A 72,089-nucleotide genomic window follows, 5' to 3' on the forward strand; every position below is an offset into this window, starting at 1 on the left:
ACATTTTATCCCCAATTTATCTCCAGTTTATCTCCATTATCTGTCTACTTTATTTTCATCATATCTCCATCCCATCGCAACCCATCTCTACATCCCATCTCCATCTCCTCATCCCATCTCCAACTCGCCTTCTCCATCTCCCCATCTCATCTCCATCTCCCCATCTCCATTCCATCCCATCTCCATCCCATCTCTATCTCCCCATCTCCATCTCTCCTTCCCCAGCCCATCTCCATCTCCCGCTCTCCACATCTCAATCCCATTTCCAACTCCCCATCTCAATCTCCCCCATCTCCACCCTCTCCCCATCGGTCTCTCCCTCATCTCCCTCTCCCTCATCATCTCTCCCTCATCAGTCTCTCCCTCTCCCTCATCCCCCATCTCCAACACCACATGTCCCTCCTCATCTGTCTCCACCATCCCCACCCTGTCCCCATCTCTCTCTACCCTCTCTCCATCTGTCTCTCCCTCATCTGCCTCTCCCTCATCTCATGTCCTCCCATCTGTCTCCCCAATCTGTCCATCGGTCTCCCCATCTGTCTTCCCCATCTCCCCATGTAATCTCCCCTTGTAATCTCCCCATGTAATCTCCATTATACCCTCATTATATCTCTGTTTTATCCCACTTGTATCTCCTTTTAATCTCCACTTTATCCCTGTTTTATCTCCATTGTACCTCCAGTTTATCTCCATTATCTCTCTACTTTATTTCCATTATATCTCCATCCCATCCCATCCCATCTCCATCTCTGCATCCCATCTCCATCTCCCCATCCCATCTCCATCTCCATCCCATCTCCATCTCCCCATCTAATCTCCATCTCCCCATCTCCATCACCATCCCATCTGCATCCCATCTGCCCATCTCCATCTCTTCATCCATCTCCATCTCTCCATCCCATCTCCATCTCTCCATCCATCCAATCTCCATCTCCCCCTCTCCACATCTCAATCCCATTTCCAACTCCCCATCGCCCCATGTCCATCTCCCCATCTGTCTCCCCAAGCTCCAACCTCTCCCTATCAGTCTCTCCCTCATCTGCCTCTCCCTCATCTCCCTCATCCCATGTCCTTCTCTGATCTGTCTCCCCAATCTGTCCATATCTCCCCATAATATATCCATTATATCTCCATTATACCTCCATTATATCTCTATTTTATCCCCATTTTATCCCTGCTTAATCTCCATGTTATCCCTGTATTATCCCCAATGTATCTACACATTAGCTCCATTTTATCCCCATTTTATCCCCACTTTAGCTCCATTTGATGCAGGTTTTATCCCCATTTTATCTCCACTTCATCCACACTTTATATCCACTTTACCCCCATTTTATCTCCACTTTATCCCCATTTTATCCCCACTTGATCTCCAATTTACCCCCGTTTTATCTACACTTTAGCTCCATTTTATTCTCATTTTATCTCCACTTTATCCCCATTTTGTTTCCACTTTACCCAATTTAATTTCCACTGTAGCTCCATTTTATCCCCATTTTATCTCCACTTTATCCCCACTTTAGCTCCATTTTATCCCAGTTTTATCCCCATTTTATCTCCACTTTATCCCCATTTTTACTCCACTTTATCTCAACTTTATTCCCATTTTTTCTCCACTTTATCCTCATTTTTATTGACATTTTATCCCCAATTTATCTCCAGTTTATCTCCAGTTTATCACCATTATCTGTCTACTTTATTTTCATTATATCTCCATCCCATTGCCATTCCATCTCTACATCCCATCTCCATCTTCCATCCAATCTCCAACTTCCCTTCTCCATCTCTCCATCTCATCTCCATCTCCCCATCTCCATCTCCATCCCATCTCCATCCCATCTCTGTCTCCCCATCTCCATCTCTCCATCCCCAGCCCATCTCCATCTTCCCCTCTCCACATCTCAATCCCATTTCCAACTCCCCATCTCCATCTCCCCCATCTCCACCCTCTCCCCATCGGTCTCTCCCTCATCTCCCTCTCCCTCATCATCCCTCCCCATCAGTATCTCCCTCATCTCCCTCTCCCTCATCCCCCATCTCCAACATCCCATGTCCCTCCTCATCTGTCTCCACCATCTCCACCCTGTCCCCATCTCCCTCTCTACCCTCTCTCCATCGTCTCTCCCTCATCTGACTCTCCATCATCTCCCTCATCTCATGTCCTTCTCCCATCTGTCTTCCCAATGTGTCCATCGGTCTCCCCATCTGTCTCCCTATCTGTCTCCCCCATCTCCCCATCTTATCTCCCCATAATATCTCCATTATACCTCCATTATATCTCAGTTTCATCCCCATTTTTTCTCTGCTTAATCTCCATTGTATCCCTCTATTATCCCCCTTTTATCTCCATTTTATCCCCCATTTTATCTCCACTTTAGCTCCATGTTATCTCCATTTTATCTCCACTTTATCCCCACTTTAGCTCCATTTTATCCTGGTTTTATCCCCATTTTATCTCCACTGAATCCCCATTTTTTCTCCACTTTACCCCATTTAATCTCCACTTTATCTCCACGTTTTCCCCACTTTAGCTCCATTTTATCGTGGTTTTATCCCCACTTTTATCTCCACTTTACCCTCATTTTATCTCCACTTTCGCTCTATTTTATCCCCATTTTAGCTCCACTTTTTCCCCACTTCAGCTCCATTTTATCCCGGTTTTAGCCCTATTTTATCTCCACTTTATCCCCATTTTATCTCTACTTTACCCCTTTTAATATCCACTTTAGCTCCATTTTATCCCCATTTTATCTCCACTTTATCCCCACTTTAGCTCCATTTTATCCCGGTTTTATTCCCATTTTATCTCCACTTTATCCCCATTTTTATTCTACTTTATCTCCACTTCATCCCCATTTTTGCTCCACTTTATCCTCATTTTTATCGATATTTTATCCCCAATTTATCTCCAGTTTATCTGCATTATCTGTCTACTTTATTTTTATTATATCTCCATCCCATCGCCATCCCATCTCGACATCCCATCTCCATCTTCCATCCCATCTTCAACTCCCCTTATCCATCTCCCCATCTCATCTCCATCTCCCCTTCTCCATCTCCATCCCATCTCCATCCAATCTCTATATCCCCATCTCCATCTCTCATCCCCAGCCCATCTCCATCTCCCCCTCTCCCCATCTCAATCCCATTTCCAACTTCACATCTCCATCTCCCCCATCTACGACCTCTCCATATCAGTCTCTCCCTCATCTCCCTCTCCCTCATCATCTCTCCCCATCAGTCTCTCCCTCATCTCCCTCTCCCTCATCCCCCATCTCCAACATCCCATGTCCCTCCTCATCTGTCTCCACCATCTCCACCCTGTCCCCATCTCCCTCTCTACCCTCTCTCTATCTGTCTCTCCCTCATCTGCCTCTCCCTCATCTCCCTCATCCCATGTCCTTCTCCAATCTGTCTTCCCAATCTGTCCATCGGTCTCCCCCATCTGTCTCCCAATCTGTGTCCCCATCTGTTTCCCCCATCTCCCCATAATATCTCCCTTATATCTCCATTATACCTCCATTATATCTCTGTTTTATCCCCATTTTATCTCTGCTTAATCTCCATTTTATCCCTGTATTTTCCCCATTGTATCTCCACTTTAGCTCCATTTTATCCCCACTTTATCTCCATTTTATCCCAGTTTGATCCCCATTTTACCTCCACTTCATCCCCATTTTATATCCACTTTAGCTCCATTTTTATCCCCATTTTATCTCCACTTTATCCCCACTTTAGCTCTATTTTATCCCGGTTTTATCCCCATTTTATCTCCACTACCCCATTTGATCTCCACTTTTGCTCCATTTTATCCCCATTTTATATCCACTTTATACCCATTTTTACTCCACTTCATCCCCCCTTTATCCCCATTTTTTCCCCACTTTATCCTCATTTTTTATCGACATGTTATCCCTAATTTATCTCCAGTTTATCTCCATTATCTGTCTACTTTATTTTCATTATATCTCCATCCCATCGCCATCCCATCTCTACATCCCATCTCCATCTTCCATCCCATCTCCAACTCCCCTTCTCCATCTCCCCATCTCATCTCCATCTCCCCATCTCCATCTCCATCCCATCTCTATCTCCCCATCTCCATCTCTCCATCCCCAGGCCATCTCCATCTCCCCCTCTCCACATCTCAATCCCATTTCCAACTCCCCATCTCCATTTCCCCCATCTCCAACCTCTCCCTATCGGTCTCTCCCTCATCACCCTCTTCCTAATCATCTCTCCCCATCAGTCTCTCCCTCATCTCCCTCTCCCTCATCCCCCATCTCCAACATCCGATGTCCCTCCTCATCTGTCTCCACCATTTCCACCCTGTCCCCATCTCCCTCTCTATCCTCTCTCTATCTGTCTCTCCCTCATCTGCCTCTCCCTCATCTCCCTCATCCCATGTCCTTCTCCAATCTGTCTTCCCAATCTGTCCATCGGTCTCCCCCATCTGTCTCCCAATCTGTGTCCCCATCTGTCCCCCCATCTCCCCATAATATCTCCCCATAATATCTCCCTTATATCTCCATTATACCTCCATCATATCTCTGTTTTATCCCCATTTTATCTCTGCTTAATCTCCATTTTATCCCTGTATTATCCCCATTGTATCTCCACTTTAGCTCTATTTTATCCCCACTTTAGCTCCATTTTATCCAAGTTTGATCCCCATTGTATCTCCTCTTCATCCCCATTTTATATCCACTTTATCCCCATTTTATCTCCACTATCTCCCCATGTTATCCCCACTTTATCCCCACTTCACCCCCCTTTAATCTCCATTTAGCTCCATTTTCATCCCCATTTTATCTCCACTTTACCGCATTTAATATCCACTTTAGCTCCATGTTATCCCCATTTTATCTCCACTTTATCCCCACTTTAGCTCCATTTTATCCCGGTTTTATCCCCATTTTATCTCCACTTTATCCCCATTTTCTCTCCACTTTACCCCCATTTTATCTCCACTATATCGCCATTTTATCCCCGCTTTATCCCCACTTCACCCCCATTTTATCTCCACTTTAGCTCCATTTTTATCCCCATTATATCTCCACTTTATCCCCAATTTAGCTCCATTTTATCCCTTTTTTATCCCCATTTTATCTCCACTTTATCCCCATTTCATCTCCACTTTACCCCCATTTCATCTCCACTTTAGCTCCATTTTATCCCTATTTTATCTCCACTTTATCCCCACGTTAGCTCCATTTTATCCCAGTTTTATCCCCATTTCATCTCCACTTTATCCCCATTTAATCTCCACTTTAGCTCCACTTTATCCCCATTTTATCTCCACTTTAGCTCCATTTTATCCCTATTTTATCTCCACTTTATACCCATTTTTACTCCACTTCATCTCCCCTTTATCCCCATTTTTTCTCCACTTTATCCTCATTTTTTATTGACATGTTATCCCTAATTTATCTCCAGTTTATCTCCATTATCTGTCTACTTTATTTTCATGATATCTCCATCCCATCACCATCCCATCTCTACATCCCATCTCCATCTTCCATCCCATCTCCAACTCCCCTTCTCCATCTCCCCATCCCATCTCCATCTCCCCATCTCCATCTCCATCCCATTTCCATCCCATCTCTATCTCCCCATCTCCGTCTCTCCATTCCCAGCCCATCTCCATCTCCCCCTCTCCACATCTCAATCCCATTTCCAACTTCCCATCTCCATTTCCCCCATCTCCAACCTCTCCCTATCGGTCTCTCCCTCATCTCCCTCTCCCTCATCATCTCTCCCCATCAGTCTCTCCCTCATCTCCCTCTCCCTCATCCCCCATCTCCAACATCCCATGTCCCTCCTCATCTATCTCCACCATTTCCACCCTGTTCCCATCTCCCTCTCTACCCTCTCTCCATCTGTCTCTCCCTCATCTGCCTCTCCCTCATCTCCCTCATCCCATGTCCTTCTCCAATCTGTCTTCCCAATCTGTCCATCGGTCTCCCCCATCTGTCTCCCAATCTGTGTCCCCATCTGTCTCCCCCATCTCCCCATAATATCTCCCTTATATCTCCATTATACCTCCATTATATCCCTGTTTTATCCCCATTTTATCTCTGCTTAATCTCCATTTTATCCCTGTATTATCCCCATTGTATCTCCACTTTAGCTCCATTTTATCCCCACTTTAGATCCATTTTATCCCAGTTCGATCCCCACTTTATCCCTACTTCACCCCCATTTTATCTCCACTTTAGCTCCATTTTTATCCCCATTTTATCTCTACTTTATACCCACTTTAGCTCCATTTTATCCCAGTTTTATCCCCATTTTATCTCCACTTTATCCCCATTTTATCTCCACTTTACCCCCATTTAATATCCACTTTAGCTCCATTTTATCCCAATTTTATCTCCACTTTATCCCCACTTTAGCTCTATTTTATCCCGGTTTTATCCCCATTTTATCTCCACTTTATCCCCATTTTTTCTCCACTTTCTCCTCATTTTTTTATCGACATTTTATCCCCAATTTATCTCCAGTTTATCTCCATGACCCTCCAGTGTCCATCTTAGTTAACGTGGAGGCTCATTCTGACCCTCAGGTGCTGTCATGTCCTGATACTAGTGTGTTACATGAGCCCCAATCAGAAACCAGGGCTATAAGAACTTGTAGAACACTCTCTCAAAGGGTAAATGGGAAGTAAAATAAGTCTAAAAAAAAGGATGGTAAGGCAATTATCAGTCCTGCAATACCAACCCCTTTTGTTTTTATGGGCTCTAACAATGATGGTAATGGAAATGGTGTAAGCATAACTCCTGATTTTCTAGCTTCACTTATTAAAAATCTAGAAGCTTCTTTGACAACTAAAATGGAGGAGCTCATTAAACCATTAACGAGTAAGATAGATAACCTAGCAAAGGAAGTGACAAGGCTGGGTGGTCTGTTATCAGCAAAGAATAGTGTCACATCTTGTGGAAGTGTACCCTCTGGGAGGAAAGGTTTAGAACTTGCCGATATCAACGATATATGTAATAAGGCAAGGGGGAATGCTGCTGTTGCAGTGGCCACTGGTTCTGAAACCCCTATTCGTCCAGATATCCCTGTGGCAGCGGCTCCGCCGATACCATCTACAAAGCAAATAAACAGTAGAGCACCCAGACCCCCGAGGTACAATCGCTATCTTAATTTACCACCAGATTGTGCTCCGTGTGTGGCTGTACTAACTAATGTGCCCCCCTGCGGGACTCATCCCGCATCTCCTTTTGATGAATCCCAATCCTCTTTGAAAAATAAAACCGTGTCTTGGCTCAATAAAAACTGTGGTTTCCCTGTTTCATACTCGGACCAAATTATGACAGTAAGACGTGTAAATTGGGTCGGGCCGTCAAAAAAGACTGGGACAGGGGGCTGTATAGTCGTAAATTTTAAGCACCCCCAGCACGTGGCAACTATCCTTCTGAGAGCTTCTGCATTGGTATATAACATGAATAGTATTTGTGTACGCCCCTTGGGTTACTTTTATGCGCATCTGTGTAAACCTACACCACAACAGAATTTAACCAGGCGGGGGTTTGAACCTTATACTCCTGTGCAGGAGTCTCCGTTTCTCTATAATGTTACTAACCCTTGTGGGTCAGGGGGGCCCATTAGAATCCATAATAGGAGTCCAAGTGACGGTCATTATCCATATGGGTTGAATCTAAATACACAGAATAGATTCGAAATGTTATCCGGTCTGGAGCAGTGTGACTGACTGGGGGCACCTGCGGCTCAGATTACTAGGGCTTCAGGTGAAACTACAAATTCTTTGAACCCGGTGGGTAAAACTTCAGGAAACCTTGTTGTCTCCTGGAATATTGCTGGTCTTGCGGCCAAAATGTCTGATGTAAACTGGGTTACCTACATCAAGCAGTTTTCTATCATTTGTCTCCAAGAGACCTGGGAGTTGGGCTGTAATCTGTTTTTAGAAGGGTATAAGGCCTTCTTTGTGCCGGCCTTGCCTTCATTGCGGGGAAGGCCCAAGGGGGGTCTTGTAGTCTTTGTTTCCATATTGATACCATGCGAAGTACGGAGACTGGTAGCTCATCACACAGGGGTCATGGGACTAATTCTATCTGGTGGTAATGTTCTTGTGGGACTGGTGAATTTTTACAATGCTGCTTTTGATAGTGCAGGTTTGAATCATATCCATGCTCTTAATTCCTTTGTCTCTAATTTTATGGAAAAAGTGGGCCATAACCTCATGATTTTGGGGGATTTTAATCTGCATCCATGTGTAGATCCATTGCACAAGTGTTTATCAGAAATGACCTGTGCTCGTGCGGATTGTCTGCATATGGAGCACACCTTAGAGGGGGAAATGTGTAATGACTTAATGAATGACCTTGACCTCTCTTTGGCTATGTCTTTAAAGGACCCTTCATACTGTTTTGACATCCCTACTTTTAAGGGACATGGCAGGGGTACCTTCATTGACCATATACTTGTCTCGAGGACTATGCAAACTTTTTTAGATTCTTTCTGTATCCTCCCTAGTGAATTTAGTGACCATAATCCTGTCACAATCTGTTTGAACTGTCCATGGGGAAAAAATTGTCCTAAAAGTACTGTCCAAGGAAGATTGGGCACAACAGATGGGAGGAGGCGGTTAAAATGGTCAATTGACTCTGCGGATGCACTCTATAAAGACATCTCTGAAGGGTGTGCAGAGGACATTGACATTTGTATCAACGGGGGAGGTGAACCTAAATTAGTTCTAGAGGCTTATCAAAATATAGCGGAGAAGGTGTCAGCGTTCCTATCTGTTCCTAATAAACCCCAGGCAAAAGTAGGACCGAGATGGTTTAGCCATGATTGCACCGTAGCTGCTCGCAAATTGAGGCTTGCTTTGTCAGCTTCCCCGAGGGATCGGGAGGTTGTAAAACTCTGTAGAAAGGAATATAAGGCTATTACTATCTCCCGTAAGGAGCTACTGAAGAAAGAGGCGTGGGAGGAATTGCTTGACCCCTCTACCCTGAATAGCAGCACCAAATTCTGGGCTTTGGTTAAGAAACCTTTCTTGATCGAGGACCCTGATGACGGAATTGTTTGCTGTATAACCAAAAAGGAATGGGAAGGCCATTTTAAAAGTTTATATTATTCTGAAAATTCTGGATCTATGGTTGTTGCCCCCTATGATAGGGTTAGCCCTATTATTTTTAACAAAAGTGAGGTCTTGGCAGCCATAATGGGCCTCACTGCTAATAAAGCGCCAGGGCCTGACGGAATACCCCCTGATCTTTACAAGTCTGATCCAGCTTTTTGGGCTCCCATTCTGGTCGCCGTATTTAATGCGGCGGCCACAGTGGGGTGTCCAGAATCTTGGGGACTATCAACTATAGTCCCTGTATTCAAGAAGGGAGATAGGGGAAGTGCACTTTGCTATCGACCCATATCCCTAATTGATTCAATGGTTAAGATCATGGGGAGAGTTATACTTCAACGCCTAATAAGTTGGTCGAATGAAAACCACATCTTGTCAATCTCTCAATATGGCTTTTGTGAGGGGCGCTCAACCATAACTCAGTGTCTCAACCTGTTCCTTATTCTGAATAAATATACTGTTGTTCAGAAGGGAGCAATTCATCTTGCCTTCATGGATCTGTCCTCAGCCTTTGACTGTGTCAACAGGGGGAGGCTGTGGAGGACCATGAAGGACAAGGGAATAGATGGGGGTATTGTGGAGTTCCTTGCGGATCTGCACAATGAAACAAGAGCCAATGTGAGGTATTCTTCGACCGGGGAAACCACGGGTTGTTTTCCAATTAATAAAGGTGTACGTCAGGGGTGCATTATGGCCCCTTACCTTTTTAATTTTTATATAAATGACCTGGAGGCTGATTTACAGGAAATAAAATCTGATTGTCCTAGGGCGGGTGCGAGGGGTATTCCTCTGCTTTTATATGCCGATGATGCGGTCTTAATTTCACGAACTGAATTAGGTCTTCAGGCACTTTTGAATGGATTTAATAAATTTATGTCTGATAGGGACCTTACGGTCAACAATTCAAAATCTTTCATAATGCATGTCGGCCGTCAACCTAAGAAGAAGTTCAATTTTAAACTGAATGATGTTCCGATACCCATCACCCAGATGTTTTCCTACCTGGGTGTTTTATTTGATACAAAGATGAGTTGGGCCCCACATTTAGCCAAGAAGAAGGGGGAAATGTCCAGGGTAAATGCTTCTATCTTCAATTTTGCCTCTAAATTGGGGAAAAAGCCAAACGGGGCTATGATGAAACTATATAATGCTAAATCCATAGCCACTGCAGTGTACGGAAGCGAGATATGGGGCTACACAAACAGTGATCAACTTCAAATAGTTGAAAATAAATTTTTAAAACGTCTGTTGTGTGTCCCTGGGAGCACACCGAATTTATCCGCTCATGAAGAACTTGGCTGTTTGCATTTATCGGACATTGTTGGACTGAAACCGTTGTTGTGCTGGGTAAAACTTTGGTTAAGTGATGCAATCCCTCTGACCCACTTGATAGTGGAGGATCTTTTATCGCTTGACCACTCAATGCGTGTACCCTGGCTTAAATATTTGAAGTCGCAATTTGTGAAGCTTGGCCGACTGAACCTGTTTGATAACCCGGGGGATATAGTTAAGGGTGATGTTGCTGCAATTAAGAGAGCTTTTTACCTGAACCGTAATGCTGTAAGAGATGAAGTAGAGCTTCTGAAACCTAATGTTAGAATGTATATCATGTTGAGAACTTGTAATTCAATGGAATTGTATCTAACATGCTCCTTCACCACCCATGAGAAATTTTTGCTGACCCGCTTCAGGTTTAACATCTTTCTTCAGCTTTTAATTTGACCCAAGTCGGACATATTTAAGAAACCAGCAGCTCCCTGTGGCTGCGACGGGAAGTCTCCACAGGACATGCTGCATTTTATATTTTTATGTACATTTTATGAATATCCACGAAAGCGGTATCTGGTTACTCTTTTAAAGAAATTAAATTTTAACCAAATCAGACCCGCCCTTATGTACTTACAGTTGCTGCATTCGGACAGTATCCTCCAGGTGTTAGAATTCTTAAAAATGACTATGAGACTAAGAAATTGTTTGGATGAGTAAATGTGCATTAACTGTAGTTTATGGCACTATTGCACTTTATTTCGTATATTCTGTATATGGACCTTACTTGCATCTTTCATTCTAATTCTGTCAATGCACTCCTTTTTTATGATACATTTGAGTTGTATGTAATTTAAGATTGACTTTGTGAGTATTGTGATGTTTTTATTATGAAATGTCTACTGTGTGTACTTTTATGGATTGCAATATATCCGAAATAAAGTCAATTTGAATTTGAATATATCCACTTTATCCCCACTTTAGCTCCATTTTATCCTGGTTTTATCCCTATTTTATCTCCACTCTATACCCATTTTTACTCCACTTCATCTCCCCTTTATCCCCATTTTTTCCCCACTTTATCCTCATTTTTTATCGACATGTTATCCCTAATTTATCTCCAGTTTATCTCCATTATCTGTCTACTTTATTTTCATTATATCTCCATCCCATCGCCATCCCATCTCTACATCCCATCTCCATCTTCCATCCCATCTCCAACTCCCCTTCTCCATCTCCCCATCTCATCTCCATCTCCCCATCTCCATCTCCATCCCATCTCCATCCCATCTCTATCTCCCCATCTCCATCTCTCCATCCCCAGGCCATCTCCATCTCCCGCTCTCCACATCTCAATCCCATTTCCAACTCCCCATCTCCATCTCCCCCATCTCCACCCTCTCCCCATCGGTCTCTCCCTCATCTCCCTCTCCCTCATCATCTCTTCCCCATCAGTCTCTCCCTCATCTCCCTCTCCCTCATCCCCCATCTCCAACACCACATGTCCCTCCTCATCTGTCTCCACCATCCCCACCCTGTCCCCATCTCTCTCTACCCTCTCTCCATCTATCTCTCCCTCATCTGCCTCTCCCTCATCTCCCTCATCCCATGTCCTTCTCCAATCTGTCTTCCCAATCTGTCCATCGGTCTCCCCCATCTGTCTCTCAATCTGTGTCCCTATCTGTCTCCCCCATCTCCCCATAATATCTCCCCATAATATCTCCCTTATATCTCCATTATACCTCTATTATATCTCTGTTTTATCCCTATTTTATCTCTGCTTAATCTCCATTTTATCCTTTTATTATCCCCATTGTATCTCCACTTTAGCTCCATTTTATCCCCACTTTAGATCCATTTTATCCCAGTTTGATCCCCATTTTATCTCCACTTCATCAACATTTTATATCCACTTTACCCCCATTTTAGCCCCACTATATCCCCATTTTATCTCCACTTTAGCTCCATTTTTATCCCCATTTTATCTCCACTTTATCTCCACTTTAGCTCCATTTTATTCTGGTTTTATCCCCATTTTATCTCCACTTTATCCCCATTTTATCTCCACTTTATCCCCATTTAATCTCCACTTTAGCTCCATTTTATCCTAATTTTATCTCCACTTTAGCTCCATTTCATCCCGGTTTTATCCCCATTTTATCTCCACTTTATCCCCATTTTTTCTCCACTTTACCCTCTTATTTTTATCGACATTTTATCCCCAGTTTATCTCCAGTTTATCTCCAGTTTATCTCCATTATCTGTCTACTTTATTTTCATTATATCTCCATCCCATCGCCATCCCATCTCTACATCCCATCTCCATCTCCTCATCCCATCTCCAACTCCCCTTCTCCATCTCCCCATCTCATCTCCATCTCCCCATCTCCATCTCCATTCCATCTCAATCCCATCTCTATCTCCCCATTTCCATCTCTCCTTCCCCAGCCCATCTCCATCTCCCGCTCTCAACATCTCAATCCCATTTCCAATTCCCCATCTCCATCTCCCCCATCTCCACCCTCTTCCCATCGGTCTCTCCCTCATCTCCCTCTCCCTCATCATCTCTCCCCATCAGTCTCTCCCTCATCTCCCTCTCCCTCATCCCCCATATCCAACATCCCATGTCCCTCCTCATCTGTCTCCACCATCCCCACCCTGTCCCCATCTCTCTCTCTACCCTCTCTCCATCTGTCTCTCCCTCATCTCTCCCTCATCTGCCTCTCCCTCATCTCCCTCATCTCATGTCCTTCTCCCATCTGTCTTCCCAATCTGTCCATCGGTCTCCCCATCTGTCTTCCCCATCTCCCCATGTAATCTCCATTATATCTCCATTATACCCTCATTATATCTCTGTTTTATCTGACTTCTATCTCCGTTTAATCTCCACTTTATCCCTGTTTTATCTCCATTGTACCTCCAGTTTATCTCCATTATCTCTCTACTTTATTTCCATTATTTCTCCATCCCATCGCATCTCCATCTCTGCATCCCATTTCCATCTCCCCATCCCATCTCCATCTCCATCCCATCTCCATCTCCCTATCTAATCTCAATCTCCCCATCTCCATCACCATCCCATCTCCATCCCATCTCCCCATCTCCATCTCTCCATCCCATCTACATCTCTTCATCCCATCTACATCTCTCCATACATCCAATCTCCATCTCCCCCTCTCCACATCTCAATCCCATTTCCAACTCCCCATCTCCCCATGTCCATCTCCCCATCTGTCTGCCCCATTTCCACCCTCTCCCTATCAGTCTCTCCCTCATCTGCCTCTCCCTCATCCCATGTCCTTCTCTGATCTGTCTTCACAATCTGTCCATCGGTCTCCCCAATCTGTCTCCCCATCTGTCTCCCCATCTCCCCATATTATCTCCGCATAATATCTCCATTATATCACTATTATACCTCCATTATAGCTCTGTTTTATCCCCATTTTATCTCTGCTTAATCTCCATTTTATCCCTGTTTTATCCCCATTTTAGCTCCATTTTATCCACACTGTATCTCCACTTTATCCCCAGTTTAGCTCCATTTTATCCCTATATTATCCCAATTTTTATCTCTACTTTATCCCCATTTTATCTCCACTTTAGATCCATTTTATCCCCATTTATTCTCCACTTTATACCCATTTTATCTCCATTTCATCCCCAATTGATCCCCAATTTATCTCCAATTTATCTCCATTATCTTTCTACTTTATTTCCATTATATCTCCATTCCATCTCCATCCCATCTCCATCTCCCCATCTACATCTCTCTTTCTTCATCCCATTTCTATCTCTCATCCCATCTACATCTCTTCATCCATCCAATCTCCATCTTCCCCACTCCACATCTTAATCACATTTCCAACTCCCCATCTCCATCCCCCCATCTCCACCCTCTCCCCATCACCCTCTCCATCCTCTTCCCATCTGTCTCCCCATCTCCCAATCTTATCTCCACATAATATCTCCCTTATATCTCTATTATACCACCATTATTATCTCTGTTTTATCCCCATTTTATCTCTGCTTAATCTCCATTTTATCCCTGTATTTTCCCCATTGTATCTCCACTTTAGCTCCATTTTATCCCCACTTTAGCTCCATTTTATCCCAGTTTGATCCCCATTTTATCTCCACTTCATCCCCATTTTATATCCACTTTACCCCCATTTTATCTCCACTATATCCCCATTTTATCCCCACTTTATCCCCACTTCACCCCCATTGTATCTCCACTTTAGCTCAATTTTTATCCCCATTTTATCTCCACTTTATCCCCACTTTAGCTCCTTTTTATCCCGGTTTTATCCCCATCTTATCTCCACGTTATCCCCATTTTATATCCACTTCATCCCCATTTTATCTCCACTTTACCCCATTTCATCTCCACTTTAGCTCCATTTTATCCCCATTTTATCTCCACTTTATCCCTACTTTAGCTCCATTTTATCACGGTTTTATCCCCATTTTATCTCCACTTTATCCACATTTTATCTCCACTTTACCACATTTAATCTCCACTTTAGCTCCATTTTATCCCCATTTTATCTCCACTTTATCCCCACTTTAGCTCCATTTTATCCCCATTTATCTCCACTTTATCCCAATTTTTACTCCACTTTATCTCCACTTTATCCCCATTTTTCTCCACTTTATCCTCATTTTTTATCGACATTTTATCCCCAATTTATCTCCAGTTTATCTCCACTTTATCTCCATTATCTGTCTACTTTATTTTCATTATATCTCCATCCCATCGCCATCCCATCTCTACATCCCATCTCCATCTCCATCCCATCTCCATCCCATTGCCATCCCCCCATCTCCATCTCTCTTTCCCCATCCCATTTCAAACTCTCAAATTCTCTTTTGGGAACACAATCCGATTTTATAAGAGTAAAAGAACAAGGGTTGATCTTTGTTGCAATGGCAGTATGGAGGATATGTGTCTCCTCTGGCTGGCTAGATTCTGAGTCCCCTTCTCACGCACAATGGTTGGCTAGATTAGTTGCTACATACCACCTAGAAAAATCTATATATGCCAAGAAAGGTAAAAGGAAAAGGGGGCTTGGGCTTGAAATATGGGGTGTATTCTCCAAATGGATAGATCAACAAGGGCAAGGGGACCCAGAAACATAGTAGGGTTACCTGACTCCTACAATACTTTTCTAGTGATATTCCTTTGTTAAATCACTTTCCATATCAGCTTTTTTTTTTTTTTTCTTTTTAGTCACTTTGTATGCTTATCTGTACCTGTACTGTTGGTCTTTATTCGATGCGAAAGATGGGAGGAGGGTGGGGGGGAGGGGTCATGAAACTTCGTTGTTTTGATCTTTGTTAAGACTTTGTTTTTCTGAAAAACGAATAAAAAAAAAAAAAAAAAAAAAAAAATCAAACTCTCCATCCCATCTACATCTCCCTATCCATCCAATCTCCATCTACCCTACTCCATATCTTAATCCCATTTCCAACTCCCCATCTCCCCATCTCCCCATCTCCATCCCCCCATCTCCACCCTCTCCCCATCACCCGCTCCATCCTCTCCCCATCTGTCTCCCCATCTGTCTCCCCCATTTCCCCATCTTATCTCCCCATAATATCTCCATTATATCTCTGTTTCATCCCCATTTTATCTCTGCTTAATCTCCATTGTATCCCTGTATTCTCCCCTTTTTATCTCCATTTTATCCCCCATTTTATCTCCACTTTATCCCCACTTTAGCTCCATTTTATCCCGGTTTTATCCCCATTTTATCTCCACTTTATCCCCATTTTATCTCCACTTTACCCCCATTTTATCTCCACTATATCGTCATTTTATCCCCACTTTATCCCCACTTCACCCCCATTTTATCTTCACTTTAGCTCCATTTTTATCCCCATTATATCTCCACTTTATCCCCAATTTAGCTCCATTTTATCCCTGTTTTATCCCCATTTTATCTCCACTTTATCCCCATTTCATCTCCACTTTACCCCCATTTCATCTCCACTTTGGCTCCATTTTATCCCCATTTTATCTCCACTTTGGCTCCATTTTATCCCAGTTTTATCCCCATTTCATCTCCACTTTATCCCCATTTAATCTCCACTTTAGCTCCACTTTATCCCCATTTTATCTCCACTTTAGCTCCATTTTATCCCTATTTTATCTCCACTTTATACCCATTTTTACTCCACTTCATCTCCCCTTTATCCCCATTTTTTTCTCCACTTTATCCTCATTTTTTATCGACATGTTATCCCTGATTTATCTCCAGTTTATCTCCATTATCTGTCTACTTTATTTTCATTATATCTCCATCCCATCGCCATCCCATCTCTACATCCCATCTCCATCTCCCCATCCCATCTCCATCTCCATCCCATCTTCATCTCCCCATCTAATCTCCATCTCCCCATCTAAATCACCATCCCATCTCCATCCCATCTCCCCATCTCCATCTCTTCATCCATCTCCATCTCTCCATTCCATCTCCATCTCTCCATCCATCCAATCTCCATCTCCCCCTCTCGACATCTCAATCCCATTTCCAACTCCCCATCTCCCCATGTCCATCTCCCCATCTGTCTCCCCCATCTCCACCCTCTCCCTATCAGTCTCTCCCTCATCTGCCTCTCCCTCATCTCCCTCATCCCATGTCCTTCTCCGATCTGTCTCCCCAATCTGTCCATCAGTCTCCCCATCTGTCTCCCCAGCTGTCTCCCCATCTCCCCATATTATCTCCCCATAATATCTCCATTATATCACCATTATACCTCCATTATAGCTCTATTTTATCCCCATTTTATCTCTGTTTAATCTCCATTTTATCCCTGTTTTATCCCCATTTTAGCTCCATTTTGTCCCCATTGTATCTCCACTTTATCTCGATTTAGCTCCATTTTATCCCCGTTTTATCCCAATTTTGATTTCCACCTTATCCCCATTTTATCTCCACTTTAGATCCATTTTATCCTCATTTTTCTCCACTTTATCCCCGTTTTATCTCCATTTTATCCCCAATTGATCACTAATTTATCTCCAGTTTATCTCCATTATCTCTCTACTTTATTTCCATTATATCTCCATCCCATCTCCATCTCCCCATCTCCATCTCTCTTTCCCATCCCATTTCTATCTCTCCATCCCATCTACATCTCTACATCCATCCAATCTCCATCTCCCCCACTCCACACCTTAATCACATTTCCAACTCCCCATCTCCCCATCTCCATCCCCCCATCTCCACCCCCTCCCCATCACCCGCTCCATCCTCTCCCCATCTGTCTCCCCATCTGTCTCCCCCATCTCCCCATCTTATCTCCCCATAATATCTCCATTATATCTCCATTATACCTCCATTATATCTCTGTTTCATCCCCATTTTATCTCTGCTTAATCTCCATTGTATCCCTGTATTATCCCCCTTTTATCTCCATTTTATCCCCCATTTTATCTCCACTTTAGCTCCATGTTATCCCCATTTTAGCTTCACTTTATCCCCAGTTTAGCTCCATTTTATCCTGGTTTTATCCCCATTTTATCTCCACTGTATTCCCACTTTTATCTCCACTTTACCCCCATTTTATCTCCACTTCAGCTCCATTTTATCCCCATTTAACTCCACTTTCTCCGCAATTCAGCTCCATTTTATCCCGGTTTTATCCCCATTTTATTTCCACTTTATCCCCATTTTATCTCCACTTTACCCCATTTAATATCCACTTTAGCTCCATTGTATCCCCATTTTATCTCCACTCTATCCCCACTTTAGCTCCATTTTATCCCGGTTTTATCCCCATTTTAACTCCACTTTATCCCCATTTTTACTCCACTTTATCCCCATTTTTCTCCACTTTATCCTAATTTTTTATCGACATGTTATCCCCAATTTATCTCCAGTTTATCTCGATTATCTGTCTACTTTATTTTCATTATATCTCTATCCCATCACCATCCCATCTCTGCATCCCATCCCCATCTTCCATCCCATCTTCAACTCCCCTTCTCCATCTCCCCATCTCATCTCCATCTCCCCATCTCCATCTCCATCCCATCTCCATCCCATCTCTATCTCCCCATCTCCATCTCTCCATCCCCAGCCCATCTCCATCTCCCCCTCTCCACATCTCAATCCCATTTCCAACTCCCAATCTCCATCTCCCCCATCTCCACCCTCTCCCCATCGGTCTCTCCCTCCTCTCCCTCTCCCTCATCATCTCTCCCCATCAGTCTCTCCCTCATCTCCCTCTATCTCATCCCCATCTCCAAAATCCCATGTCCCTCCTCATCTGTCTCCACCATCTCCACCCTGTCCCCATCTCCCTCTCTACCCTCTCTCCATCTGTCTCTCCCTCATCTGCCTCTCCCTCATCTCCCTCATCTCATGTCCTTCTCCCATCTGTCTCCCCAATCTGTCCATTGGTCTCCCCATCTGTCTTCCCCATCTCCCCATGTAATCTCCCCATATTATCTCCATTATATATCCATTATACCTTCATTATATCTCTGTTTTATCCCACTTGTATCTCCGTTTAATCTCCACTTTATCCCTGTTTTATCTCCATTGTACCTCCAGTTTATCTCCATTATCTCTCTCCTTTATTTCCATTATATCTCCATCCCATCCCATCTCCATCTCTGCATCCCATCTCCATCTCCCCATCCCATCTCCATCTCCATCCCATCTCCATCTCCCCATCTAATCTCCTTCTCCCCATCTCCATCACCATCCCATCTCCATTCCATCTCCCCATCTCCATCTCTCCATCCCATCTCCATCTCTCTATCCCATCTACATCTCTCCATACATCCAATCTCCATCTCCCCCTCTCCACATCTCAATCCCATTTCCAACTCCCCATCTCCCCAAGTCCATCTCCCCATCTGTCTCCCCCATCTCCACCCTCTCCCTATCAGTCTCTCCCTCATCTGCCTCTCCCTCATCTCCCTCATCACATGTCCTCGTCCGATCTGTCTCCCTAATCTGTCCATATCTTCCCATAATATATCCATTATGTCTCCATAATACCTCCATTATATCTCTATTTTATCCCCATTTTATCTCTGCTTAATCTCCATTTTATCCCTGTATTATCCCCATTGTATCTACACATTAGCTCCATTTTATCCCCATTTTATCCGCACTTTAGCTCCATTTTATCCCGGTTTTATCCCCATTTTATCTCCACTTCATCCACATTTTATATCCACTTTACCCCCATTTTATCTCCACTATATCCCCATTTTATCCCCACTTTATCTCCACTTTTGCTCCATTTTATCCCCGTTTTATCCCTATTTTATCTCCACTTTATCCCCATTTTGTCTCCACTTTACCCAATTTAATTTCCACTTTAGCTCCATTTTTCCCCATTTTATCTCCATTTTATCCCCACTTTAGCTCCATTTTATCCCGGTTTTATCCCCATTTTATCTCCGCTTTATCCCAATTTTGTCTCCACTTTATCCCCATTTTTTCTCCACTTGATCCTCATTTTTTATCGACATTTTATCCCTATTTTATCTCCACTTTATCCCCATTTTGTCTCCACTTTACCCAATTTAATTTCCACTTTAGCTCCATTTTTCCCCCATTTTATCTCCACTTTATCCCCACTTTAGCTCCATTTTATCCCGGTTTTATCCCTATTTTATCTCCACTTTATCCCTATTTTGTCTCCACTCTACCATATTTACTTTACACTTTACCTCCATTTTTTCCCCATTTTATCTCCATTTTATCCCCACTTTAGCTCCATTTTATCCCGGTTTTATCCCCATTTTATCTCCACTTTATCTCCATTTTTACTCCACTTTATCTCCACTCTATCCCCATTTTTTCTCCACTTTATTCTCATTTTTTATCGACATTTTATCCCCAATTTATCTCCAGTTTATCTCAATTATCTGTCTACTTTATTTTCATTATATCTACATCCCATCGCCATCCCATCTCTACATCCCATCCCCATCTTCCATCCCATCTCCAACTCCCCTTCTCCATCTCCCCATCTCATCTCCATCTCCCCATCTCCATCTCCATCCCATCCCCAGCCCATCTCCATCTCCCCCTCTCCACATCTCAATCCCATTTCCAACTCCCCATATCCATCTCCCCCATCTCCACCCACTCCCCACCGGTCTCTCCCTCATCTCCCTCTTCATCTCTCCCCATCAGTCTCTCCCTCATCTCCCTCTATCTCATCCCCATCTCCAACATCCCATGCCCCTCCTCATCTGTCTCCACCATCTCCACCCTGTCCCCATCTCCCTCTCTACCCTCTCTCCATCTGTCTCTCCCTCATCTCCCTCATCTCATGTCCTTCTCCCATCTGTCTCCCCAATCTGTCCATCAGTCTCCCCATCTGTCTTCCCCATCTCCCCATGTAATCTCCCCATATTATCTCCATTATATATCCATTATACCTTCATTATATCTCTGTTTTATCCCACTTGTATCTCCGTTTAATCTCCACTTTATCCCTGTTTTATCTCCATTGTACCTCCAGTTTATCTCCATTATCTCTCTACTTTATTTCCATTATATCTCCATCCCATCCCATCTCCATCTCTGCATCCCATCTCCATCTCCCCATCCCATCTCCATCTCCATCCCATCTCCATCTCCCCATCTAATCTCCATCTCCCCATCTAAATCACCATCCCATCTCCCCATCTCCATCTCTTCATCCATCTCCATCTCTCCATCCCATCTCCATCTCTCCATCCATCCAATCTCCATCTCCCCCTCTCCACATCTCAATCCCATTTCCATCTCCCCATCTCCCCATGTCCATCTCCCCATCTCTCTCCCCCATCTCCAACCTCTCCCTATCAGTCTCTCCCTCATCTGCCTCTCCCTCATCTCCCTCATCCCATGTCCTTCTCCGATCTGTCTCCGCAATCTGTCCATCGGTCTCCCCATCTGTCTCCCCATCTGTCTCCCCCATCTCCCCATTTTATCTCCCCATAATATCTCCATTATATCACCAATATACCTCCATTATAGCTCTATTTTATCCCCATTTTATCTCTGTTTAATCTCCATGTTATCCCTGTTTTATCCCCATTTTAGCTCCATTTTGTCCCCATTGTATTTCCACTTTATCTCGGTTTAGCTACATTTTATCCCCGTTTTATCCCAATTTTTATTTCCACCTTATCCCCATTTTATCCCCACTTTAGCTACATTTTATCCCAGTGTGATCCCCATTTTATCTCTACTTCATCCCCATTTTATATCCACTTTACCCCCATTTTATCTCCACTTTAGCTCCATTTTATCCCCATTTTATCTCCACTTTATCCCTACTTTAGCTCCATTTTATCCCGGTTTATCCCCATTTTATCTCCACTTTATCCCCATTTTATCTCCACTTTACCACATTTAATCTCCACTTTAGCTCCATTTTATCCCCATTTTATCTCCACTTTAACCCCCTTTAGCTCCATTTTATCCTGGTTTTATCCCCATTTTATCTCTACTTTATCCCAATTTTTACTCCACTTTATCTCCACTTTATCCCCATTTTTTCTCCACTTTATCCTCAATTTTTTATCGACATTTTATCCCCAATTTATCTCCAGTTTATCTCCACTTTGTCTCCATTATCTGTCTACTTTATTTTCATTATATCTCCATCCCATCGCCATCCCATCTCTACATCCCATCTTCCATCCCATCTCCAACTCCCCTTCTCCATCTCCCCATCTCATCTCCATCGCCCCATCTCCATCTCCATCCCATCTCCATCCCATCTCCATCTCCCCATCTCCATCTCTCTTTCCCCATCCCATTTCTAACTCTCCATCCCATCTACGTCTCCCTATCCATCCAATCTCCCTCTACCCATCTCCATATCTTAATCCCATTTCCAACTCCCCATCTCCCCATCTCCATCCCCCCATCTCCACCCTCTCCCCATCACCCGCTCCATCCTCTCCCCATCTGTCTCCCCATCTGTCTCCCCCATTTCCCCATCTTATCTCCCCATAATATCTCCATTATATCTCCATTATACCTCCATTATATCTCTGTATCATCCCCATTTTATCTCTGCTTATTCTCCATTTTATCCCTGTATTCTCCCCTTTTTATCTCCATTTTATCCCTCATTTTATCTCCACTTTAGCTCCATGTTATCCCCATTTTATCTCCACTTTATCCCCACTTTAGCTCCATTTTATCCCGGTTTTATACCCATTTTATCTCCACTTTATCCCCATTTTATCTCCACTTTACCCCCATTTTATCTCCACTATATCGCCATTTTATCCCCACTTTATCCCCACTTCACCCCCATTTTATCTCCACTTTAGCTCCATTTTTATCCCCATTTTATCTCCACTTTATCCCCACTTTAGCTCCATTTTATCCCTGTTTTATCCCCATTTTATCTCCACTTTATCCCCACTTTAGCTCCATTTTATCCCAGTTTTATCCCCATTTCATCTCCACTTTATCCCCATTTAATCTCCACTTTAGCTCAACTTTATCCCCATTTTATCTCCACTTTAGCCCCATTTTATCCCTATTTTATCTCCACTTTATACCCATTTTTACTCCACTTCATCTCCCCATGATCCCCATTTTTTCTCCACTTTATCATAATTTTTTATTGACATGTTATCCCTAATTTATCTCCGGTTTATCTCCATTATCTGTCTACTTTATTTTCATTATATCTCCATCCCATCGCCATCCCATCTCTACATCCCATCTCCATCTTCCATACCATCTCCAACTCCCCTTCTCCATCTCCCCATCTCATCTCCATCTCCCCCTTTCCATCTCCATCCCATTTCCATCCCATCTCCATCTCCCCCTCTCCACATCTCAATCCCATTTCCAACTCCCCATCTCCATTTCCCCCATCTCCAACCTCTCCCTATCAGTCTCTCCCTCATCTCCCTCTCCCTCATCATCTCTCCCCATCAGTCTCTCCCTCATCTCCCTCTCCCTCATCCTCATCTCCAACATCCCATGTCCCTCCTCATCTGTCTCCACCATTTCCACCCTGTCCCCATCTCCCTCTCTCCCCTCTCTCCATCTGTCTCTCCCTCATCTGCCTCTCCCTCATCTCCCTCATCCCATGTCCTTCTCCAATCTATCTTCCCAATCTGTCCATCGGTCTCCCCCATCTGTCTCCCAATCTGTGTCCCCATCTTCCCCCCATCTCCCCATAATATCTCCCCATAATATCTCCCTTATATCTCCATTATACCTCCATCATATCTCTGTTTTATCCCCATTTTATCTCTGCTTAATCTCCATTTTATCCCTGTATTATCCCCATTGTATCTCCACTTTAGCTCAATTTTATCCCCACTTTAGCTGCATTTTATCCAAGTTTGATCCCCATTTTATCTCCACTTCATCCCCATTTTATATCCACTTTATCCCCATTTTATCTCCACTATCTCCCCATTTCATCCCCACTTTATCCCCACTTCACCCCCCTTTAATCTCCATTTAGCTCCATTTTCATCCCCATTTTATCTCTACTTTACCGCATTTATTATCCACTTTAGCTCCATTTTATCTCCACTTTATCCCCACTTTAGCTCCATTTTATCCCGGTTTCATCCGCACTTTATCTCCACTTTACCCCCAGTTTTTCTCCACTTTAGCTCCATTTCATCCCCATTTTGACTCCACTTTATCCCCACTTCAGCTCCATGTTATCCCAGTTTTATCCCCATTTTATCTCCACTTTAACCCCATTTTATCTCCACTTTACCCCATTTAATCTCCACTTTAGCTCTATTTTATCCCCATTTCATCTCCACTTCATCCCCATTTTTACTCCACTTTATCCCTATTTTTTCTACACGTTATCCTCATTTTTTATCGACATTTTATTCCCAATTTATCTTCAGTTTATCTCCATGATCTGTCTACTTTATTTTCATTATATCTCCATCCCATCGCCATCCCATCTCTACATCCCATCTCCATCTTCCATCCCATCTCCAACTCCCCTTCTCCATCTCCCCATCTCATCTCCATCTCCCCATCTCCATCTCCATCCCATCTCCATCCCATCTCTATCTCCCCATCTCCATCTCTCCATCCCCAGCCCATCTCCATCTCCCCCTCTCCACATCTCAATCCCATTTCCAACTCCCCATCTCCATCTCCCCCATCTCCAACCTCTCCATATCGGTCTCTCCCTCATCTCCCTCTCCCTCATAATCTCTCCCCATCAGTCTCTCCCTCATCTCCCTCTCCCTCATCCCCCATCTCCAACATCCCATGTCCCTCCTCATCTGTCTCCACCGTCTCCACCCTGTCCCCATCTCCCTCTCTATCCTCTCTCTATCTGTCTCTCCCTCATCTGCCTCTCCCTCATCTCCCTCATCCCATGTCCTTCTCTAATCTGTCTTCCCAATCTGTCCATCGGTCTCCCCCATCTGTCTCCCAATCTGTGTCCCCATCTGTCCCCCTTCTCCCCATAATATCTCCCCATAATATCTCCCTTATATCTCCATTATACCTCCATCATATCTCTGTTTTATCCCCATTTTATCTCTGCTTAATCTCCATTTCATCCCTGTATTATCCCCATTGTATCTTCACTTTAGCTCAATTTTATCCCCACTTTAGCTCCATTTTATACAAGTTTGATCCCCATTTTATCTCCTTTTCATCCCCATTTTATATCCACTTTATCCCCATTTTATCTACACTATCTCCCCATTTTATCCCCACTTTATCCCCACTTCACCCCCCTTTAATCTCCATTTAGCTCCATTTTCATCCCCATTTTATCTCCACTTTACCGCATTTAATATCCACTTTAGCTCCTTTTTATCCCCATTTTATCTCCACTTTATCCCCACTTTAGCTCCATTTTATCCCGGTTTTATCCGCACTTTATCTCCACTTTACCCCCAGTTTATCTCCTCTTTAGCTCCATTTCATCCCCATTTTGACTCCACTTTATCCCCACTTCAGCTCCATTTTATCCCAGTTTTATCCCCATTTTATCTCCACTTTAACCCCATTTTATCTCCACTTTACCCCCATTTAATCTCCACTTTAGCTCTATTTTATCCCCATTTTATCTCCACTTTATCCCCATTTTTACTCCACTTTATCCCCAATTTTCTACACGTTATCCTCATTTTTTATCAACATTTTATCCCCAATTTATCTCCAGTTTATCTCCATGATCTGTCTGCTTTATTTTCATTATATCTCCATCCCATCGCCATCCCATCTCTACATCCCATCTCCATCTTCCATCCCATCTCAAACTCCCCTTCTCCATCTCCCCATCTCATCTCCATCTCCCCATCTCCATCCTCATCCCATCTCCATCCCATCTCTATCTCCCCATCTCCATCTCTCCATCCCCAGCCCATCTCCATCTCCCCCTCTCCACATCTCAATCCCATTTCCAACTCCCCATCTCCATCTCCCCCATCTACAACCTCTCCATATCAGTCTCTCCCTCATCTCCCTCTCCCTCATAATCTCTCCCCATCAGTCTCTCCCTCATCTCCCTCTCCCTCATCCCCCATCTCCAACATCCCATGTCCCTCCTCATCTGTCTCCACCATCTCCACCCTGTCCCCATCTCCCTCTCTATCCTCTCTCTATCTGCCTCTCCCTCATCTCCCTCATCCCATGTCCTTCTCCAATCTGTCTTCCCAATCTGTCCATCAGTCTCCCCATCTGTCTCCCAATCTGTGTCCCCACCTGTTTCCCCCATCTCCCCATTTTGTCTCCACATAATATCTCCCTTATATCGCCATTATACCACCATTATTATCTCTGTTTTATCCCCATTTTATCTCTGCTTAATCTCCATTGTATCCCTGTATTTTCCCCATTGTATCTCCACTTTAGCTCCATTTTATCCCCACTTTAGCTCCATTTTATCCCAGTTTGATCCCCATTTTATCTCTACTTCATCCCGATTTTATATCCACTTTACCCCCATTTTATCTCCACTAAATCCCCACTTTATCCCCACCTCACCCCCATTTTATCTCCACTTTAGCTCCATTTTATCCCCATTTTATTTCCACTTTATCCCTACGTTAGCTCCATTTTATCCCGGTTTTATCCCCATTTTATCTCCACTTTATCCCCATTTTATCTCCACTTTACCACATTTAATCTCCACTTTAGCTCCATTTTATCCCCATTTTATCTCCACTTTATCCCCACTTTAGCTCCATTTTATCCTGGTTTTATCCCCATTTTATCTCTACTTTATCCCAATTTTTACTACACTTTATCTCCACTTTATCCCCATTTTTTCTCCACTTTATCCTCATTTTTTATTGACATTTTATCCCCAATTTATTTCCAGTTTATCTCCACTTTATCTCCATTATCTGTCTACTTTATTTTCATTATATCTCCATCCCATCGCCATCCCATCTCTACATCCCATCTCCATCTTCCATCCCATCTCCATCCCATCTCCATCCCCCATCTCCATCTCTCTTTCCCCATCCCATTTCTAAATCTCCATCCCATCTACATCTCCCTATCCATCCAATATCCATCTACCCTACTCCATATCTTAATCCCATTTCCAACTCCCCATCTCCCCATCTCCATCCCCCCATCTCCACCCTCTCCCCATCACCCGCTCCATCCTCTCCGCATCTGTCTCCCCATCTGTCTCCCCCATTTTCCCATCTTATCTCCCCATAATATCTCCATTATACCTCCATTATATCTTTGTTTCATCCCCATTTTATCTCTGCTTAATCTCCATTGTATCCCTGTATTCTCCCCTTTTTATCTCCATTTTATACCTCATTTTATCTCCACTTTAGCTAATGTTATCCTCATTTTATCTCCACTTTATCCCCACTTTAGCTCCGTTTTATCCCGGTTTTATCCCCATTTTATCTCCACTTTATCCCCAGTTTATCTCCACTTTACCCCCATTTTATCTCCACTATATCGCCATTTTATCCCCGCTTTATCCCCACTTCAGCCCGATTTTATCTCCACTTTAGCTCCATTTTTATCCCCATTATATCTCCACTTTATCCCCAATTTAGCTCTATTTTATCCCTGTTTTATCCCCATTTTATCTCCACTTTATCCCCATTTCATCTCCACTTTACCCCCATTTCATCTCCACTGTAGCTCCATTTTATCCCTATTTTATCTCCACTTTATCCCCACTGTAGCTCCATTTTATCCCAGTTTTATCCCCATTTCATCTCCACTTTATCCCCATTTAATCTCCACTTTATCCCCATTTTATCTCCACTTTAGCTCCATTTTATCCCTATTTTATCTCCACTTTATACCCATTTTTACTCCACTTCATCTACCCTTTATCCCCATTTTTTCTCCACTTTATCCTCATTTTTTATTGACATGTTATCCCTAAATTATCTCCAGTTTATCTCCATTATCTGTCTACTTTGTTTTTCATTATATCTCCATCCCATCACCATCCCATCTCTACATCCCATCTCCATCTTCCATCCCATCTCCAACTCCCCTTCTCCATCTCCCCATCCCATCTCCATCTCCCCATCTCCATCTCCATCCCATTTCCATCCCATCTCCCCATCTCCATCTCTCCATTCCCAGCCCATCTCCATCTCCCCCTCTCCACATCTCAATCCCATTTCCAACTCCCCATCTCCATTTCCCCCATCTCCAACCTCTCCCTATCGGTCTCTCCCTCATCTCCCTCTCCCTCATCATCTCTCCCCATCAGTCTCTCCCTCATCTCCCTCTCCCTCATCCCCCATCTCCAACATCCCATGTCCCTCCACATCTATCTTGACCATTTCCACCCTGTCCCCATCTCCCTCTCTACCCTCTCTCCATCTGTCTCTCCCTCATCTGCCTCTCCCTCATCTCCCTCATCCCATGTCCTTCTCCAATCTGTCTTCCCAATCTGTCCATCGGTCTCCCCCATCTGTCTCCCAATCTGTGTCCCCATCTGTCTCCCCCATCTCCCCATAATATCTCCCCATAATATCTCCCTTATATCTCCATTATACCTCCATTATATCCCTGTTTTATCCCCATTTTATCTCTGCTTAATCTCCATTTTATCCCTGTATTATCCCCATTGTATCTCCACTTTAGCTCCATTTTATCCCCACTTTAGATCCATTTTATCCCAGTTTGATCCCCACTTTATCCCTACTTCACCCCCATTTTATCTCCACTTTAGCTCCATTTTTATCCCCATTTTATCTCTACTTTATACCCACTTTAGCTCCATTTTATCCCGGTTTTATCCCCATTTTATCTCCACTTTATCCCCATTTTATCTCCACTTTACCCCCATTTTATCTCCACTATATCGCCATTCTATCCTCGTTTTATCCCCACTTCACCCCGATTTTATCTCCACTTTAGCTCCATTTTTATCCCCATTATATCTCCACTTTATCCCCAATTTAGCTCCATTTTATCCCTGTTTTATCCCCATTTTATCTCCACTTTATCCCCATTTCATCTCCACTTTACCCCCATTTCATCTCCACTTTAGCTCCATTGTATCCCTATTTTATCTCCACTTTATCCCCACTGTAGCTCCATTTTATCCCAGTTTTATCCCCATTTCATCTCCACTTTATCCCCATTTAATCTCCACTTTAGCTCCACTTTATCCCCATTATATCTCCACTTTAGCTCCATTTTATCCCTATTTTATCTCCACTTTATACCCATTTTTACTCCACTTCATCTACCCTTTATCCCCATTTTTTCTCCACTTTATCCTCATTTTTTATTGACATGTTATCCCTAAGTTATCTCCAGTTTATCTCTATTATCTGTCTACTTTATTTTCATTATATCTCCATCCCATCACCATCCCATCTCTACATCCCATCTCCATCTTCCATCCTATCTCCAACTCCCCTTCTCCATCTCCCCATCCCATCTCCATCTCCCCATCCCATCTCCATCTCCATCCCATTTCCATCCCATCTCTATCTCCCCATCTCCATCTCTCCATTCCCAGCCCATCTCCATCTCCCCCTCTCCACATCTCAATCCCATTTCCAACTCCCCATCTCCATTTCCCCCATCTCCAACCTCTCCCTATCGGTCTCTCCCTCATCTCCCTCTCCCTCATCATCTCTCCCCATCGGTCTCTCCCTCATCTCCCTCTCCCTCATCCCCCATCTCCAACATCCCATGTCCCTCCTCATCTATCTCAACCATTTCCACCCTGTCCCCATCTCCCTCTCTACACTCTCTCCATCTGTCTCTCCCTCATCTGCCTCTCCCTCATCTCCATCATCCCATGTCCTTCTCCAATCTGTCTTCCCAATCTGCCCATCGGTCTCCCCCATCTGTCTCCCAATCTGTGTCCCCATCTGTCTCCCCCATCTCCCCATAATATCTCCCCATAATATCTCCCTTATATCTCCATTATACCTCCATTATATCCCTGTTTTATCCCCATTTTATCTCTGCTTAATCTCCATTTTATCCCTGTATTATCCCCACTGTATCTCCACTTTAGCTCCATTTTATCCCCACTTTAGATCCATTTTATCCCAGTTTGATCCCCACTTTATCCCTACTTCACCCCCATTTTATCTCCACTTTAGCTCCATGTTTATCCCCATTTTATCTCTACTTTATACCCACTTTAGCTCCAATTAATCCCAGTTTTATCCCCATTTTATCTCCACTTTATCCCCATTTTATCTCCACTTTACCCCCATTTAATATCCACTTTAGCTCCATTTTATCCCAATTTTATCTCCACTTTATCCCCACTTTAGCTCCATTTTATCCCAGTTTGATCCCCATTTTATCTCTACTTCATCCCGATTTTATATCCACTTTACCCCCATTTTATCTCCACTAAATCCCCACTTTATCCCCACCTCACCCCCATTTTATCTCCACTTTAGCTCCATTTTATCCCCATTTTATTTCCACTTTATCCCTACGTTAGCTCCATTTTATCCCGGTTTTATCCCCATTTTATCTCCACTTTATCCCCATTTTATCTCCACTTTACCACATTTAATCTCCACTTTAGCTCCATTTTATCCCCATTTTATCTCCACTTTATCCCCACTTTAGCTCCATTTTATCCTGGTTTTATCCCCATTTTATCTCTACTTTATCCCAATTTTTACTACACTTTATCTCCACTTTATCCCCATTTTTTCTCCACTTTATCCTCATTTTTTATCGACATTTTATCCCCAATTTATTTCCAGTTTATCTCCACTTTATCTCCATTATCTGTCTACTTTATTTTCATTATATCTCCATCCCATCGCCATCCCATCTCTACATCCCATCTCCATCTTCCATCCCATCTCCATCCCATCTCCATCCCCCATCTCCATCTCTCTTTCCCCATCCCATTTCTAAATCTCCATCCCATCTACATCTCCCTATCCATCCAATATCCATCTACCCTACTCCATATCTTAATCCCATTTCCAACTCCCCATCTCCCCATCTCCATCCCCCCATCTCCACCCTCTCCCCATCACCCGCTCCATCCTCTCCGCATCTGTCTCCCCATCTGTCTCCCCCATTTTCCCATCTTATCTCCCCATAATATCTCCATTATACCTCCATTATATCTTTGTTTCATCCCCATTTTATCTCTGCTTAATCTCCATTGTATCCCTGTATTCTCCCCTTTTTATCTCCATTTTATACCTCATTTTATCTCCACTTTAGCTAATGTTATCCTCATTTTATCTCCACTTTATCCCCACTTTAGCTCCGTTTTATCCCGGTTTTATCCCCATTTTATCTCCACTTTATCCCCAGTTTATCTCCACTTTACCCCCATTTTATCTCCACTATATCGCCATTTTATCCCCGCTTTATCCCCACTTCAGCCCGATTTTATCTCCACTTTAGCTCCATTTTTATCCCCATTATATCTCCACTTTATCCCCAATTTAGCTCTATTTTATCCCTGTTTTATCCCCATTTTATCTCCACTTTATCCCCATTTCATCTCCACTTTACCCCCATTTCATCTCCACTGTAGCTCCATTTTATCCCTATTTTATCTCCACTTTATCCCCACTGTAGCTCCATTTTATCCCAGTTTTATCCCCATTTCATCTCCACTTTATCCCCATTTAATCTCCACTTTATCCCCATTTTATCTCCACTTTAGCTCCATTTTATCCCTATTTTATCTCCACTTTATACCCATTTTTACTCCACTTCATCTACCCTTTATCCCCATTTTTTCTCCACTTTATCCTCATTTTTTATTGACATGTTATCCCTAAATTATCTCCAGTTTATCTCCATTATCTGTCTACTTTGTTTTTCATTATATCTCCATCCCATCACCATCCCATCTCTACATCCCATCTCCATCTTCCATCCCATCTCCAACTCCCCTTCTCCATCTCCCCATCCCATCTCCATCTCCCCATCTCCATCTCCATCCCATTTCCATCCCATCTCCCCATCTCCATCTCTCCATTCCCAGCCCATCTCCATCTCCCCCTCTCCACATCTCAATCCCATTTCCAACTCCCCATCTCCATTTCCCCCATCTCCAACCTCTCCCTATCGGTCTCTCCCTCATCTCCCTCTCCCTCATCATCTCTCCCCATCAGTCTCTCCCTCATCTCCCTCTCCCTCATCCCCCATCTCCAACATCCCATGTCCCTCCACATCTATCTTGACCATTTCCACCCTGTCCCCATCTCCCTCTCTACCCTCTCTCCATCTGTCTCTCCCTCATCTGCCTCTCCCTCATCTCCCTCATCCCATGTCCTTCTCCAATCTGTCTTCCCAATCTGTCCATCGGTCTCCCCCATCTGTCTCCCAATCTGTGTCCCCATCTGTCTCCCCCATCTCCCCATAATATCTCCCCATAATATCTCCCTTATATCTCCATTATACCTCCATTATATCCCTGTTTTATCCCCATTTTATCTCTGCTTAATCTCCATTTTATCCCTGTATTATCCCATTGTATCTCCACTTTAGCTCCATTTTATCCCCACTTTAGATCCATTTTATCCCAGTTTGATCCCCACTTTATCCCTACTTCACCCCCATTTTATCTCCACTTTAGCTCCATTTTTATCCCCATTTTATCTCTACTTTATACCCACTTTAGCTCCATTTTATCCCGGTTTTATCCCCATTTTATCTCCACTTTATCCCCATTTTATCTCCACTTTACCCCCATTTTATCTCCACTATATCGCCATTCTATCCTCGTTTTATCCCCACTTCACCCCGATTTTATCTCCACTTTAGCTCCATTTTTATCCCCATTATATCTCCACTTTATCCCCAATTTAGCTCCATTTTATCCCTGTTTTATCCCCATTTTATCTCCACTTTATCCCCATTTCATCTCCACTTTACCCCCATTTCATCTCCACTTTAGCTCCATTGTATCCCTATTTTATCTCCACTTTATCCCCACTGTAGCTCCATTTTATCCCAGTTTTATCCCCATTTCATCTCCACTTTATCCCCATTTAATCTCCACTTTAGCTCCACTTTATCCCCATTATATCTCCACTTTAGCTCCATTTTATCCCTATTTTATCTCCACTTTATACCCATTTTTACTCCACTTCATCTACCCTTTATCCCCATTTTTTCTCCACTTTATCCTCATTTTTTATTGACATGTTATCCCTAAGTTATCTCCAGTTTATCTCTATTATCTGTCTACTTTATTTTCATTATATCTCCATCCCATCACCATCCCATCTCTACATCCCATCTCCATCTTCCATCCTATCTCCAACTCCCCTTCTCCATCTCCCCATCCCATCTCCATCTCCCCATCCCATCTCCATCTCCATCCCATTTCCATCCCATCTCTATCTCCCCATCTCCATCTCTCCATTCCCAGCCCATCTCCATCTCCCCCTCTCCACATCTCAATCCCATTTCCAACTCCCCATCTCCATTTCCCCCATCTCCAACCTCTCCCTATCGGTCTCTCCCTCATCTCCCTCTCCCTCATCATCTCTCCCCATCGGTCTCTCCCTCATCTCCCTCTCCCTCATCCCCCATCTCCAACATCCCATGTCCCTCCTCATCTATCTCAACCATTTCCACCCTGTCCCCATCTCCCTCTCTACACTCTCTCCATCTGTCTCTCCCTCATCTGCCTCTCCCTCATCTCCATCATCCCATGTCCTTCTCCAATCTGTCTTCCCAATCTGCCCATCGGTCTCCCCCATCTGTCTCCCAATCTGTGTCCCCATCTGTCTCCCCCATCTCCCCATAATATCTCCCCATAATATCTCCCTTATATCTCCATTATACCTCCATTATATCCCTGTTTTATCCCCATTTTATCTCTGCTTAATCTCCATTTTATCCCTGTATTATCCCCACTGTATCTCCACTTTAGCTCCATTTTATCCCCACTTTAGATCCATTTTATCCCAGTTTGATCCCCACTTTATCCCTACTTCACCCCCATTTTATCTCCACTTTAGCTCCATGTTTATCCCCATTTTATCTCTACTTTATACCCACTTTAGCTCCAATTAATCCCAGTTTTATCCCCATTTTATCTCCACTTTATCCCCATTTTATCTCCACTTTACCCCCATTTAATATCCACTTTAGCTCCATTTTATCCCAATTTTATCTCCACTTTATCCCCACTTTAGCTCTATTTTATCCCGGTTTTATCCCCATTTTATCTCCACTTTATCCCCATTTTTTCTCCACTTTATCCTCATTTTTATCGACATTTTATCCCCAATTTATCTCCAGTTTATCTCCATTATCTGTCCACTTTATTTTCATCATATCTCCATCCCATCGCAACCCATCTCCACATCCCATCTCCATCTCCTCATCCCATCTCCAACTCCCCTTCTCCATCTCCCCATCTCATCTCCATCTCCCCATCTCCATTCCATTCCATCTCCATCCCATCTCTATCTCCCCATCTCCATCTCTCCTTCCCCAGCCCATCTCCATCTCCCGCTCTCCACATCTCAATCCCATTTCCAACTCCCCATCTCCATCTCCCCCATCTCCACCCTCTCCCCATCGGTCTCTCCCTCATCTCCCTCTCCCTCATCATCTCTCCCCATCAGTCTCACCCTCATCCCCCATCTCCAACACCACATGTCCCTCCTCATCTGTCTCCACCATCCCCACCCTGTCCCCATCTCTCTCTCTACCCTCTCTCCATCTGTCTCTCCCTCATCTGCCTCTCCCTCATCTCCCTCATCTCATGTCCTTCTCCCATCTGTCTCCCCAATCTGTCCATCGGTCTCCCCATCTGTCTTCCCCATCTCCCCATGTAATCTCCCCATGTAATCTCCATTATACCCTCATTATATCTCTGTTTTATCCGACTTGTATCTCCTTTTAATCTCCACTTTATCCCTGTTTTATCTCCATTGTACCTCCAGTTTATCTCCATTATCTCTCTACTTTATTTCCATTATATCTCCATCCCATCGCATCTCCATCTCTGCATCCCATCTCCATCTCCCCATCCCATCTCCATCTCCATCCCATCTCCATCTCCCCATCTAATCTCCATCTCCCCATCTCCATCACCATCCCATCTCCATCCCATCTCCCCATCTCCATCTCTTCATCCATCTCCATCTCTCCATCCCATCTCCATCTCTCCATCCATCCAATCTCCATCTCCCCCTCTCCACATCTCAATCCCATTTCCAACTCCCCATCCCCCCATGTCCATCTCCCCATCTGTCTCCCCCAGCTCCACCCTCTCCCTATCAGTCTCTCCCTCATCTGCCTCTCCCTCATCTCCCTCATCCCATGTCCTTCTCTGATCTGTCTCCCCAATCTGTCCATATCTCCCCATAATATATCCGTTATATCTCCATTATACCTCCATTATATCTCTATTTTATCCCCATTTTATCCCTGCTTAATCTCCATTTTATCCCTGTATTATCCCCAATGTATCTACACATTAGCTCCATTTTATCCCCATTTTATCCCCACTTTAGCTCCATTTTATGCTGGTTTTATCCCCATTTTATCTCCACTTCATCCACATTTTATATCCACTTTACCCCCATTTTATCTCCACTTTATCCCCATTTTATCCCCACTTGATCTCCAATTTACCCCCGTTTTATCTACACTTTAGCTCCATTTTATCCCCATTTTATCTCCACTTTATCCCCATTTTGTTTCCACTTTACCCAATTTAATTTCCACTTTTGCTCCATTTTATCCCCATTTTATCTCCACTTTAGCTCCATTTTATCCCAGTTTTATCCCCATTTTATCTCCACTTTATCCCCATTTTTACTCCACTTTATCTTAACTTTATTCCCATTTTTTCTCCACTTTATCCTCATCTTTATCGACATTTTATCCCCAATTTATCTCCAGTTTATCTCCAGTTTATCACCATTATCTGTCTACTTTATTTTCATTATATCTCCATCCCATTGCCATTCCATCTCTACATCCCATCTCCATCTTCCATCCAATCTCCAACTCCCCTTCTCCATCTCCCCATCTCATCTCTATCTCCCCATCTCCATCTCCATCCCATCTCCATCCCATCTCTGTCTCCCCATCTCCATCTCTCCATCCCCAGCCCATCTCCATCTCCCCCTCTCCACATCTCAATCCCATTTCCAACTCCCCATCTCCATCTCCCCCATCTCCACCCTCTCCCCATCGGTCTCTCCCTCATCTCCCTCTCCCTCATCATCCCTCCCCATCAGTATCTCCCTCTTCTCCCTCTCCCTCATCCCCCATCTCCAACATCCCATGTCCCTCCTCATCTGTCTCCACCATCTCCACCCTGTCCCCATCTCCCTCTCTACCCTCTCTCCATCTGTCTCTCCCTCATCTGACTCTCCATCATCTCCCTCATCTCATGTCCTTCTCCCATCTGTCTCCCCAATGTGTTCATCGGTCTCCCCATCTGTCTCCCTATCTGTCTCCCCCATCTCCCCATCTTATCTCCCCATAATATCTCCATTATACCTCCATTATATCTCAGTTTCATCCCCATTTTATCTCTGCTTAATCTCCATTGTATCCCTCTATTATCCCCCTTTTATCTCCATTTTATCCCCCATTTTATCTCCACTTTAGCTTCATGTTATCCCCATTTTATCTCCACTTTATCCCCACTTTAGCTCCATTTTATCCTGGTTTTATCCCCATTTTATCTCCACTGTATCCCCATTTTATCTCCACTTTACCCCATTTAATCTCCACTTTATCTCCACTTTTTCCCCACTTTAGCTCCATTTTATCGTGGTTTTATCCCCACTTTTATCTCCACTTTACCCCCATTTTATCTCCACTTAAGCTCTATTTTATCCCCATTTTAGCTCCACTTTCTCCCCACTTCAGCTCCATTTTATCCCGGTTTTATCCCTATTTTATCTCCACTTTATCCACATTTAATCTCTACTTTACCCCCTTTTAATCTCCACTTTAGCTCCATATTATCCCCATTTTATCTCCACTTTATCCCCACTTTAGCTCCATTTTATCCCGGTTTTATCCCCATTTTATCTCCACTTTATCCCCATTTTTATTCTACTTTATCTCCACTTCATCCCCATTTTTTCTCCACTTTATCCTCATTTTTATCGATATTTTATCCCCAATTTATCTCCAGTTTATCTCCAGTTTATCTGCATTATCTGTCTACTTTATTTTTATTATATCTCCATCCCATCGCCATCCCATCTCGACATCCCATCTCCATCTTCCATCCCATCTCCAACTCTTCTTCTCCATCTCCCCATCTCAGCTCCATCTCCCCTTCTCCATCTCCATCCCATCTCCATCCAATCTCCATATCCCCATCTCCATCTCTCATCCCCAGCCCATCTCCATCTCCCTCTCTCCACACCTCAATCCCATTTCCAACTCCACATCTCCATCTTCCCCATCTACGACCTCTCCATTTCAGTCTCTCCCTCATCTCCCTCTCCCTCATCATCTCTCCCCATCAGTCTCTCCTTCATCTCCCTCTCCCTCATCCCCCATCTCCAACATCCCATGTCCCTCCTCATCTGTCTCCACCATCTCCACCCTGTCCCCATCTCCCTCTCTACCCTCTCTCTATCTGTCTCTCCCTCATCTGCCTCTCCCTCATCTCCCTCATCCCATGTTCTTCTCCAATCTGTCTTCCCAATCTGTCCATCTGTCTCCCAATCTGTGTTCCCATCTGTTTCCCCCATCTCCCCATAATATCTCCCTTATATCTCCATTATACCTCCATTATATCTCTGTTTTATCCCCATTTTATCTCTGCTTAATCTCCATTTTATCCCTGTATTTTCCCAATTGTATCTCCACTTTAGCTCCATTTTATCCCCACTTTATCTCCATTTTATCCCAGTTTGATCCCCATTTTACCTCCACTTCATCCCCATTTTATATCCACTTTACCCCTATTTTATCTCCACTAATTCCCCATTTTATCCCCACTTTATCCCCACTTCACCCTATTTTATATCCACTTTAGCTCCATTTTTATCCCCATTTTATCTCCACTTTATCCCCACTTTAGCTCTATTTTATCCCGGTTTTATCCCCATTTTATCTCCACTACCCCATTTAATCTCCACTTTTGCTCCATTTTATCCCCATTTTATATCCACTTTATCCCCACTTTAGCTCCATTTTATCCTGGTTTTATCCCTATTTTATCTCCACTTTATACCCATTTTTACTCCACTTCATCTCCCCTTTATCCCCATTTTTCCCCACTTTATCCTCACTTTTTTATCGACATGTTATCCCTATTTTATCTCCAGTTTATCTCCATTATCTGTCTACTTTATTTTTCATTATATCTCCATCCCATTGCCATCCCATCTCTACATCCCATCTCCATCTTCCATCCCATCTCCAACTCCCCTTCTCCATCTCCCCATCTCATCTCCATCTCCCCATCTCCATCTCCATCCCATCTCCATCCCATCTCTATCTCCCCATCTCCATCTCTCCATCCCCAGGCCATCTCCATCTCCCCCTCTCCACATCTCAATCCCATTTCCAACTCCCCATCTCCATTTCCCCCATCTCCAACCTCTCCCTATCGGTCTCTCCCTCATCTCCCTCTTCCTCATCATCTCTCCCCATCAGTCTCTCCCTCATCTCCCTCTCCCTCATCCCCATCTCCAACATCCCATGTCCCTCCTCATCTGTCTCCACCATTTCCACCCTGTCCCCATCTCCCTCTCTACCCTCTCTCCATCTATCTCTCCCTCATCTGCCTCTCCCTCATCTCCCTCATCCCATGTCCTTCTCCAATCTGTCTTTCCAATCTGTCCATCGGTCTCCCCCATCTGTCTCTCAATCTGTGTCCCTATCTGTCTCCCCCATCTCCCCATAAAATCTCCCCATAATATCTCCCTTATATCTCCATTATACCTCTATTATATCTCTGTTTTATCCCCATTTTATCTCTGCTTAATCTCCATTTTATCCTTGTATTATCCCCATTGTATCTCCACTTTAGCTCCATTTTATCCCCACTTTAGATCCATTTTATCCCAGTTTGATCCCCATTTTATCTCCACCTCATCAACATTTTATATCCACTTTACCCCCATTTTAGCTCCACTATATCCCCATTTTATCTCCACTTTAGCTCCATTTTTATCCCCATTTTATCTCCACTTTATCCCCACTTTAGCTCCATTTTATTCTGGTTTCATCCCCATTTTATCTCCACTTTATCCCCATTTTATCTCCACTTTATCCCCATTTAATCTCTACTTTAGCTCCATTTTATCCTAATTTTATCTCCACTTTATCCCCACTTTAGCTCCATTTTATCCAGGTTTTATCCCCATTTTATCTCCACTTTCTCCTCTTATTTTTATCGACATTTATCCCCAGTTTATCTCCAGTTTATCTCCATTATCTGTCTACTTTATTTTCATCATATCTCCATCCCATCGCCATCCCATCTCTACATCCCATCTCCATCTCCTCATCCCATCTCCAACTCCCCTTCTCCATCTCCCCCATCTCCACCCTCTCCCCATCGGTCTCTCCCTCATCTCCCTCTCCCTCATCATCTCTCCCCATCAGTCTCTCCCTCATCTCCCTCTCCCTCATCCCCCATATCCAACATCCCATGTCCCTCCTCATCTGTCTCCACCATCTCCACCATGTCCCCATCTCTCTCTCTACCCTCTCTCCATCTATCTCTCCCTCATCTGCCTCTCCCTCATCTCCCTCATCCAATGTCCTTCTCCAATCTGTCTTCCCAATCTGTCCCTCGGTCTCCCCCATCTGTCTCCCAATCTGTGTCCCCATCTGTCTCCCCCATCTCCCCATAATATCTCCCCATAATATCTCCCTTATATCTCCATTATACCTCCATCATATCTCTGTTTTATCCCCATTTTATCTCTGCTTAATCGCCATTTTATCCCGGTATTATCCCCATTGTATCTCCACTTTAGCTCAATTTTATCCCCACTTTAGCTCCATTTTATCCCGGTTTTATCACCATTTTATCTCCACTTCATCCACATTTTATATCCACTTTACCCCTATTTTATCTCCATTATATCCCCATTTATCCCCACTTTATCTCCTTTTTATCCCCATTTTATCTCCAATTTATCCCCACTTTAGCTCTATTTTATCCCAGGGTTATCCCTATTTTATCTCCACTTTATCCCCATTTTGTCTCCACTTTACCCAATTTAATTTCCACTTTAGCTCCATTTTGTTCCCCATTTTATCTCAATTTTATCCCCACTTTAGCTCCATTTTATCCCGGTTTTATCCCCATTTTATCTCCACTTTATCCCCATTTTGTCTCCACTTTATCTCCACTTTATCCCCATTTTTTCTCCACTTTATCCTCATTTTTTATCACCTCCATTTTATTTCCACTTTAGCTCCATTTTTATCCCCATTTTTTCTCCACTTTATCATCATTTTATCTCCACTTCATACCAATTTTGTCTCCACTTTATCCTTATTTTTTATCAACATTTTATCCCCAATTTATCTCCAGGTTATCTACAGTTTATCTCCATTATCTGTCTAGTTTATTTTCATCATATCTCCATCCCATCGCTACATCCCATCTCCATCTCCCCATCCCATCTCCCCTTCTCCATCTCCCCATCTCATCTCCATCTCCCCATCTCCATCTCCATCCCAAGTCTATCTCCCCATCTCCATCTCTCCATCCCCAGCCCATCTCCATCTCCCCCTCTCCACATCTCAATCCCATTTCCAACTCCCCATCTCCATCTCCCCCATCTCCACCCTCTCCCCATCGGTCTCTCCCTCATCTCCCTCTCCCTCATCATCTCTCACCATCAGTATCTCCCTCATCTCCCTCTCCCTCATCCCCCATCTCCAACATCCCATGTCCCTCCTCATCTGTCTCTACCATCTCCACCCTGTCCCCATCTCCCTCTCTACCCTCTCTCCATCTGACTCTCCCTCATCTGACTCTCCATCATCTCCCTCATCTCATGTCCTTCTCCCATCTGTCTCCCCAATCTGTCCATCGGTCTCCCCATCTGTCTTCCCCATCTCCCCATGTAATCACCCCATAATATCTCCATTATACCTTCATTATATGTCTGTTTTATCCCACTTGTATCTCCGTTTAATCTCCACTTTATCCCTGTTTTATGTCCATTGTACCTCCAGTTTATCTCCATTATCTCTCTACTTTATTTCCAGTATATCTCCATCCAATCCCATCTCCATCTCTGCATCCCATCTCCATCTCCCCATCCCATCTCCATTTCCATCCCATCTCCATCTCCCCATCTAATCTCCATCTCTCCATCTCCATCACCATCCCATCTCCATCCCAATCTCCCCATCTCCATCTCTCCATCCCATCTCCATCTCTCCATCCATCCAATCTCCATCTCCCCCTCTCCACATCTCAATCCCATTTCCAACTCCCCATCTCCCCATGTCCATCTCCCCATCTGTCTCCCCCATCTCCACCCTCTCCCTATCAGTCTCTCCTTCATCTGCCTCTCCCTCATCTCCCTCATCCCATGTCCTTCTCCGATCTGTCTCCCCAATCTGTCCATCGGTCTCCCCATCTGTCTCCCTATCTGTCTCCCCCATCTCCCCATCTTATCTCCCCATAATATCTCCATTATACCTCCATTATATCTCAGTTTCATCCCCATTTTATCTCTGCTTAATCTCCATTGTATCCCTCTATTATCCCCCTTTTATCTCCATTTTATCCCCCATTTTATCTCCACTTTAGCTCCATAATATCCCCATTTTATCTCCACTTTATCCCCACTTTAGCTCCATTTTATCCTGGTTTTATCCCCATTTTATCTCTACTGTATCCCCATTTTATCTCCACTTTACCCCATTTAATCTCCACTTTATCTCCACTTTCTCCCCACTTCAGCTCCATTTTATCCCGGTTTTATCTCTATTTTATCTCCACTTTATCCCCATTTTAACTCCAATTTACCCCTTTTAATCTCCACTTTAGCTCCATTTTATCCCCATTTTATCTCCACTTTATCCCCACTTTAGCTCCATTTTATCCTGGTTTTATCCCCATTTTATCTCCACTGTATCCCCATTTTATTTCCACTTTACCCCATTTAATCTCCACTTTATCTCCACTTTCTCCCCACTTCAGCTCCATTTTATCCCGGTTTTATCCCTATTTTATCTCCACTTTATCCCCATTTTATCTCCAATTTACCCCTTTTAATCTCCACTTTAGCTCCATTTTATCCCCATTTTATCTCCACTTTATCCCCACTTTAGCTCCATTTTAGCCCGGTTTTATCCCCATTTTATCTCCACTTTATCCCCATTTTTATTCTACTTTATCTCCACTTTATCCCCATTTTTTCTCCACTTTATCCTCATTTTTATCGATATTTTATCCCCAATTTATCTCCAGTTTATCTCCATTATCTGTCTACTTTATTTTTATTATATCTCCATCCCATCGCCATCCCATCTCGACATCCCCTCTCCATCTTCCATCCCATCTCCAACTCCCCTTCTCCATCTCCCCATCTCAGATCCATCTCCCCTTCTCCATCTCCATCCCATCTCCATCCAATCTCTATCTCCCCATCTCCATCTCTCCATCCCCAGCCCATCTCCATCTCCCCCTCTCCACATCTCAATCCCATTTCCAACCCCACATTTCCATCTCCCCCATCTACAACCTCTCCATATCGGTCTCTCCCTCATCTCCCTCTCCCTCATCATCTCTCCCCATCAGTCTCTCCCTCATCTCCCTCTCCCTCATCCCCCATCTCCAACATCCCATGTCCCTCCTCATCTGTCTCCACCATCTCCACCCTGTCCCCATCTCCCTCTCTACCCTCTCTCTATCTGTCTCTCCCTCATCTGCCTCTCCCTCATCTCCCTCATCCCATGTCCTTCTCCAATCTGTCTTCCCAATCTGTCCATTGGTCTCCCCCATCTGTCTCTCAATCTGTGTCCCCATCTGTCTCCCCCATCTCCCCATAATATCTCCCCATAATATCTCCCTTATATCTCCATTATACCTCTACTATATCTCTGTTTTATCCCCATTTTATCTCTGCTTAATCTCCATTTTATCCCTGTATTATCCCCATTGTATCTCCACTTTAGCTCCATTTTATCCCCACTTTAGATCCATTTTATCCCAGCTTGATCCCCATTTTATCTCCACTTCATCAACATTTTATATCCACTTTACCCCATTTTATCTCCACTATATCCCAATTTTATACCCACTTTATCCCCACTTCACCCCCATTTTATCTCCACTTTAGCTCCATTTTTATCCCCATTTTATCTCCACTTTATCCCCACTTTAGCTCCATTTTATCCTGGTTTTATCCCCATTTTATCCCCACTTTATCCCCATTTTATCTCCACTTTATCCCCATTTAATCTCCACTTTAGCTCCATTTTATCCTAATTTTATCTCCACTTTATCCCCACTTTAGCTCCATTTTATCCCGGTTTTATCCCCATTTTATCTCCACTTTATCCCCATTTTTTCTCCACTTTATCCTCTTTTTTATCGAAATTTTATCCCCAGTTTATCTCCAGTTTATCTCCATTATCTGTCTACTTTATTTTCATCATATCTCCATCCCATCGCCATCCCATCTCTACATCCCATCTCCATCTCCTCATCCCATCTCCAACTCCCCTTCTCCATCTCCCCATCTCATCTCCATCTCCCCATCTCCATCTCCATCCCATCTCAATCCCATCTCTATCTCCCCATTTCCATCTCTCCTTCCCCAGCCCATCTCCATCTCCCGCTCTCCACATCTCAATCCCATTTCCAACTCCCCATCTCCATCTCCCCCATCTCCACCCTCTCCCCATCGGTCTCTCCCTCATCTCCCTCTCCCTCATCATCTCTCCCCATCAGTCTCTCCCTCATCTCCCTCTCCCTCATCCCCCATATCCAACATCCCATGTCCCTCCTCATCTGTCTCCACCATCCCCACCCTGTCCCCATCTCTCTCTCTACCCTCTCTCCATCTGTCTCTCCCTCATCTGCCTCTCCCTCATCTCCCTCATCTCATGTCCTTCTCCCATCTGTCTTCCCAATCTGTCCATCGGTCTCCCCATCTGTCTTCCCCATCTCCCCATGTAATCTCCATTATATCTCCAGACTAACCCTGGAACCTCCTGAGGCTCAGCCGGGAGTAGACTGCATTTAGCGCATTTCACAGTTTTTAACCTGAAAAATTTCGTTTTTAATACCACTCACCTCCCCAACCTGACACACGATTACTGTGTGCTGGCACCTTTGTGGGTGGAAAACGAGCGCTGGAAAGGGCAGTATTGGCAATCCTAGTCACCCGCCATTGCCCACGCCGAGTTTGGGACACGCCCACCTCGAGGCCACGCCCCCTGCATAGATTACAAAAAGCGCGCTGAAACACTAGCGCGATAGACTAACCGTGGAACCTCCTGAAGCTCAGCCGGGAGTAGACTGCATTTAGCGCATTTCACTGTTTTTAACCTGAAAAATTTCGTTTTTAATACCACTCACCTCCCCAACCTGACACACGATTACTGTGTGCTGGCACCTTTGTGGGTGGAAAACGAGCGCTGGAAAGGGCAGTATTGGCAATCCTAGTCACCCGCCATTGCCCACGCCGAGTTTGGGACACGCCCACCTCAAAGCCACGCCCCCTGCATAGATTACAAAAAGCGCGCTGAAACACTAGCGCAATAGACTAACCCTGGAACCTCCTGAGGCTCAGCCGGGAGTAGACTGCATTTAGCGCATTTAACTGTTTTTAACCTGAAAAATTTTGTTTTTAATACCACTCACCTCCCCAACCTGACACACGATTACTGTGTGCTGGCACCTTTGTGGGTGGAAAACGAGCGCTGGAAAGGGCAGTATTGGCAATTCTAGTCACCCGCCATTGCCCACGCCGAGTTTGGGACACGCCCACCTCGAGGCCACGCCCCCTGCATAGATTACAAAAAGCGCGCTAAAACACTAGCGCAATAGACTAACCCTGGAACCTCCTGAGGCTCAGCCGGGAGTAGATTGCATTTAGCGCATTTCACTGTTTTTAACCTGAAAAATTTCGTTTTTAATACCACTCACCTCCCCAACCTGACACACGATTACTGTGTGCTGGCACCTTTGTGGGTGGAAAACGAGCGCTGGAAAGGGCAGTATTGGCAATCCTAGTCACCCGCCATTGCCCACGCCGAGTTTGGGACACGCCCACCTCGAGGCGACGCCCCCTGTACTCGCCCCTCCACTATAAACATGTGCTTCTACCGGAAGCGCAGCGGGCGCGACGATTGCGCGCCGAAGGCACGCCTAAGGCAAGCCAGTCTGCGCCCGTCCGCGCACGACCGGGCTCAGGGCCAGAACCCATGCCGGACGGGCACACCGATAGGGTGAGTTACTCGCGTCGCGTCAAGTCTTAGACCTACAAAGAACACACAATGTAATTATGTTCACGAATCAGACTGACATTTTACAAACTGCGTCATCTGCCCCCCGGTCAAATTACAAGTGACTCAGGCACCGATTTCACACTCTGGCCTGAAATTAGCAGAACTGAACTGTAGGTCGCTCCCCATGCACGCCCTGCTTATTAACCATCTGCTCGTGGACCATGAGCTAGACATCCTGTTTCTTACGGAAACTTGGCTCACAACGCATTCGGACTCGGATGTGGTCTTGGCTCTGGCCCCGGGTTTTCGTATCCAGTCCCAAGTACGCCCCTCTGGTAGAGGGGGCGGACTTGCCATTTTGCACAGAGATCATTTCTCATGCAGAATTAGCGATGCTCACATCAAGGACTCAGAGAGTTGCCATTTTACCATCCATCTGGCCCCGACAACCTCTCTGGTAGGTCTTCTGGTGTATCGCCCCCCCCCCGGCCATTTTGGCCCCTTTGCTAGCGCCCTACTAGATTCTATTTCAGCTCTTGCCCACTCTACACCTAACTTTACTGTGCTAGGGGACCTCAATATTCATTTTGATGATCCCCTAGACACAGGGGCTGCAGACTTGATACTAGACTTGGCTGCTTATGGCCTCCAACTGGCCAATACCGGAGCCACCCATATCAAGGGCCACTTGCTAGACCCAGTTTTTACAAATGTCCGTACCCTTCAGGCTAGACCTTCTTGCCCCCTCCCCTGGACAGACCATTTTTTGGTCTCCCTTTTTTGGCCAGGAGAATTTAGGAAGCCCCACAAGCCCGTCACGTACACCCAGGACAGGACATGGTCCAGACTCTCAACCAAGGACTGGGCCAGAGCTCTGGAATCTACAACCCCTGCCCCCTCCCGGGACCCTGTCATAGCGGATAGCAACTTCAGGAAGTGGATTTCTGACTCACTTGACTCTATCATACCTATAAAAACCCGCGAAGACAAGAGTGGAAAGACAGACTCGGCCCCCTGGTTTAGCCTGGAACTCAGAGCCCTCCGCAAGGAATGTAAAAAAGCAGAGCGACTGTGGAGGAAGCACTGGCTCCACTCCAGTAAAGACTCCTACCGGAGGACTGTGAGAGCATATAAATCTGCTCTGAAAATTTCTAAAGCCTCCTACTATGACGATAGGATAAAAAATGCCACAAACTCCGCAAGAGAATCCTATCTCATCGTCAAAGAACTCCTAAAGGTTCCACAACCCCCCCCCACTGACCAGGGCTCTACCAGACAGGAGTAAAGAATTAGCAAAATACTTTGACTCTAAAATCTCCCACATCTTAGCGTCACTCCCGCAGCCTAGTCAGCTACCTTGCTGGGACAATGCGACGCCCGACACTTGTCCAGTAGGCGTCCCTCGCCCGCAGCTTAATGCTTTTAGGGCGGTCTCATCGGACGAAGTCGAAAAGACTCTGGACAAGATGAAAAGTGGCTCTCCCCGTGACTCTGCCCCTATGAGATTTCTGAAAGCAGTCGCTCCTGCGATTGTTCCTCCAGTTCTGGAGTTGATCAATGCCTCACTGTCCCAAGGCACTGTCCCTCCTAGTTGGAAGGGGGTGGTAGTTAAAGCCCTTCTTAAAAAACCCCAATTGGATCCCGCTGATCTGGCCAATTATAGGCCGATCTCGCTCCTCCCGGGCATCAGCAAAATTGCCGAAAAACTGGTCAACACCCAGTTGTCCCAGTTCCTGGAATCCAACAATTTGCTGCGACGGTCCCAAATGGGGTTCCGCCCTGGCCAAGGTACGGACACTGCCCTCCTCGCCATCATCGAGGAGGCAAGGTGCATTTTGGATTCGGGGGGGTCAGTGGCAGTGATCCTCCTGGACCTTAGTGCAGCCTTTGACACGGTAAATCACCGGGTCCTGCTCCACCGGCTGGCCAGGGCAGGACTCGGGGGCACCGCGCTGGCCTGGATAGAGTCTTTCCTGTCGGGCCGTTCGTTTCAGGTCTGGGATGGCAACTCCCATTCTGACCCTCTTCCGCTGACAAGTGGGGTTCCCCAGGGCTCCTCACTGAGCCCCACCCTTTTTAATGCCTATATGGCCCCTTTGGAGGATGTAGTTGCCCCCTTCGGCCTCAAGATTGTGAGTTATGCGGACGACACGCAACTGGTCGTCTCTCTCTCACACCTTGATCAATGCCCAGATAATCTCTTGCACTGCCTCCAGGAAATCCACCTCTGGATGTGCGAGTCCTCACTCAAACTCAACGGATCCAAAACAGTAGTTATGCTGATGGGCAAGAAGTGGTGAGCAATTCCATCATCTGTTTGGCCCGATACCATGGGTGAGGTGCCCGCCCCCAAGAAAGAAATTAAGAGTCTGGGGGTCTGGCTCGAACCGGACTTGTCTATGAAAACCCAAGCAACTAAAACAGCTGGAACCTGCTTTGGACTTTTGCGGTCAGTCCGCAAGATCCTTCCTCTGCTTCCCCTTCAATCTAGGAAACTCCTGGTTCAAGGACTGGTTCTTGCACGACTGGATTACAGCAATGCTGTCTATTTAGGAGCCCCTGAAGCAACTCTGGGCAAGCTGCAACGAACCCAAAATGCAGCTGCCCGGATGCTGATGGGTCTTCCCTACAGATCCTCTGCCAGACCAGCACTTAAGGCTCTCCACTGGCTGCCAGTGCGAGAGAGGATCGAGTTTAAGGCAATGTGCATCGCTCACAAGCTCCTCAATGGACAAGGCCCTTCGATCCTAGGAGATATGGTTACCCCGTACAAAGCCTTGAGATCTCTGCGCTCGGACAATGAGCGACTGGCAAACATCCCCAAGTTTAGGAGGGTACGTACTGGAGGTCGTCGTTTCTCTGTAAAGGCAGCCACACGCTGGAATTTGCTCCCCCGCAGTATGCGGTTGGAACCCTGCTACTTGCGTTTTCGCAAGCAGCTCAAAACTCTGCTTTTCCCTAAATAATTTTTTCTTTCTTTCTCCCCTCTTGCCAACTTCTAGGTCTCACAGCGCGGGGATGCCTTCGGGTCACCAGGCGCTTTACAAATCTTTAAATAAATAATAAATAAATAAATACCCTCATTACATCTCTGTTTTATCCGACTTCTATCTCCGTTTAATCTCCACTTTATCCCTGTTTTATCTCCATTGTACCTCCAGTTTATCTCCATTATCTCTCTACTTTATTTCCATTATATCTCCATCCCATCGCATCTCCATCTCTGCATCCCATCTCCATCTCCCCATCCCATCTCCATCTCCATCCCATCTCCATCTCCCTATCTAATCTCAATCTCCCCATCTCCATCACCATCCCATCTCCATCCCATCTCCCCATCTCCCCATCTCCATCTCTCCATCCCATCTACATCTCTTCATCCCATCTACATCTCTCCATACATCCAATCTCCATCTCCCCCTCTCCACATCTCAATTCCATTTTATCCACACTGTATCTCCACTTTATCCCCGGTTTAGCTCCATTTTATCCCTATTTTATCCCAATTTTTATCTCTACTTTATCCCCATTTTATCTCCACTTTAGATCCATTTTATCCCCATTTATTCTCTACTTTATACCCATTTTATCTCCATTTCATCCCCAATTGATCCCCAATGTATCTCCAGTTTATCTCCATTATCTTTCTACTTTATTTCCATTATATCTCCATTCCATCTCTATCCCATCTCCATCTTCCCATCTCCATCTCTCTTTCCCCATCCCATTTCTATCTCTCATCCCATCTACATCTCTTCATCCATCCAATCTCCATCTTCCCCACTCCACATCTTAATCACATTTCCAACTCCCCATCTCCCCATCTCCATCCCACCATCTCCACCCTCTCCCTATCACCCTCTCCATCCTCTCCCCATCTGTCTCCCCATCTCCCCATCTTATCGCCCACATAATATCTCCATTATATCTCCATTATACCTCCATTATATCTCTGTTTCATCCCCATTTTATCTCTGCTTAATCTCCATTTTATCCCCATTGTATCTCCACTTTATCCCCACTTTAGCTCCATTTTATCCCAGTTTTATCCCCATTTTATATCCACATTATCCCCATTTTTACTCCACTTTATCTCCACTTCATCCCCATTTTTTCTCCACTTTATCCTCATTTTCTATCGACATTTTATCACCAATTTATCTCCAGTTTATTTCCAGTTTATCTCCATTATCTGTCTACTTTATTTTCATTATATCTCCATCCAATCGCCATCCCATCTCTACATTCTATCTCCATCTTCCATCCCATCTCCAACTCCCCTTCTCCATCTCCCCATCTCATCTCCATCTCCCATCTCCATCTCCATCCAATCTACATCCCATCTCTATCTCCCCATCTCCATCTCTCCATCTCCAACCCATCTCCATCTCCCCTTCTCCACATTCCAATCCCATTTCCAACTCCCCATCTCCATCTCCCCCATCTCCAACCTCTCCCTATCGGTCTCTCCCTGATCACCTTCTCCCTCATCATCTCTCCCTATCAGTCTCTCCCTCATCTCCCTCATCCTCATCCCCCATCTCCAACATCCCATGTCCCTCCTCATCTGTCTCCACCATTTCCACCCTGTCCCCTTTCTCCCTCTCTACCTCTATCCATCTGTCTCTCCCTCATCTGCCTCTCCCTCATCTCCCCTATCCCATGTCCTTCTCCAATCTGTCTTCCCAATCTGTCCATCGGTCTCCCCCATCTGTCTCCCAATCTATGTCCCCATCTGTCTCCCCCATCTCCCCATAATATCTCCCCATAATATCTCCCTTATATCTCCATTATATCCCTGTTTTATCCCCATTTTATCTCTGATTAATCTCCATTTTATCCCAGTATTATCCCCATTGTATCTCCACTTTAGCTCCATTTTATCCCCACTTTAGATCCATTTTATCCCAGTTTGATCCCCATTTTATCTCCACTTCATCCCCATTTTATATCCACTTTACCCCATTTTATCTCCACTATATCCCCATTTTATCCCCACTTTATCCCCACTTCACCCCCATTTTATCGCCACTTTAGCTCCATTTTTATCCCCATTTTATCTCCACTTTATCCCCACTTTAGCTCCATTTTATCCTGGTTTTATTCCCATTTTATCTCCACTTTATCCCCATTTTCTCTCCACTTTATCCCCATTTAATCACCACTTTAGCTCCATTTTATCCTAATTTTATCTCCACTTTATCCCCACTTTAGCTCTATTTTATCCCGGTTTTATCCCCATTTTATCTCCACATTATCCACATTTTTTCTACACTTTATCCTCATTTTTATTGACATTTTATCCCCAATTTATCTCCAGTTTATCTCCAGTTTATCTCCATTATCTGTCTACTTTATTTTCATCATATCTCCATCCCATCGCCATCCCATCTCTACATCCCATCTCCATCTCCTCATCCCATCTCCAACTCCCCTTCTCCATCTCCCCATCTCATCTCCATCTCCCCATCTCCATCTCCATCCCATCACCATCCCATCTCTATCTCCCCATCTCCATCTCTCCTTCCCCAGACCATCTCCATCTCCCGCTCTCCACATCTCAATCCCATTTCCAACTCCCCATCTCCATCTCCCCCATCTCCACCCTCTTCCCATCGGTCTCTCCCTCATCTCCCTCTCCCTCATCATCTCTCCCCCATCAGTCTCTCCCTCATCTCTCTTTCCCTCATCCCCCATATCCAACATCCCATGTCCCTCCTCATCTGTCTCCACCATCCCCACCCTGTCCCCATCTCTCTCTCTACCCTCTCTCCATCTGTCTCTCCCTCATCTGCCTCTCCCTCATCTCCCTCATCTCATGTCCTTCTCCCATCTGTCTCCCCAATCTGTCCATCGGTCTCCCCATCTGTCTTCCCCATCTCCCCATGTAATCTCCCCATGTATTCTCCATTATATCTCCATTATACCCTCATTATATCTCTGTTTTATCCGACTTGTATCTCCGTTTAATCTCCACTTTATCCCTGTTTTATGTCCATTGTACCTCCAGTTTATCTCCATTATCTCTCTACTTTATTTCCAGTATATCTCCATCCCATCCCATCCCATCTCCATCTCTGCATCCCATCTCCATCTCCCCATCCCATCTCCATCTCCATCCCATCTCCATCTCCCCATCTAATCTCCATCTCCCCATCTCCATCACCATCCCATCTCCATCCCATCTCCCCATCTCCATCTCTTCATCCATCTCCATCTCTCCATCCCATCTCCATCTCTCCATCCATCCAATCTCCATCACCCCCTCTCCACATCTCAATCCCATTTCCAACTCCCCATCTCCCCATGTTCATCTCCCCATCTGTCTCCACCATCTCCACCCTCTCCCTATCAGTCTCTCCCTCATCTGCCTCTCTCTTATCTCCCTCATCCCATGTCCTTCTCCGATCTGTCTCCCCAATCTGTCCATATCTCCCCATAATATATCCGTTATATCTCCATTATAGCTCCATTATATCTCTATTTTATCCCCATTTTATCTCTGCCTAATCTCCATTTTATACCTGTATTATCCCCAATGTATCTACACATTAGCTCCATTTTATCCCCATTTTATCCCCACTTTAGCTCCATTTTATGCCGGTTTTATCCCCATTTTATCTTCACTTCATCCACATTTTATATCCACTATACCCACCTTTTAATCTCCACTTTATCCCCATTTTATCTCCACTTTATCTCCAATTTACCCCGTTTTATCTACACTTTAGCTCCATTTTATCCCCATTTTATCTCCACTTTATCCCTACTTTAGCTCCATTTTATCCCGGTTTTATCCCCATTTTATCTCCACTTTATCCCAATTTTTACTCCACTTTATCTAAACTTTATCCCCATTTTTTCTCCACTTTATCCTCATTTTTATCGACATTTTGTCCCCAATTTATCTCCAGTTTATCTCCAGTTTATCACCATTATCTGTCTACTTTATTTTCATTATATCTCCATCCCATTGCCATCCCATCTCTACATCCCATCTCCATCTTCCATCCAATCTCCAACTCCCCTTCTCCATCTCCCCATCTCATCTCCATCTCCCCATCTCCATCTCCATCCCATCTCCATCCCATCTCTGTCTCCCCATCTCCATCTCTCCATCCCCAGCCCATCTCCATCTCCCCCTCTCCAAATCTCAATCCCATTTCCAACTCCCCATCTCCATCTCCCCCATCTCCACCCTCTCCCCATCGGTCTCTCACTCATCTCCCTCTCCCTCATCATCTCTCCCCATCAGTATCTCCCTCATCTCCCTCTCCCTCATCCCCCATCTCCAACATCCCATGTCCCTCCTCATCTGTCTCCACCATCTCCACCCTGTCCCCATCTCCCTCTCTACCCTCTCTCCATCTGTCTCTCCCTCATCTGACTCTCCATCCTCTCCCTCATCTCATGTCTTTCTCCCATCTGTCTCCCCAATCTGTCCATCGGTCTCCCCATCTGTCTTCCCCATCTCCCCATGTAATCTCCCCATAAAATCTCCATTATATCTCCATTATACCTTCATTATATCTCTGTTTTATCCCACTTGTATCTCCGTTTAATCTCCACTTTATCCCTGTTTTATCTCCATTGTACCTCCAGTTTATCTCCATTATCTCTCTACTTTATATCCAGTATATCTCCATCCCATCCCATCTCCATCTCTGCACCCTATCTCCATCTCCCCATCCCATCTCCATCTCCATCCCATCTCCATCTCCCCATCTAATCTCCATCTCTCCATCTCCATCACCATCCCATCTCCGTCCCAATCTCCCCATCTCCATCTCTCCATCCCATCTCTATCTCTCCATCCCACCTACATCTCTCCATCCATCCAATCTCCATCTCCCCCTCTCGACATCTCAATCCCATTTCCAACTCCCCATCTCCCCATGTCAATCTCCCCATTTGTCTCCAACATCTCCACCCTCTCCCTATCAGTCTCTCCTTCATCTGCCTCTCCCTCATCCCATGTCCTTCTCCGATCTGTCTCCCCAATCTGTCCATCGGTCTCCCCATCTGTCTCCCTATCTGTCTCCCCCATCTCTCCATCTTATCTCCCCATAATATCTCCATTATACCTCCATTATATCTCAGTTTCATCCCTGTTTTATCTCTGCTTAATCTCCATTGTATCCCTCTATTATCCCCCTTTTATCTCCATTTTATCCCCCATTTTATCTCCACTTTAGCTCCATGTTATCCCCATTTTATCTCCACTTTATCCCCACTTTAGCTCCATTTTATCCCGGTTTTATCCCCATTTTATCTCCACTGTATCCCCATTTTATCTCCACTTTACCCAATTTAATCTCCACTTTAGCTCCATTTTATCCCCATTTTATCTCCACTTTATCCCCACTTTAGCTCCACTTTATCGTGGTTTTATCCCCTTTTATCTCCACTTTAACCCCATTTTATCTCCACTTTAGCTCTATTTCATCCCCATTTTAGCTCCACTTTCTCCACACTTCAGCTCCATTTTATCCCGGTTTTATCCCTAATTTACCTCCACTTCATCCCCATTTCATCTCCACTTTACCCCTTTTAATCTCCACTTTAGCTCCATTTTATCCCCATTTGTTCTCCACTTTATCTTAGCTCCATTTTATCCCGGTTTTATCCCCATTTTATCTCCACTTTATCCCCATTTTTATTCTACTTCATCTCCACTTTATCCCCATTTTTTCTCCACTTTATCCTCATTTTTATCGACATTTTATCCCCAATTTATCTCCAGTTTATCTCCAGTTTATCTCCATTATCTGTCTACTTTATTTTCATTATATCTCCATCCCATTGCCATCCCATCTCGACATCCCATCTCCATCTTCCATCCCATCTCCAACTCCCCTTCTCCATCTCCCCATCTCATCTCCATCTCCCCATCTCCATCTCCATCCCCTCTCCATCCCATCTCCATCTCCCCCTCTCCACATCTCAATCCCATTTCCAACTCCACATCTCCATCTCCCCCATCTACAACCTCTCCATATCGGTCTCTCCCTCATCTCCCTCTCCCTCATCATCTCTCCCCATCAGTCTCTCCCTCATCTCCCTCTCCCTCATCCCCTATCTCCAACATCCCATGTCCCTCTTCATCTGTCTCCACCATCTCCACCCTGTCCCCATCTCCCTCTCTACCATCTCTCTATCTGTCTCTCCCTCATCTGCCTCTCCCTCATCTCCCTCATCCCATGTCTTTCTCCAATCTGTCTTCCCAATCTGTCCATCGGTCTCCCCCATCTGTCTCCCAATCTGTGTCCCATCTGTTTCCCCCATCTCCCCATAATTTCTCCACATAATATCTCCCTTATATATCCATTATACCACCATTATTATCTCTGTTTTATCCCCATTTATCTCTGCTTAATCTCCATTTTATCCTGTATTTTCCCCATTGTATCTCCACTTTAGCTTCATTTTATCCCCACTTTAGCTCCATTTTATCCGAGTTTGATCCCCATTTTACCTCCACTTCATCCCCATTTTATATCCACTTTACCCCCATTTTATCTCCACTAATTCCCCATTTTATCCCCACTTTATCCCCACTTCACCCCATTTTATCTCCACTTTAGCTCCATTTTCATCCCCATTTTATCTCCACTTTATCCCACTTTAGCTCTATTTTATCCCGTTTTATCCCCATTTTATCTCCACTTTATCCCCATTTTATCTCCACTTTACCCCATTTAATCTCCACTTTTGCTCCATTTTATCCCATTTTATATCCCCTTTATCCCCACTTTAGCTCCATTTTATCCGGTTTTATCCCTATTTTATCTCCACTTTATACCCATTTTTACTCCACTTCATCTCCACTTTATCCCCATTTTTTCTCCACTTATCCTCATTTTTTATTGACATGTTATCCCTAATTTATCTCCAGTTTACATCCATTATCTGTCTACTTTATTTTCATTATATCTCCATCCCATCGCCATCCCATCTATACATCCCATCTTTATCTTCCATCCATCTCCAACTCCCCTTCTCCATCTCCCCATCTCATCTCCATCTCCCCATCTCCATCTCCATCCCATCTCTATCCGATCTCTATCTCCCCATCTCCATCTCTCCATCCCCAGCCCATCTCCATCTCCCCCTCTCCACATCTCAATCCCATTTCCAACTCCCAATCTTCATCTCCCCCATCTCCAACCTCTCCATATCGGTCTCTCCCTCATCTCCCTCTCCCCTCATCATCTCTCCCCATCAGTCTCTCCCTCATCTCCCTCTCCCTCATCCCCCATCTCCAATATCCCATGTCCCTCCTCATCTGTCTCCACCATCTCCACCCTGTCCCCATCTCCCTCTCTACCCTCTCTCCATCTGTCTCTCCCTCATCTGCCTCTGCCTCATCTCCCTCATCCCATGTCCTTCTCCAATCTGTCTTCCCAATCTGTCCATCGGTCTCCCCATATGTCTCCCAATCTGTGTCCCCATCTGTCTCCCCCATCTCTGCCTAATATCTCCCCATAATATCTCCCTTATATCTCCATTATACCTCCATTATATCTCTGTTTTATCCCCATTTTATCTCTGCTTAATCTCCATTTTATCCCTGTATTATCCCCATTGTATTTCCACTTTAGCTCCGTTTTATACCCACTTTAGCTCCATTTTATCCCAGTTTGATCCCCATTTTATCTCCACTTCATCCCCATTTTATATCCACTTTACCCATCTCCACTATATCCCCATTTTATCCCACTTTATCCCCACTTCAACCCCATTTTATCTCCACTTTAGCTCCATTTTAATACCCATTTTATCTCCACTTTATCCCTACTTTAGCTTCATTTTATCCCTTTTAGCTTCATCTCCCCCTCTCCACATCTCAATCCCATTTCCAACTCCCCATCTCCTCTCCCCCATCTCCGCCCTCTCCCCATCAGTCTCTACCTAATCTCCCTCTCCCTCATTCCACATCTCCAACATCCCATGTCCCTCCTCATATGTCTCACCATTTCCACCCTGTCCCATATCTCTCTCTACCCTCTCTCCATCTGTCTCTCCCTCATCTGCCTCTCCCTCATCTCCCTCTCATCTCATGTCCTTCTCCCATCTGTCTCCCCAATCTGTCCATCGGTCTCCCCATCTGTCTTCCCCATCTCCCCATGTAATCTCCCCATGTAATCTCCATTATATCTACATTATACCTTCATTATATCTCTGTTTTATCCCACTTCTATCTCTGTTTAATCTCCACTTTATCCCTGTTTTATCTCCATTGTACCTCCAGTTTATCTCCATTATCTCTCTACTTTATTACCATTATATCTCCATCCCATCCCATCTCCATCTCTGCATCCCATCTCCATCTCCCCATCCCATCTCCATCTCTCCATCCATCCAATCTCCATCTCCCCCTCTCCACATCTCAATCCCATTTCCAACTCCTCATCTCCCCATGTCCATCTCCCCATCTGTCTCCCCCATCTCTGCCTCTCCCTCATCTCCCTCATCCCATGTCCTTTTCCGATCTGTCTCCCCAATCTGTCCATCGGTCGCCCCCATCTGTCCCCATATTATCTCCCCATAATATCTCCATTATATCACCATTATACCTTCATTATAGCTCTGTTTTATCCCCATTGTATATCTGCTTAATCTCCATTTTATCCATGTTTTATCCCCATTTTAGCTACATTTTATCCCCATTGTATCTCCATTTCATCCCCGGTTTAGCTCCATTTTATCCCCATTTTAACCCAATTTTTATCTCCACTTTATCCCCATTTTATCTCCATTTCATCCCCAATTGATCCCCAATTTATCTCCAGTTTATCTCCATTATCTCTCTACTTTATTTCCATTATATCTCCATCCCATCTCCATCCCATCTCCATCTCCCCATCTCCATCTCTCTTTCCCCATCCCATTTCTATCTCTCCATCCCATCTACATCTCTCCATCCATCCAATCTCCATCTTCCGCACTCCATGTCTTAATCCCATTTCTAACTTCCCATATCCCCATCTCCATCCCCCTCATCTCCACCCTCTCCCCATTACCCTCTCCATCCTCTCCCCATCTGTCCCCCATCTGTCTCCCCCATCTCCCCATCTTATCTTCCCATAATATCTCCATTATGTCTCCATTATACCTCCATTATATCTCTGTTTCATCCCCATTTTATCTCTGCTTAATCTCCATTTTATCCCGATTTTATCTCCACTTTATCCCCATTTTATCTCCACTTTACCCCCATTTCATCTCCACTTTAGCTCCATTTTATCCCCATTTTATCTCCACTTTATCCCCACTTTAGCTCCATTTTATCCCGGTTATATCTCTATTTTATCTCCACTTTATCCCCATTTTTTCTCCACTTTATCCTAATTTTTTATCGACATTTTTCCCCAATTTATCTCCAGTTTATCTCCATTATCTGTCTCCTTTATTTTCATCAAATCTCCATCCTATCGCCATCCCATCTCTACATCCCATCTCCATCTCCCCATCCCATCTCCAACTCCCCTTCTCCATCTCCCCATCTCATCTCCATCTCCCACCCTCTATCTCCATCCCATCTCCATCCCATCTTTATCTCCCCATCTCCATCTCTCCTTCCCCAGCCCATCTCCATCTCCCCCTCTCCACATCTCAATCCCATTTCCAACTCCCCATCTCCATTTCCCCATCTCCACCCTCTCCCCATCGGTCTCTCCCTCATCTCCCTCTCCCTCATCATCTCTCCCCCATCAGTCGCTCCCTCATCTCCCCCTCCCTAATCCCCCATCTCCAACATCCCATGTCCCTCCTCATCTGTCTCCACCATCTCCACCTTGTCCCCATCTCTCTCTCTACCCTCTCTCTATCTGTCTCTCCCTCATCTGCCTCTCCCTCATCTCATGTCCTTCTCCCATCTGTCACCCCAATCTGTCCATCGGTCTCCCCATCTGTCTTCCCCATCTCCCCATGTAATCTCCCCATAATATCTGCATTATATCTCCATTATACCTTCATTATATCTCTGTTTTATCCCACTGCTATCTCTGTTTAATCTCCACTTTATCCCTGTTTTATCTCCATTGTACCTCCAGTATATCTCCATTATCTCTCTACTTTATTTCCATTATATCTACATCCCATCCCATCTCCATCTCTGCATCCCATCTCCATCTCACCATCCCATCTCCATCTCCATTTCCATCCCATCTCCATCCCATCTCCATCTCCCCATCTAATCTCCATCTCCCCATCTCCATCGCCATTTCATCTCCATCCCATCTTCCCATCGCCATCTCTCCATCCCATCGCCATCTCTCCATCCCATCTCCATCTCTCCATCCATCCAATCTCCATCTCCCCCTCTCCACATCTCAATCCCATTTCCAACTCCCCATCTCCCCATGTCCATCTCCCCATCTGTCTCCCCCATCTCCACCCTCTCCCTATCAGTCTCTCCCTCATCTGCCTCTCCCTAATCTCCCTCATCCCATGTCCTTCTCCGATCTGTCTCCCCAATCTGTCCATCGGTCTCCCCCATCTGTCTCCCCACCTGTCTCCCCCATTTCCCCATATTATCTCCCCATAATATCTCCATTATATCACCATTATACCTCCATTGTAGCTCTGTTTTATCCCCATTTTATCTCTGCTTAATCTCCACTTTATCCCTGTCTTATCTCCATTGTACCTCCAGTTTATCTCCATTATCTCTCTACTATATTTCCATTATATCTCCATCCCATCCCATCTCTATCTCTGCATCCCATCTCCATCTCCCCATCCCATCTCCATCTCCATCCCATCTCCATCTCCCTATCTAATCTCCATCTCCCCATCTCAATCACCATCCTATCTCCATCCCATCTCCCCATCTCCATCTCTCCATCCCATCTACATCTCTTCATCCCATCTACATCTCTCCATACATCCAATCTCCATCTCCCCCTCTCCACATCTCAATCCCATTTCCAACTCCCCATCTCCCCATGTCCATCTCCCCATCTGTCTCCCCCATCTCCACCCTCTCCCTATCAGTCTCTCCCTCATCTGCCTCTCCCTCATCTCCCTCATCCCATGTCCTTCTCCGATCTGTCTCCCCAATCTGTCCATCGGTCTCCCCAATCTGTCTCCCCATCTGTTTCCCCCATCTCCCCATATTATATCCCCATAAGATCGCCATTATATCACCATTATACCTCCATTATAGCTCTGTTTTATCCCCATTTTATCTCTGCTTAATCTCCATTTTATCCCTGTTTTATCCCCATTTTAGCTCCATTTTATCTACACTGTATCTCCACTTTATTCCCGGTTTAGCTCCATTTTATCCCTATTTTATCCCAATTTTTATTTCTACTTTATCCCCATTTTATCCCCACTTTAGATCCATTTTATTCCCATTAATTCTCCACTTTATACCCATTTTATCTCCATTTCATCCCCAATTGATCCCCAATTTATCTCCAGTTTATCTCCATTATCTCTCTACTTTATTTCCATTATATCTCCATCCCATCTCCATCCCATCTCCATCTCCCCAACTACATCTCTCTTTCCCCATCCCATTTCTATCTCTCATCCCATCTACATCTCTCCATCCATCCAATCTCCATCTTCCCCACTCCACATCTTAATCACATTTCCAACTCCCCATCTCCCCATCTCCACCCCCCCATCTCCACCCTCTCCCCATCACCCTCTCCATCCTCTCCTCATCTGTCTCCCCATCTTTCTCCCCATCTCCCCATCTTATCTCCCCATAATATCTCCATTATATCTCCATTATATCTCTGTTTCATCCCCATTTTATCTCTGCTTAATCTCCATTTTATCCCCATTTTATCTCCACTTTATCCCCACTTTAGCTCCATTTTATCCCAGTTTTATCCCCATTTTATCTCCACTTTATCCCCATTTTTACTCCACTTTATCTCCACTTCATCCCCATTTTTTCTACACTTTATCCTCATTTTATCGACATTTTATCCCCAATTTATCTCCAGTTTATCTCCAGTTTATCTCCATTATCTGTCTACTTTATTTTCATTATATCTCCATCCAATTGCCATCCCATCTCTACATCCTATCTCTATCTTCCATCCCATCTCCAACTCCCCTTCTCCATCTCCCCATCTCATTTTCATCTCCCATCTCCATCTCCATCCAATCTCCATCCCATCTCTATCTCCCCATCTCCATCTCTCCATCCCCAACCCATCTCCATCTCCCCCTCTCCACATTCCAATCCCATTTCCAACTCCCCATCTCCATCTCCCCCATCTCCAACCTCTCCCTATCGGTCTCTCCCTCATCTCCCTCTCCCTCATCATCTCTCCCCATCAGTCTCTCCCTCATCTCCCTCTCCCTCATCCCCAATATCCAACATCCCATGTACATCCTCATCTGTCTCCACCATCTCCACCCTGTCCCCATCTCCCTCTCTACCGTCTCTCCATCAGTCTCTCCCTCATCTGCCTCTCCCTCATCTCCCTCATCCCATGTCCTTCTCCAATCTGTTTTGCCAATCTGTCCATCGGTCTCCCCCATCTGTATCCCAATCTGTGTCCCCATCTGTCTCCCCATCTCCCCATATCTCCCCATAATATATCCCTTATATCTCCATTATACCTCCATTATATCTCTCTTTTATCCCCATTTTATCTCTGCTTAATCTCCATTTTAGCCCTGTATTATCCCCATTTTATCTCCACTTTAGCTCCATTTTATCCCCACTTTAGCACCATTTTATCCCAGTTTGATCCCCATTTTATCTCCACTATATCCCCATTTTATCCCCACTTCACCCCCATTTTATCTCCACTTTAGCTCCATTTTAATCCCCATTTTACCTCCACTTTATCCCCACTTTAACTCCATTTTATCCCGGTTTTATCCCAATTTTATCTCCACTTTATCCCCATTTTATCACCACTTTACCCCCATTGTATCTCCACTTTATCCCTGAATAGCTCCATTGTATCCCTGTTTTATCACAATTTTTATTTCCACTTTATCCCCATTTTATCTCCACTTTAGATCCATTTTATCCCCATTTTTTCTCCACTTTATGCCTGTATTATCTCCATTTTATCCCTTTTTGATCACTAATTTATCTCCAGTTTATCTCCATTATCTCTCTACTTTATTTCCATTATATCTCCATCCCATCTCCTTCCCATCTCCATCTCCCCATCTCCATCTCTCTTTCCCCATCCCATTTCCATCTCTCCATCCCATCTACATCTCTCCATCCATCCAATCTCCATCTCCCCCACTCCACATGTTAATCCCATTTCCAACTCCACATCTCCCCATCTCCATCCCCCCATCTCCACCCTCTCCCATCACCCGCTCCTTGCTCTCCCCATCTGTCACCCCCATCTCCCCTACTTATCTCCCCATAATATCTCCTTTATATCTCCATTATACCTCCATTATATCTCTGTTTCATCCCCATTTTATATCTGCTTAATCTCCATTGTATCCCTGTGTTATCCCCTTTTTATCTCCATTTTATCCCCCATTTTATCTCCACTTTAGCTCCATGTTATCCCCATTTTATCTCCACTTTATCCCACTTTAGCTCCATTTTATCCCAGTTTTATCCCCATTTTATCTCCACTTTATCCCCATTTTATCTCTACTTTACCCCATTTAATCTCCACTTTAGCTCCATTTTATCCCCATTTTATCTCCACTTTATCCCCACTGTAGCTCCATTTTATCCCGGTTTTAGCCGCACTTTATCTCCACTTTACCCCCATTTTATCTCCACTTTAGCTCCATTTTATCCCCATTTTATCTCACCTTTATCCCCACTTTAGCTCCATTTTATCCCGGTTTTATCCCCATTTTATCTCCACTTTATCCCTATTTGTACTCCACTTTATATCCACTTTATCCCCATTTTTTCTCCACTTTATCCTCATTTTTTATCGAAATTTTATCCCCAATTTATCTCCAGTTTATCTCCATTATCTGTCTAATTTATTTTCATTATATCTCCATCCCATTGTCATCCCATCTCTGCATCCCATCTCCATCTTCCATCCCATCTCCAACTCCCCTTCTCCATCTCCCCATCTCATCTCCATCTCCCCATCTCCATCACCATCTCATCTCCATCCCATCGCTATCTCCCCATCTCCATCTCTCCATCCCCAGCCCATCTCCTTCTCCCCCTCTCCACATTTCAATCCCATTTCCAACTCCCCATCTCCATTCCCCCCATCTCCAACTTCTCCATATCGGTCTCTCCCTCATCTCCCTCTCACTCATCATCTCTCCCCATCAGTCTCTCCCTCATCTCCCTCTCCCTCATCCCCCATCTCCAACATCCCATGTCCCTCCTCATCTGTCTCCACCATCTCCACCCTGTCCCCATCTCCCTCTCTACCCTCTCTCGATCTGTCTCTCCCTCATCTACCTCTCCCTCATCTCCCTCATCCAATGTCCTTCTCCAATCTGTCTTCCCAATCTGTCCCTCGGTCTCCCCCATCTGTCTCCCAATCTGTGTCCCCATCTGTCTCCCCCATCTCCCCATAATATCTCCACATAATATCTACCTTATATCTCCATTATACCTCCATTTTATCCCAGTTTGATCCCCTTATTATCTCCACTTCATCCCCATTTTATATCCACTTTAGCCCCATTTTATCTCCACTATATCCCCATTTTATCCCCACTTTATTCCCACTTCACCTCCATTTTATCTCCAATTTAGCTCCATTTTTATCCCCATTTTATCTCCACTTTATCCCAACTTTAGCTCCATTTTATCCCTGTTTTATCCCCATTTTATCTCCACTTGATCCCCATTTTATCTCCACTTTACCCCCATTTCATCTCCACTTTAGCTCCATTTCATCCCCATTTTATCTCCACTTTATCCCTACTTTAGATCCATTTTATCCCAGTTTTATCCCCATTTTATCTCCACTTTATCCCCATTTTATCTCCACTTTACCCCATTTAATCTCCATTTCAGCTCCATTTTATCCCTATTTTATCTCCAGTTTATCCGCACTTTTGCTCCATTTTATTCCAGTTTTATCCCCATTTTATCTCCACTTTATCCCCATTTTTATTCCACTTTATTTCCACTTTATCTCCAATTTTTTCTCCACGTTATCCTCATTTTTTTCAACATTTTATCCCCAATTTATCTCCAGTTTATCTTTATTATCTCTCTACTTTATTTTCATTATATCTCCATCCCATTGCCATCCCATCTCTACATCCCATCTCCATCTCCCCATCCCATCTCAAACTCCCCTTCTCTATCTCCCCATCTCATCTCCATCTCCCCATCTCCATCTCCATCCCATCTCCATCCCATCTCTATCTCCCCATCTCCATCTCTCCATCCCCAGCCCATCTCCATCTCCCCCTCTACAAATCACAATCCTATTTCCAACTCCCCATCTCCATCTCCCCATCTCCACCCTCTCCCCATCGGTCTCTCCCTCATCTCCCTCTCACTCATCATCTCTCCCCATCAGTCTCTCCCTCATCTCCCTCTCCCTCATCCCCCATCTCCAACATCCCATGTCCCTCCTCATCTGTCTCCACCATCTCCACCCCGTCCCCATCTCCCTCTCTACCTTCTCTCCATCTGTCTCTCCCTCATCTGCCTCTCCCTCATCTCCCTCATCTCATGTCCTTCTCCCATCTGTCTCCCCAATCTGTCCATCGGTCTCCCCATCTGTCTTCCCCATCTCCCCATGTAATCTCCCCATCTAATCTCCATTATATCTCCATTATACCTTCATTATATCTCTGTTTTATCCCACTTCTATCTCTGTTTAATTTCCACTTTATCTCTGTTTTATCTCCATCCCAATCCCATCTCCATCTCTGCATCCCATCTCCATCTCCCCATCCCATCTCCATCTCCATCCCATCTCCATCTCCCCATCTAATCTCCATCTCCCCATCTCCATCGCCATCCCATCACCATCCCATCTCCCCATCTCCATCTCTCCATCCAATCTCCATCTCCCACTCTCTACATCTCAATCCCATTTCCATCTCCCCATCTCCCTATGTCCATCTCCCCATCTGTCTCCCCCATCTCCACCCTCTCCCTATCAGTCTCTCCCTCATCTGCCTCTCCCTCATCTCCCTCATCCTATGTCCTTCTCGGATCTCTCTCCCCAATCTGTCCATTGGTCTCCCCCATCTGTCTCTCTATCTGTCTCCCCCATCTCCCCATATTATCTCCCCATAATATCTCCATTATGTCACCATTATACCTCCATTATAGCTCTTTTTTATCCCCATTTTATCTTTGCTTAATCTCCATTTTATCCCTGTTTTATCCCCATTTTAGCTCCATTTTATCCCCATTGTATCTCCACTTTATCCCTAGTTTAGCTCCATTTTATCCCCATTTTATCCCAATTTTTATTTCCACCTTATCCATAATTTATCTCCACTTTAGATCCATTTTATCCCCATTTTTTCTCCACTTTATCCCCGTTTTATCTCCATTTTATCCCCAATTGATCCCCAATTTATCTCCAGTTTATCTCCATTATTTCTCTACTTTATTTCCATTATATCTCCATCCCATTTCCATCTCCCCATCTCCATCTCTCTTTCCCCATCCCATTTCTATCTCTCCATCCCATCTACATCTCTCCATCCATCCAATCTCCATCTCCCCCACTCCACATCTTAATCCCATTTCCAACTCCCCATCTCCATCCCCTCATCTCCACCCTCTCCCCATCACCCTCTCCATCCTCTCCCCATCTGTCTCCCCATCTCCCCATCTTATCTTGCCATAATATCTCCATTATATCTCCATTATACCTCCATTATATCTCTGTTTCATCCCCATTTTATCTCTGCTTAATCTCCATTTTATCCCAGTATTATCCCCATTTTTTCTCCATTTTATCTCCCATTTTATCTCCACTTTAGCTCCATGTTATCCCCATTTATTCTCCTCTTTATCCACATTTTATCAACATTTTATCCCCAATTTATCTCCAGTTTATCTTCAGTTTATTACCATTATCTGTCTACTTTAATTCCATTATATCTCCATCCCATCGCCATCCTATCTCCATCTCTGCATCCCATCTCCATCTCCCCATCCCATCTCCAACTCCCCAACTCCATCTTCATCCCATCTCCATCTCTCCATCTCATCTTCATCTCCCCATCTCCATCTCTCCTTCCCCAGCCCATCTCCATCTCTCCATCCCATCTACAGCTCTCCATCTGCCCAATCTGCATCTCCCCCTCTCCACATCTCAATCCCATTTCCAACTCCCCATCTCCCCATCTCCATCTCCCCCATCTCCACACTTGCCCCATCACCCTCTCCACCCTCTCACCATCGGTCTCTCCCTCATCTCACTCACCCTCATCATCTGTCCCCCATCATTCTCTCCCTTATCTCCCTCTCCCTCATCCGCCATCTCCCTCATCCCATGTCGCTCCTCCTCTGTCTCCACCATCTCCACCCTGTTCCAACTCCCTCTCTACCCTCTCTTCAATTGTCTCTCCCTCATCTGCCTCTCCCTCATCTCATTACCTTCTCCGATCTGTCTCCCCAATATGTCCATCGGTCTCCCCATGTATTCTAACCATGTAATCTCCATTATATCTCCATTATACCTTCATTATATCTCTGTTTTATCCACATTTTATCTACATTTAATCTCCACTTTATCCCTGTTTTATCTCCGTTGTACCTCCAGTTTATCTCCATTATCTCTCTACTTTATTTCCATTATATCTCCATCTCTTTTTTTTTTTTAAATAACGTTTTTATTGAGCAGAAAGAGGTTAAAACACAATTCATGAATGAGGAGTTTAAACAATGGAATTGAAAACAGGTTTAGAAAAAATGCTTCTTCTTCAAGTGGAGACACGCAAAAAAAAACATGATTAAGGAGTGGATTAATAAAAGGGGGTCAAAATTTAAAATACATAAAACACAAAGGCAGGCATTATTGTACTCCTTATTTCACAGCATATTGATTAATTTTCAAATACAATCAATGTGCAGCGATCGCAAACTTTGATCATAAAGTGCAAGTGCAGTACAGTACAATCCAACATAATAGAGTCAATGTGCAATGTCCGCAAACTTAAGTGTAAAGTGCAAATGCAAAAATAGTGCAATCCAACCTGGATTAAAGTGCTTGAGCAGAGCAGTTTGCTTATTTAATTTAGTCTAACAACATTTCATGCCTGCTTTTAAAATCATTTTGATCTAGTTTTAGTATTCAATCTAATTTTTTATTTAACCCCCCTCTTATCGTCTCCAGATTCTCGAAGTATTTCCATTTTCTTTCAAAACTACTGACTGCTCCCACTCTACAACCATAAGCTTTTTCAAAGTCCCGGGACCTCCTCATTTTGTTAAACCATTTTAGATAAGATGGGGGTTCCTTAGATTTCCAATTTTGGAGTATTAGGGAACGAGCAACTGTACATGAGATAAACAGAAATTTTTCCCTGTTCTCATTGAGGGAACCTCTCTCTTTGGATATACCAAAAAGGGCCAGTTCAGCTGAAGGTGTTAGTGTTTTCCCTAGTGCCTCCTCGATGTCTATGATTATGGCCTCCCTAAAGGATTTCAATTGAGGACAAGAGAAAAAGGTATGGAGCCAATGCCCCTGGCCGGCGGCTAGGCATCTAAAGCATTTATTCTCAGCCTCTGGGAACCTTTTCTCAAGTGCTTCCGGAGTCCAGTACACTAGCCAGCGGGACAAAAAGGCCATCCTTTTAAAATTAGCGGCACGTAACGAATTATAGCTTAACAAACTTATAGTTTCCCAATCCTTGTGTGTTATATTACATTGGGTTTGGCTAAATATTTTCTCTAAATGGCTATCCACCGTGTCTAGATGACCACCACAATGGAGCTTTTTGTACCAATTTCCTATGCCGGTGATTTTGGCCTCATAAAGGAATTTAACCAGCTCACCCATTGTGGGAAGATGTCCACCAATAGTTTTTCTTAAAAAGTGGGCAATTTGTAGATATTCAAAGAAAATTGGTTGCATGGGAGTAGTTATTCTAGCCTGGACTTCTTACCATAAAATTATTCTATTTTGGATAAAGAAGTGTCTTAATTCACGGAATCCCAAATTCTCCCAATTTAAAATTCGGCTGCTACTAATTTGGAGGCCCAAACAGGAACACTCATATAAGCTTAAAAACTGGGAAGCTGAAGAGCTCTGATTTTTCTTAAAAAAGGACTGTAATCTAGATAGATGCTCTTTTATAGTCTTATATATCGTCCTTTTGGGGAGTTTTGCGGTCTTTAAAAATACCTGAATTTGAGAATCGGACTCTTGTAGCATTTTTACTAAGAAGAAGCTATCTCGTTTGTTTTTTGATCCTATCAGACCTGCCACCAAGTCTAGGAAGGCTGCCTCATAATATGTTTTTATGTGTGGAAGAGCAAGTCCCCCCTGATCAACTGGGAGTTGAATCACAGAAAGCTTTACTCTGGGGGTTTTTCCCCCCCAAATAAAGCTTCTGATCATAGATTCGATATCCTTAAAAAAAAGTAGAATTCAACTTAATAGGGATATTACTAAATAAAAATATTAATAAGGGTAAAATCGACATCTTTATCAGAGATATCCTACCAATCAAGGATAGAGGAATTAAAAGCCATTGGAAGAGAAGATTCTTTATTTTATTCTTCATTCTCACATAGTTAAGGAGATAAAGCTTATGGTAATCACGGATCACATAGATGCCTAAGTATCTAATTGGGTCTCTACTTACGGCCTGGACATGCAAACAGGATGGGAGATGGCTAAGACTGGTGTTTAAGGCGAGGACCTCTGTTTTTTTTGTATTGATTTTGTATCCTCCTATTTGTTCATATGCTTTGAATTCTTTTAATATACTTTCAATATTCTCCTTGTTTGGCTTTGCGTAGAGGATAATGTCATCGGCGAATAATATGAGATTCGCCATCCCAGTGATCGGTGGGAGGATATCGAGATTGTTTCTAATTTTATTAACCATGGGTTCAATAAAGAAAGTAAAAAGGAGAGGAACTAAAGGGCAGCCCTGCCTGGTCCCACGATTAACTTGAATTGAGCCGGCTTTTTCTGAGTTTATTATAATCTGTGCAGAGGCGCCTTGATAGATGTTCTGGAGCATTTTAATCACCTGTTCTGGGAACCCAAATTTATTAAGAGAGTAGAACAGGGTTGCCCAATTAACTAGGTCGAACGCTTTTTCTGCGGCGACCATGAGGATACAGGCGGGGGTTGAATTCACATTAAAATAGTCCAATGCCTGAATTAAAAATTCAGTATTAGAAGCCATAATACGACCTGCTATGAATCCTGACTGATCACTATGTATGACTTCTTGTGCCGCATACATAAAACGTTGGGCCCAGATTTTCATGAGGATTTTATAGTCAGAATTTAAAAGGCTTATTGGCCTATAAGAGTTGATATCTTCTGGACTTTTGCCTTTTTTTACAAAAGATATTATTATTGCTTCTTTAAAAGACGCGGGTACCATTCCTCCTAACTTGATGTAATGAAATAAATTCATGAGCGGAGTGACTAGTTCTTTTATAAAGGTTTTATAGAATTCAATTGGGAACCCGTCTTGCCCACAGGCTTTCGCCCCTGGTGTTGCCTTTGTAGCATCTACTATTTCCCCTGTACTAATTTCTAACCCTAGTTGTAAAGCCCGATTGGAGGTGATCTTTGGGATGTCTAGGTTCATAAAATATTCCTGAATCTGACCTTCCTCCACTTGATATTCGGTGGAATAAATGCGATTAAAATGCTCCAGAAAAGCCCTTTGAATCGAGCCATTCTTCAGGTAAATCATTTTTGTCAAAAGCAGGGAATAATTTACTTTCTTCTGCTTCAACCATTAACATTGTTAATTTATAAAGGCCATCCTCTTCTTCTAGAGTTTGAAGCTCAATACCATCAGGTGAGCAATATATTTTGCAATTCATTTTACAAACAATGTCCCTCCCTAACAAGTTTACAGGACTGCTATCACAGACTACAAATCTATGTTTGTCCTTAAATTTACCAATTTCAACTTTAACTGGTTCTGTCAAATCTGTTTTAATTTGTTGATTAGCTACGCCAACTACTTGGATGGTGTCACCAGAGAGAGGCAGGTTTTCTATTTCCACTGATCTAACAGTAGAACGGGTAGCACCTGTGTCCACTAGAAAAGTGATTTCTACATCATTCACTTTACCATTTACAAATGGACAAGACTGATCTACCTCAAGAGTGGCTCCAAGCACACACTCTTCCTCCTTTCTCAGGCACCGTCATAAGTAATCATCAGACACGCTTCCATCATTCTCTTTCAACCAATATTGTTGAGAAACATTCAACACATTCACTCTTGGTGATCTGTTTACCTGTTCACCTCCGCAGAATCATGTTTCAGAATTGTATCTCTGCACATTAACACAATTTGGAAGTGGCGGTTGTGGAATCTGACTCTGCTGATTCACTAACTGTCGCTGTAGATGTTGCTGCTGATTTATCTCCTTTAACTGTTGCTGTAGCTGTTGCTGCTGATTTACCTCATTCTGCATCTGTGGATTTAATGATGTATTTTTGAAATTTCTGGGCGGATTTTTACACTCACGCTTCCAGTGTCCAATTTCGCCGCAATTAAAACATGGGAGTTTCTGCTTTAATTCTTCAATATTACCCATTAATGTTGGCATATTAAAATTACCCTTAAATATCCCTTGATTCAGTTGAACGTTTTTGTTTTCTAAAGTTGCGATTTGTTGTTCAGCTACTTTCACCTGTGCCCACATTGCTTTTACTTTCAGCTTCTTTTGCTTAGCGTCTATTTCATCACTGCAGTATTTTGCTTTTCTCAGGATGTCATCAACTGTGAGTGATTGCCAACCAACTATTCCTGATCTGATCATCTGACCAATTTCAGGTTTCAAGCCATATACAAATCGGTATATAACATGGCTCATATCCTTCTCACTCAGCTTCTCATAACCACTATATTGTTTAAATACCAGGAGTAATCTTTCATAGAAGGAATGTACTGACTCTTTTGGCTTTTGATTTGTTCTGTCAATTTTAACCCAATCTACTTCTTTTGGGGGAATCTTGTTTTTCAGCCACACAATCACTTTATCATACAGCTTTATAATATCAGGGGAAGGTGCACCTGGTACTTTATCTTGAATAGGTTCTTCTTTGGGCCAATCTATAGAAATGTTACATTCTGTCCAAAGATCTGAAGGAACAAGAATATCAAAGAATCCATCAAGATCAATCCACAGAACTTTTGAGACATTAACAAATCTCTCTACTTGACGATACCATTCCACAGGTTTTTCTCTCAGTCTGGGAAAATCATTTGTAAACAGTAAAATGTCCTGTCTTGTCCAAGGAACATGAACAGCTATTTCTCTCATAGGAAACTCAGTTGCAATTATCCCTCTTTCCCTTTTTTCTTCCTCTCTATTCTTTGTCCATTTCACTCTCCATTTGCTTAATTCACCTAATCTTTTTAGAAACACTATTAGTTCTTTTATATGAATTATCCTTCCTGTGGCGTTCATGTTTTCAATATCTTTTTCAGAGAAATCCACTCTGTAATGTTTCTGCAAATCTTTATGTCTCATCAAATCTATTTCCAATTCAGCAGCCATTTCTTCTAACAGATCATATTTATTTTTCATTTTCCATTGTATGCTTTTACAAATGAACAACAATTAATCATCCTGATATAACTTCAAACTGTCAGGATCAATTGTGCCAATAATCAATTCCTCCAAATCTGCTTTCAATTTTGCAACATCAAGTAATTTAAATTCTGAGGGCTTATTTATGCTCTTTTCTGGAGTTCCAGAATCAGATTCTGCAACAGATGGAGTTTGACCATTTGAAAAACTTTGATTAAAAGTTAAGTCTGGCATCTTTTTCTCTCTGTGAATTTCTGATAAATCTGAATAAATTTTTTCAGCCACTTTCTGAATTTCTGCATTTAAAGGGACAGTCAGAGCTGAATGTCTAATTTCTTTTTGATCAAAAACTGGAACAACAGGTCCAACTGTTACTGGTACCGTTACTGCTTCCATGCCTTTAGTTAACTGCTGTATTAATTCTTCTTTTGATCGAAGGTATTCTGAAATATCTGGAGTGTCCTCAAGTCTTTCTGTTCTTTTTACATTTCTTGGCATCTCATTTCTCTGAACTGAAGTTTCAGCATAATTTCTACTTTCTCCAGATGTACTAGAATTAGTTCTTGTTTCTACTCTCTCAGGAAATTTTACATTATTCTGATTTAATCTAAATGGAGACTCCTCATTAATTTCTCTAGGAGGAGCACTTGGAGAAGTTCCTTGAGGAATTATCAGGGTAGACCATGAGCAAACTGGTTGATAAGGTGGTGGTTGTTTTGATTTCGTAATGTAAATCTCTTCTAAAACTGGATCTTCTAATTCACTATCTTCACCAATATTATTTTTCTTTGCAGAACTCTTTTGATCTCTTTCCTCACTAAATCTCGCTGGGTACAAACCATTACACATGTCTGCACGTCTCCAATGACGCATTCTATCTTCATGAGTTTCTCTATTAATATTCATTCTAGTGCCTCTTTTTACACCTCTGTTCTCCCGTTCTAAATCAAACATCTCATCCTCCCATTCAGCTAAAGCCTCAAATTGTGTAGATCTGGGTTTTGGTACGAGAGTCATCATTTTTTCTCTCAAGTTTTTCAACACCTTAATATTAAATGACCCATCTTCTGGCCAAGCCAATACACCATCATTTTTGGTATATTCCATCCAGTTCTCCATCCAAAGGCAAGTATGATATCCAAATTCACCTTCCATATAGGCTGCAGGTGTTTTATACTTATGAAGTAATTTTCCACCTCGCGTTTCAATTTTCTTGTCACTTTTGAAAATCTTTTTTACTTTCTGAAAC

This window comes from Lissotriton vulgaris, chromosome 11, assembly GCF_964263255.1.
Source record: "Lissotriton vulgaris chromosome 11, aLisVul1.2, whole genome shotgun sequence".
NCBI lineage: Eukaryota > Metazoa > Chordata > Amphibia > Caudata > Salamandridae > Lissotriton > Lissotriton vulgaris.